General features: G+C 45.4%; 3 protein-coding genes and 3 long non-coding RNA genes across 6 annotated transcripts; all 6 read left to right on the top strand.

Annotated features, from left to right (window-relative positions):
- The first annotated feature begins 2,403 nt into the window (after positions 1 to 2,403).
- Positions 2,404 to 6,461, top strand: LOC146758027 (uncharacterized). The gene is made up of 3 exons (XR_014935244.1): positions 2,404 to 2,492; positions 4,367 to 4,551; positions 6,433 to 6,461. It is a non-coding gene; the product is annotated as an uncharacterized LOC146758027 (long non-coding RNA).
- A 9,543-nt stretch (positions 6,462 to 16,004) lies between these two features.
- On the top strand, positions 16,005 to 17,145 carry LOC146758026 (myosin-binding protein C, fast-type-like). Its single transcript, XM_085518648.1, has 2 exons — positions 16,005 to 16,337; positions 16,800 to 17,145. The coding sequence occupies exons 1-2, from the start codon at positions 16,300 to 16,302 to the stop codon at positions 17,143 to 17,145; spliced, it is 384 nt and encodes a 127-aa protein (XP_085374774.1). The 5' UTR covers positions 16,005 to 16,299.
- A 15,427-nt stretch (positions 17,146 to 32,572) lies between these two features.
- On the top strand, positions 32,573 to 40,858 carry LOC146758025 (kinesin-like protein KIF20B). The gene is made up of 6 exons (XM_085518647.1): positions 32,573 to 32,835; positions 34,567 to 34,834; positions 35,329 to 35,390; positions 36,408 to 36,603; positions 39,043 to 40,246; positions 40,687 to 40,858. The coding sequence occupies exons 1-6, from the start codon at positions 32,803 to 32,805 to the stop codon at positions 40,856 to 40,858; spliced, it is 1,935 nt and encodes a 644-aa protein (XP_085374773.1). The 5' UTR covers positions 32,573 to 32,802.
- Positions 40,859 to 41,560: 702 nt separating this feature from the next.
- On the top strand, positions 41,561 to 50,751 carry LOC146758024 (kinesin-like protein KIF20B). Its single transcript, XM_085518289.1, has 10 exons — positions 41,561 to 41,677; positions 42,076 to 42,136; positions 42,372 to 42,497; positions 42,761 to 42,900; positions 44,098 to 44,253; positions 45,188 to 45,364; positions 47,114 to 47,233; positions 49,097 to 49,177; positions 49,906 to 50,032; positions 50,578 to 50,751. Exons 1-10 carry the CDS (start codon positions 41,564 to 41,566, stop codon positions 50,748 to 50,750), a joined length of 1,275 nt encoding a protein of 424 aa, XP_085374415.1. The 5' UTR covers positions 41,561 to 41,563; the 3' UTR covers position 50,751.
- An 8,051-nt stretch (positions 50,752 to 58,802) lies between these two features.
- LOC146758023 (uncharacterized) lies at positions 58,803 to 60,531 on the top strand. Its single transcript, XR_014935383.1, has 3 exons — positions 58,803 to 58,929; positions 60,212 to 60,251; positions 60,484 to 60,531. It is a non-coding gene; the product is annotated as an uncharacterized LOC146758023 (long non-coding RNA).
- An 11-nt stretch (positions 60,532 to 60,542) lies between these two features.
- LOC146758022 (uncharacterized) lies at positions 60,543 to 61,776 on the top strand. Its single transcript, XR_014935382.1, has 3 exons — positions 60,543 to 60,630; positions 60,930 to 61,167; positions 61,624 to 61,776. It is a non-coding gene; the product is annotated as an uncharacterized LOC146758022 (long non-coding RNA).
- Positions 61,777 to 69,459: the final 7,683 nt, after the last annotated feature.

Below are 69,459 nucleotides of genomic sequence, written 5' to 3'. Positions count from 1 at the left end.
GGGCCAGCGATGAACAAGCTGGCCCTGTAAAAACACAAATTCTTCCCCCTCAGGTTCCACTTTTATATTTACCAGGGGCTCCTGGTGGGACCACAGTTTTGAAAGCCCCGGACCCCCCTATTCTGAATTCAAAGCAGCTGGTAACTTTTCCTCTCTCTTCCGTTCTGGGCAGTTTTTCTTTATGTGTCCTGGCTGACCACACCAGAAGCATTTCCCTACACTTGGTTGCAACTGGGGCCTCACTGGATATCCTTGGGATCTTCCTTCTCCCTGCCTCCCTCCAGGGCACAACCTTCCTCCAATTTTCTTTTCCCTATTACCCATTCTTTGTTTCACCACCTGTTCTGCCATGGAAACCATTAACTTTGCCTTTTGTTTTTCCTTCTCATCTCCCCTTCTAACGTACACGCTCTGAGCCTCTCGTAAGATCTCCTCCAGAGACCTCTTACTCCATCCTTCTGTCTTCTGAAGCCTCTTTTGCACATCTGGCTGCGCCTTGGTTACAGAGTTAACTTTTAGAAGCCCTTGGGCTACAGGATCCTCAGGATTCATTCCCGAGTATTTTCTCATTTTATCTCTAAGCCTTTCCAGAAAATCACTGGGGGGTTCTTCCCTGTCCTGCTGAATCCCAAATGCCTTGGTAAGATTCGGGGACTTGGGTACTGCCTCCCTAATCCCAGCCATTATTATGTCTCACCGATATTTTGCCGATGTTGTGCGTTATTACTATCCCAGCTGGGGTCTTCCACTGGCTATTTTTGCTCTGCTGGTACCAGTCCAGGACGCCCAGGAGGGTTATTCTTTTCCCACTCTTGTGTAGCTGCTCGCCTAATCATGCCTCTTTCTTCTCCAGTAAACAACATATCCATAATAGACATCATTTCCATCCACGAGTACAAATTTGGCCCCAGAAATTGATCTAATTGTTCTGCTACTCTTATAGGATCTTCAGTCGAGGATTTCAATTCCTTTATAAAATGTCTGACTTCTCCACTAGTGAGTGGGGAGTTTACACAGCCTATTTGTCCTTGTCCCAGTGGTACCTCCCGTAAGGGGTACACTGAGGTGCTGGTACGGCTGGTGTCTGGTGAAGGAAAACTTTCGATATCCCTTTTACATACAGGGTCTTGCAAATGACGCCAGGAAGGAAGTACAGGCAGGAGGCCCAGCACCCTGCAAACTCCAGGTGGGGGAGAGCAGCCAAGGATTCCTTTGGGATCTGCAGGTTCATTGTGTGGAGCATTGCATCAAGAAACATCTGTGTATAGAGATGATGGCAGAGGTACAGAGCTGAGCATCATAGAGAGGCAGAGAGGCTCAGCTCGTTTCCCACCATAAGACAGGAACTAGGAGCCACAAAGAAAGTGTGGGCGCATTCTGCTTTCCTCTTCTGTCCCACGCCATCTGCCCCGTCACAGGGGATGAACAGCCACGCTTCCACTGAGACGTTCCTCTCACAGCCAGGCACCCCTCAGGTTGGAGCATTGCCGGCTGCTGGATGGGAAAAGCAGCTGCAGAAGTGCGTGTACACAGGAGTGTGCGGAGAAGTGGGGTAGCAAAAGTGTGTGAGTGCAAGTGTGAGTGTGTGCAGGGATGGGTGGTAAATGTGTGTGCATGCACGTGCATGGAGTGCAAGGATGGGGTTGTGCACATTGGTATGAGCAGAGGGGTGTGCAAAGGGGTGGGGTTGTACATGTGTGAAGATGCAAAAGTGTTCCTGGATGGTATTTGCACGTGGATGTGCAGAGCGTCTGCAAGCATGTGGATGCACGTGCATAAGCAGTGTGTGAAGGGATGTTCTTTCACGTGTATGTGTGCAAGGATGGGGCTGAATGTCAGGGTGTGCAAGAATGGGGTGGAACGCGTGTGTGTGTGTGCAGGGATGGGGTGGTACATGTGTGTGTGTGTGTGTGTGTGTGTGTGTGTGTGTGTGTGTGTGTGCAGGGATGGGGTGGTACGTGTGTGTGTGTGTGTGTGTGTGTGTGTGTGTGCAGGGATGGGGTGGTGGCCATTTGCACGAGCACAGAGGTGTGCAAAGCGGTGGGCGATTGCTCCGTTGAAGCAAGAAGCAAGCGTGACAGTGCTCCAGTTGTAAGGAAGTGCATTGCTGGAACAGGGCAGAGCTGAGCCTGCAACTGCAGCCTCCTTTGCACAGCCCAGCTCTCAGAGGGTGAGACAGTTGTGCTTCCTGAGCAGCTCAGGGACGTTGTGGACAGAAGCAGCCGAGTCCAAAGTTCCTGGTGTGAAGTGCTCCGAACATCGGGCTCTCTGGGCGAGCTCCCGGCTGACAGCACTGCTCCCCTCTGCCCTCGCCCGGGCCTGCTGGGAGCTGCAGGGCCTGCTGGGAGCTGCAGGCCCCGCAGGAACTACCACTCCCAGGATGCTGTGCGGCAGCACCGGGCGCCGCCATGACAGTGCTGTGTGCAGTGCTGTGCAGGGCTGGGCCTGTGGGCTCAGGGCACCGGGTGCTCCTTCCCTGAGCCTGCCAGGAGGTAAGGCACCGTGAGGGTGGTTTGGGGGAGACCAAAAGACGTAGAGAGGACGTAGGTGGGACATGGAGGTGAGATAGATGGGGCATGAACTGGATCTAGAGAGAGGGGTGAGAAGGCAAGGTGGATATCCAACAGGTGGGGACAGGGGCCTGTACAGGTCAAGGGCCAAGTCCAGCTCTGCAAGCACAGCAACATGTCGGGGACGCCGGGCTGCGGCTGGGGATGGAGCAGAGCAAGATGGAGAAAGGGGAGAACATTCAGGGAGTGAAGAAATCTCCAAGTGGGGCTTTCTCCATAGCTCAGCCTGCAGCGCAGCCACACGACCTAGGCAGGCCTCAGACTGGGATCCTGCTGCTGGGTGCTGCAGGGTGCAGCCTGGCTCAGTCCTCTCTGCACCTGGGGACTGATGGCTGTGTCTGGGATGGCAGTGAGCCTCCTCCACTCCAGGCTGAGCCACTCAGCTCTCCCAGAATTCCCGTCCATCCCCCTTTCTCATCCCTCCATTCCCACGCAGAACTGACTGAGGAGGGGAGGGATGGGTCCAATGGTGGTGGCAGATCTGGGACACTGCCCTTTCTGCTGCCCTTTCACATTGCCCTGAAGGTGGGCCCGGGGGCCTGGGGAGCTGGGCTTTGTAACTGAAGGAACGGCCGCAGGCAGAAATATGGCAAAGACATTTAATAATTGAACATAGCAAACAGTCAAGAAGTGACAGTATTCCCAACCATTTCCCACCCTAACAATCCTTTCTGATCCCTCCCCCTCAAACTCCCACCCCCAGTTGACTTCCCTCCCTCTGCCAAAAACCTCCCAGCCCCCTGTTGTAATCCAAGAAGAATGGCAGCAGCCATGGACCAAGAGAAGGACTTGACAGAGCAGCAGCTGTGGAGCAGGATAAAGAGCAAACCGTGTTGGTGGTGGATGCGGCAGGCAGTGCCAGCAGGGCGTCCCCTGCTTCAAAGTGCACCTTTCCTCTCTCACCCACCACACATTCTCTCCTGCATGCAGGGTCTGAGGGATTTCTTCCAGTTGTACTCCATATCCGCGTGGCCAGTGCGTGATACAGAGCCCAAGTGGAACACCTGCTTGGAAAATGAAATCAACTCTCCCATTCAGTTCTATGAGCGTGCACCTTCCTCTCAAGTGATGCGTGGTCATATTTGAAAAATCCAAATTAGTTGGATATAAGAGAGGTAATAGCATCATAACCGAGCATTACTAATACATTCAATGATTATTGCCGCAGATTCCAGCACCATTGGTAACATCAGACCCCATTGGATTCACATCCAATCTATTAAATTAGTAGAAGCACACGATAACCTGGATAATGTCTAATAACTCTGGTTCCTGAGACAGTAGTTGGCAAACCTGAAGGCAAAAGGTCAGCGTGCTAGGACAAACAGCCAGACAGCAGTATGGTTAAATATGGCTGCGTCCATCGACTGCCCGAAAAGCCATGCTTTTATAGCAGACAGACGAGGGCATTTAAAAATCACACACACTAATTGAAGGAAAGCTATTGCAATAACAACCCTAAAACCCCCGTTGAAAGCCCTGAGCTATCCATTCTTTTCCTAGAGGTGTCCTTGGTTCTTATACTGTTTCTCCTGCTCCCTCCACAGCTGCTGCTCTGTGAAGCCCTTCTCTTGATGCATGGCTGCTGCTCTGTAAAATTCTTCTGGTATTACAATGGCCCCCCAGATTCCCACCCCAATAATTCCTTCCTGAATTTCAGAGTGTAATATTATCAGAGTACAATTTCTCCCCCAGAATTGCCATCCCACCAAGTTCCCTCCTCATCTCCCTTTCTGCTCTTCTCGTCTGCACGTCTTCCTTACTTTCACCCTGTCCTTTTTCTTCTGGTGATGGAGATCTTCAGGCTGGAGGAGCTCTTGTCTTGCTGCAGCCACCCCAGCATCCCTTGCCAGCTGTGCTGTGCCCAAACTCATCCTCACTGATCCATGCCAGCCGATCATCGATGTCTGCCATGTCCTCCGGGCTGCCTGCGCTTGTTGTCACTGCTGGAACAGCAGTCTGGAAAAGGCAATCTGGAAAAGTAAGTTCTTTGTACTTGATAACTTCTCAGTTCCTTCTGATCTCGATATACAAAGTAGTTCCAAGTCCCTGTAGCTTTTGTGTTTTCTTTTGCAGAAGGATTCTGTGATTCTGTGTGATTCTGTGATCTTTGAGATCCTTTTCAACCCAGGCCATTCTATGACTGTACAGTTCCATACTGGAACAAATATAAAATGCTAACTATGTAAAACATGGAGTCAAACCTGTGTGATTTGTCCACACCAGGAGGTGATTAGAAAACAATTTGTAAGCTACAAAGTTGCTTGCTGGAAAGGAAAAGAAAATAAAACTACAAGAATAAGGGAAAACATTTCTTCCTGAAAATAGGAAGAATAATGGACCTGCCATGAAATTTGGGTGAAGCTGCCTGATTTTATGAAGCTATTCCCATTATTTTCTTGGTGCTGTGTTTCCCAAATGAGTGGTTTCTGGCTCTGCTGCAGCACCAGTCTGCATGTGAACATCAACTCTATTCACCATCTGGGAAGATTAGGACTTCCCTTCTCCCACCAGCACCACTGAATTACAGTTACTTAGTGGTTAAACAAAGGAATCCTTAAAGAAGGGTTTACAGCTGTCGTGTTATCTGAAGTGCTTGGGGCATTCTGATGCTATTAAGCTCTATGTATTAACAAGTTCAAAAAGAAAAGGTAGGCATCTGATTGTTGTGACAGTTTCTAAGTGATTTGGAAAGCTGTACCACCCAACCACTCCTTCTATTTGATGGAGGTGACAAAGCTCAGTTTAATTTTTGACTGCTGTTTAAATTCTGAAGCTCGAGCTGGTTCCTGGAGCAGAAAAAGCTTGGAAGCTGTCCCTCCTACAAGCAGGCACCTCTGAGCAAAATATGACATCTCAGTTTCTGATGATAAGGTCAGGAGATGTGATTCCAGTGTCTAGCTTTCGGCTTCATGCTGTGTTAGTGGGACCTTTGGCATCTAGCACTGACCAACAGCAACTGACAGGCTGGTAACAGTGCACCCCAAAGCAGTTATGTGTCTCTTTATGTTATGAGGGAAAATTGTATCGCATTGAGATTTCCTGTTTTTACTCTTTGCAGATCTAACTAGCTGCTGGAAGAATCCTGTACGCCATGTTCACACCATTTTCTATGAGCTGGATGAGTCTGTTGTTGGCATTTTAATACCATTTACCAGGCAGGCAATATGGAGTATTTGGCTCTCTCTACAGTCATGAATATTTGAGTATCTTCAACATGTGTCTCATTGCTTCCATTTCAGGCTGCCCAGAGAAGCTGTGGATGCCTGTCCTTGGTGTTGAAGGTGAGGTTGGATGGGTGATGGGCAGCCTGAGCTGGTTAGTGGGCAGCCTGCCCATGGCAGGGTGTTTAGAACTGAATGATCTTGAAAGTTATTCAAACCCAAGCCCTCCCATGATCCTATGATTCTGTGATTTCATTCAGGTTTATTGAGATGAGATGAGTTCTCCTAAATGCGCTGTTCTCCATATGATTATAATTGGAGTCTAGATGGGTGACTGAAACCAGACACCAAAGTTTCTGATGGCCAAAATGAAATGAAATCAATCCTTGACTGTGTCAGTAGTCTGTAACTAGAGCCCATCAGTTAATTCCCAGCCTCCTGCCTGTATTAGTGGCTGCACATAGTGAAAAAGTCTGATGGGATTTTAACCTCTAAAATGTTCCAAAGCAACCAGAGGGTGAATATATTCACTATGCAAATACCTGCAGGAATAAGCTTGTCATGTATGTCCTCAGGTACCACAGTAGTTAATGGTGGGACTCAGTAGGTCATGCTGAAAGTTGAGTCTGCTGATCTTGAAGGTCTTTTCCAGCCTACATGACCTTCTGCTAATATTTTTGAAATTTCTTTCTGTTCAGCTCCCAGAAAACCTCCCACCCAGCCCCCAACTGACCCCGTGGTGAAAAATAAAACAGAAACCTCAGTGACGCTGGCATGGTCCCCTCCGAAGATGCACCGCCCCATTCCAATCAATGGCTACATTGTGGAACGCAAGAAACTAACTGGCTTCACCTGGGTGAGGTGCCACGAGTCTCATGTCCCCGTCCCAGAGTTCACGGTGAGCAATCTGTCTGAAGAGGCTGATGATCAGTTCCAAGTGTCTGCAGTCAATGCGCATGGACAGAGCCCGTCTCTGGAATTCCCAGGGAGCGTGCACCTTGGTAAGCACAAAAACCCCAATGGAAATGGGTCAGTGTGTGCTAAGCAGCTGTGTTGGTTCCCTAAAGATGTTTCCTTTGACTTTAAGGATAGTAGTGCATTAACACACCAAAGGCTTTCCTTTATTCCTAGTTCTCCTATCTCCTATCAACCTCCAGTTACCACTAAAATGATACAAGTTCTATTTCTGTGACAGAGACATGAATATCCTTATCTTTTGATATCTCACATGTGCAAGAGGCAGAACTTTTTGTAACAGATCTTAAGCACAGAAGTGCTTCTTCCAGCACTCATGCAAAGGGAGAAGTAGAAATGTCCCTATGATTTAATCTTCCATCTCTAAATGAGATACCAGACTTGCATCTAAAGAGCATTAAGACATACATGTTCTTCTTCCTCAGGACCAGTCCTGGTTGTGAAATCCCCCCTAACAACTGGTGAAGCTGTACCTGGAGGGGATGCCATGTTTACTATTGACCTTACAACAACGTGTTGCGGCACTTGGTACCTCAACTGTAAAGTCGTACAGGAAAGCGAGACCTGGATCATCAAGAGAACCCAAACTACTCACAGCCTAATCATAAAGAACGTCACCAAGAACGATGATGGAGCAGAAGTGAACTTTGTTGCCCAAAATGTTGATGTCAGCAGCAAGATGAGAGTGAGAGGTATTTGCTTTGATCCTTCTCCTTTCCTCTTACAGTCAAGGCATAGTTGCTGTGATCTGATGATTAGAACTGGGGCTGCAGGCATTCACTGACTGTACCAAATACCTGAAATTGCATCCCATGGACTGAAGTGAGTCCTGGTAATGACCTAAACATGATAGCACTGAGTGTAGGGTAAGCCAATCTACCCAGCTGCTTGGTATCTGAACCAGATTGCTTCATGCCAGCTGATGAATGTCTGCAGTTCAGAGCTATTGGGCAGTGCATTCAGTCACCAAGTTTACCACTGCATCACCATAGAGCAGTACTTTCAGCTCCAGGTTCAGATAGCCTTTCTGATTGCACTGGAATAGTTTAGAAGTAGGGGAGCAATCATTCCAATAACATCTCTATCAATCAGCTTTGCATGACAAAATAGAACAAATAAACATTCATTATGGGAGGACTTGTTTGTCATTGGGTGGAAACCTCTGCAGAAGCATGTTTAGAGCATTATTAATCAGTAGAAGGAGATGTTTGGTTGATTTTTACTTAGTAAATCCGGCAAGAAGACCAAATGAAATATCTTGAATTGCTCAGCACTGACACAATGATGAGTGCAGGAACAGAAGGTGATACTTTTTCAGAGATGTTGCAGCAAACATTGACCACGTTAGCCTGATATCAATTGAAATAACGAGGCCTTTGCTCCTGACAGGTGCTGCAGTGAGATTTACCAAGAAGAGCAAAGATGTAGAAAAGATCTGCGCTCGGCTGCGTGAGGAAGCCAAACTGCAGGCTGAGCTTTCAGACACAGGTGCCACTGTGGAGTGGATGAAGGATGGGAAGGAGCTCAAGGCCAGTGAAAAATAGGAACTGCACATTGTGGGGAAGAAACACACCCTGAAAATTCACAACGACTCAATGGATGATGCTGGAAGTTGTCAGTGCATCTGTGAGGGGGATAAAATGCTCTATCAGCTTTCAGTGAAAGGTATGTGACAGTCTGGGCTGTGCTCCTCCTGCCCAGGGCCAGCAGACTGCGTTCACCTGACTCCCCGACAGTCCAGCTGTTGTCAGACAGCATCTGGGGTGTTTTCAGTGGGTGTTTTGACTTGAACTGGCCAATCTGCTTTGTAGAGCCATTTGATTTCCGTGTTCTGTGCTGTGATTCGTCCCTAAGATATAGAGGAAATGAAGGGAAAGATAGGAAAAAGAGCATCCCAGCCTTCCTTCTCTTCTGTCAGGGTGGCCTCGAGAGATGATGTCAACAGCTCTTTTTGTAGCAGTGATCCCAAATGTAGAAGAGACCTGTGAAGAGTCACTGGGATGTTTACTTAGCTGTCATTCCATGGTGGGCTTTTTCTGACACAGATGGAGAGAGAAACTTAACTTTCCCACGCAGGTCTCTGTTTTGCTGCAGGGTGTATGTCTGATCTCTGAGATCCACACGCTGGGCCTTGATTGCAATAAATGAGAGCCCTTTGTTTCCTCCAGTGGAAGACTTTCCATTTCTGCAGTACCCTCTGCAGATGACACAAATGCAAATGAACCTTCTTCCCAGCAACAATTGCCTTTTTTTTTCACACTGAGTATGCATGAGGCTCTTCATCATATTCTGCTGGCTTGTCACCCTTGTTGGTCCATGGAGAAACAACAAAGCCCTAGAGTAGTGTATGCACTTTGGCATTGGAGAGCTTACTTAATTGCTTCTTCTCAAAGAACAAACTCCAGAGACATGGAGAAAGCTCCAAACAGAATTGAATAATGGGACTAAATTGATGGAGAGCAGAACTTCCTGCCAAGGTTTGTCAGCTAGTCTTAATTTTGCTTTTCTTCTCTCTCTTTGTCATGTTAGCATAATATTTCATACTGGCAGGTCTGCCTAAAGAATTAATTGAATTAACTGATGGACGTTTCCATGTGCTTTGCACTGTAATGTGACTATCGAATGAGTAATCAATGCTGTTATTTTAGAATCTGTGTTGGCAAGCTGTAAGACAAATAACTGCTGTTAGTTGCTTGGTTACTGCAGAATCAGCTTTCATGTATCTCATAGATAGGGAAGAGATCCTTAAGGGTCAGCTAGTTGGACTCCCCTGCAATGAACAGTGGCACCGCAGCTCCATCAGGTGCTCTGAGCCCTGTCCAGCCTGACTTTGAACATCCTCAGGCTCACCAATCTTATACCCATGCCACACACTCGCAGTATTTCACCATTCAGCATCGCCACTTGTATCTTCTCTTCCTGTAAACCAGAGCTAGCTGGTAAATCATCTGCTGTGCGGGTCAGCTGTGTCTCTCCCATGGGCATCACGTGGCTGCTGGGAGGCTCTGAAGAGCTGCAGCCAGAGGTGTGTCACCCGCTGGGCCTCGTGCCCAAAGGAGCCCACAGGAAAGTGTTGTTGCAGTTTGTCATGCACTGCACTGCCATGAGACTTGACGTGCCAGACATCCTCTGACACGTGACCTCCTGCATCCAGGCAGGACATCTGAGACGTCTCCTTCAGCCTGACGTGGCTGCAGTTTCACACTGGTTTTACTAAGGAAGGAGAAGGCACGTGGATGAAACTCTTTTCCTGCTCTTCCTGGCATTAGCTCATAGTACAAGTAAAGCACTGTCAGGTCAAGCCTGGAGGAGTAATGCTTGTCACTGACATGTTCCTGTTCAGGGTGGAGCTGGAGGGTAAAATAACACAAGAAATTGTCATTGAAATTCAATATCTGTGAAATTCAGCTGGCTGCATTCACAGAACCTGGCGTTAAGATCTGTTTTCTGGTTTCTATCTTGAGCCTATTTTCCATAACCCAGTCCTCATTTATGAACTGAAGCTCTACTGAAAACCTTTCGCTGTGTATGCTCATGCTGCAGTGCAGCGCTTGTGACCTTTAACAGCACATTCACGTTCCTCTGATCACAGGATCCTTAAGGTTGATTAAGACCCTCTAGTCTGACTGCTCACCCATCACCACCATGATGCTCACCATCAGCTAGCTAAAAATTCAGCAGAGATGATAGATCAAGCACAACACTGGATTTGGGATGGCTAGAGAATCCTAAGATATTGAAGGATTGCTTGCAGGTGGTGTTGGCTCAGGTATTCACCCTGCATCCCACCTCCCGTTCTGTTTGGTTGAGAATCATGCATTCTGCAATTTCACTTTGTAATTCAAAGACCCTGGCTTTATCTGTTGAAAAACTGATCTAAAACAAGCCAAGAAGACTCCTTTGGAACTGGTTGATGCAGAACAAAGGCATCCCCAAAGGACAAGTTGCACTGTTTGATGAACATTATTGGATGAGAGCTAAGCTAAGATTTAAAAAGTTCTGGGGCTGTCTCTGAGCATCAAATACAGAGGAAGCCTGCATGATTCCCTGAGAATGGATACCTCCTACTTTGGTGTTGGGTTAAGGGAACACTAGCAGTAACTCCTATCACAAAATGTCACATGGCTCAGACAAAATGCCATCAAGAGGACTTAATTAATAGCACCAAATGGTCACAAGATGGTCTTAGGGCAGGGAAGTAATCTATCTATGTGATATTGGTTGGTGCTATTAGTTCTTCACAGCTTGACTCTAGAGGGACTGTTCTTCTTTGGGCACCTAGTTTTAAAAGAATAGATGTCTCCTGTCTACTACAATTTTTAACAAATTATTTGTTCACTGATGCCATAAATGTGCCTGGCATAGCAATTAGCCTTGGTATATTCAGTGACTGAAAGCGACAGTTGTTGCTCTAAGAAATGCAATACTAAGCTAGGTCTGCCTGTAGCTGACAGCCATCAGCTTGCTCCTCAGGCAGGTTCTGTCTGGATGGAATGAAGGGCATGAAATACTGATGTGCTCATCAAATGCTGCTTGTTAGCTTAGAGATAAAGTGTTGAATAGGTTTGTTCATGTATTGCAAACGTTACTTAGCTGCCTTCATTTTAGCTTCAGAAGAACATGTGCAGAATACAGAATTGATTAAAAGAAATAAGAACTGTCTGCATAGAACTTACTCTTTCCTTACACAGGAGAATCAAACAGACATTTGTATGTGAGTACCTCCAGAGGTGAAACTCGATCACCCAAATGTAATGAGCATAGACATTACAATCAGTTCTAACTGTATCTTAATGCTGTACTGAATAAGCCTGAGTCAGGATGTAAACCACTTTCTCTTTTTTTCTTCAGATGAAGCCATTAATTCTGTCAACAAGCCCAAAACGACTCCAGAAATATCAGTCAGTCCTTCTGAAGACCTGGAGCTGGTGTGTGAGGTGTCAGCTGCAAGCGGAGCTGTCGTATGGAAGAAAGATCAAACAGAGGTGAAGCAGGACCAGAGGACAACCATCATCTCCCAGAGGACGCACCACAAACTCATGGTCAAAAATGTGACCCTGAAAGACCAAGGGAGCTACAGCTGTGAAACAAAAGATGACAAAGCAACATTCCAAGTGAAAGTCAGAGGTGAGAAAATGCTTGGAATCCCAGAGATAAATGAACGCTTCATTTGGTGTGTCTTGCTTTTGGAGAATCAACTTACAGCCTCTCTGGTGCAAAAGACTTTGGCTATAGGACTTTCTTTGTCATCTAGAGTCATAGCAACACTTTTCTACATGTGCTTTTCCATCCAGGAATGAATTACTGCAACAAACAATAGGCAAGGAGGGTAACTTGTGCACCTCTTGTAGTCATCTGCTGTCTGCAGGGTTAGAGTGCAAGAGCACACCAGGCATGCAAGGAGTGAGAAAAGGGGAGGTGTTTGAAGGGAACTGGTTACAAAATTTGAATGACACAATTAGGTGGAAAATGCCACTAATCAGACTCATAAATGGCCTGGGTTGCAAAGGCCCACAGTGCTCATCCAGTTCCAACCCCCTCCTATGTGCAGGGTTGCCAAGCAGCAGCCCAGGCTGCCCAGAACCACATCCAGCCTGGCCTTGAATGCCTGCAGGGATGGAGCATCCACAGTCTCCTTGGGCAGCCTGTTCTAGAGGGCCATTCCCTTCCGATTTACTGGAAATGTAGAGAGATATCAGAAGAAAAAAAGATAAGGGAGGAGGTTCAGCAGTGCATGCAGATGTTTTAAATCTCATGTCCAAATCTGCTATCAGACTGTGAAATGTTTAGCTTTGTGATATGGTATGAAATGAAATGAAATGAAATGATATGATATGATATGATATGATATGAACTGATATGCCTATAATTTCCCAAGGCAAAATAGAGGGGAATGCATTTTCCTGTCTTAATGAGGCATCACAATGCTCCCTGTTAAGGGCAAGTATAGTGAAAACAGGGAACTGGAGTTAGCTCTGCAGCAGACTACAGCAAAACGGTGTGACTGTTGTGATGTCCCTGCAGAGAAAGAAGATGTGTTTACAAACAAGGACAAGGTACAAAAGGAGGTGAAGGCTGTACTGACTCAAAATGCCACGCTGAGCTGCGAGGTGGCCCAGGAGAAGACGGAGGTGAAGTGGTACAAGGAGGGGAAACTGATCACCTCGAGCAAGAAGTTCAAGGTGCAGTCAGAGGGCAAACAGCGTCGGCTGGTGGTGAGCCAGGTGGAGAAGAAAGATGCAGGGGAGTACAGCTGCGCGGCTGCTGGCCAGAAACTCACCTTCAAGATTCATGTAGGTAGGAAACACATTTTGGTTGATATTCTTCAATTATTCCATAGTCTGGCTGTGGAAACATCGGTGTGAACATGTCCTCTTGATTCTCCCATGAAACTGTTTTGGGGAGGATGAAAAGAAATGCTTACAAACGTGCAGCTAAAATGATTATTTGTTTTTAACAGTGTTTCATCCAGCTCTTCCCCTACGACTACTTTTATAATGAGCTGTCCATGGATGTCCAACTGTGATTTGTACAATGTGCAACACTGCTCTACCAGTTGATATTTCAACAGTAGTAGTTACAGATCTCTACTGTGGCTGCACTGAGGTTTGGTTGTCGGTGTCCTAAGAACTTTTAGTCAGAGGCATTGCACTTGCTTTTGGTTTGTTGAATCCCACGTTGATGACCATTCGTTCCATGTTCTGTAAATGTAATGACCAGTCATGAATCCATTGATACCTTTCTAATTGTACGTTTCTCATTAGTCTGAGAGTTTAGCATGGAGGCAGATCTCTCACTCCAGCTGCAGTAGAGATTGCTCTGGTGTCAGTATATTTTGCACAAGATCTGGTAAATTTTAACTTAGACTCCAGATAGCCTTGAGCACATCAGCTGCATTCTGAGTGACCATTAGTGAGCTGGCTGATGACGAGGGTTTGTCTTCTGTTTTATTTGTAGCTGCACTCTGCTGGTTTTGCTCATAAGTCAGCTTGTTCTCTGTTAACTTTACAGTTCTTGTCTTGTATTCTGAGCTGATCAGGACAGGGAATCTGTTTTCTCCTCTTCTTTCCTATGGCAGTGAACACATTGGAGCTTAATCCTGGTCAAGGTTTGGCATTTGGTCAGCTATGTGGAGGAGCAACTGTACTGGGAGTCTACTGCCTTTCTGCTCACACAGACCTGGTGTCCTTGCAGGGCATAGCTTGTGTTCTGTTCCCTTGTAAAGGTTGCAGTCTTTGCTCTCTCCATCTTGGGGCATTCTGCTCCTTCAGTCCCTGGTGTGCAATATATCTCTGCTCCTGTAGTAGACAGTTTTGCTGCTGCCTGTGGTGTAGACTCTAAACTATCAGCTCTTACTATTCCCACACCACGTGGATGTGATTCTGGGGCCTTTGGATCTGTTCCGTGAGTTGTGTCGCTCATGCTTTTGGCTCAGGAAACTGGCAGTTTCAGCAAAGAGTGGATTACAGACAGGGTAGATTTGGGAGGTATCTGTCAGAGAAAATGAAATATGAACAATGACAGAAAGACTATGGAAACAGCTGGAATCTACCAAGTTAATCCTCAGCAGCCAAAGCCAGTCCACATCTTATTGCAGAGGTGTAGGGAGAAAACCCAGAAATGTAGTGCTTTTACACTTGAATTTTGCTAGCTGAGGGCTATTATTAGCTGTTTGCCTCAGAAACCAAAGGTTTTCTGTTCTCTTTCAGACCGGATGAGCTCATGGCTGCACAGGGTAATGTAATACCTCCTCCTCTGCCATACGTGGAGAGTGCTTGCCTAGCTACCGTTGCTGTATTTCTCATGTGTACCACTGTAACATGACGTGCAAGTCCAGCCCTCACTGCAAAATGATGTGGTGTGAAAGTCAGGAGGGATTATGAGTACTCTTGGAGTGGTTGGCTCTTTCACTACAGAAATCCTCATCTTACTAGCTTCTCCCAAAGTGCAATGGCTTCCTGAGTCTTAATTTCTCCTCTTACCATTGCACTCAGAAAGCTTTTCAGGGTTCCTCTACCCCACGGTTCCACTGGTAGCACAGAACAATCCCATTTTAAGGACATGTTGAATGTTAGGTGCTGAGTGTTGAGCATTATGGGATGCAGATTAGACCTTCTTGCTTAAAAGAAACAAGTGCTGCACACCTTGGAAACCTATAGAAAACTAGAGTAAAAAGGGCTGATTCTGCCATCTCATTATCTCAGTATTTGTGGTGCATGCTGAAATCCTTATTTGAAGTGGGCCAAAGCTCCATTGCATTTGTGAGAAGTTTTGCATCACCTGGTTGGTCTAGGCCATGTTTGTTGTCTTGCTAATAAGCAACCCTTCTGATCTTCATCAAATCATTGTGGTTGGAAAAGACCACAAAGATCCCCACATCCAGCCTCAACCCATCCCACCATGCACACTGCCCACGTCCCTCAGTGCCACACCTCCATGGTTATTGAACACTCCCAGGGATGGTGACCCCACCACCTCCCTGCAAAGCTGTGCCACCACATCACCATTCCTCTTCAGAAGAAGTTTTTCTTAACATCCAACTTGAACCTCCCCTGAAAATCATCAGTCAAAACAGGGGCTGTTGAAGATGGGCGGAGAGAATGATGCTTCTGCAGTCAATACAAGCAGGGAGATCAAATGTAGAGTGTATCAACTGCATTCTTGCATTGGCTTGCTGCCCTGCTCCCTCGCCTTCAGTGGACTGCAGTGCTGGTGGTAGAGCTGTGGTGTGAATCCTGGGATTGCACGTACTGCAACGGTCAGCAGCACAGGAACTTGAGCTGAACTTACCCTCCTGGGCAGCTGCTGCCACTCAGAATTCAGACAGCATGCAGAGGAGAAAGTCATGAAGGAAGGGAAAGGGATGGCAGCAGACGGCTTCATAGAGTGACAGCGGGGAGGAAGGAGATAGGGGACAGGTCCTGGAAGGGTTTGCCATGACTGCTGGGGAGCAGGAGCCTTCCCGGTCACCTGAGCTGGGTATGCCTGAATATGCTTGCATGAATGATCTGAATGAGTGGTCTTCCATGTCTCCACTGCAAATAAAAGGCAATGTCAATCCCCCTCACACCTGCTAGTCCTGCATTCATGCTTGGAGCCTCTGTCTTGGTATCAGCATCAGGACCCTGGGATCTTTCCTGGGACCCAAACAAGCATAGGAAGCTTATTCAAAATTGCTCTGCTGTTAGAAGCTGGCTAGCACTAGAGAAGTCCATGATGTAAGTGCGTCAGAAATATTCTGCACTTCTACAGCCTTTTGTAGGGCAAACCATGGAATAGAAATGGAAGCCCATTTATTTAGGGTTTATCTGTTCTCCCACGCCTCAAATAGGAACTAGCATGAACGCTCTCAGCAACCAGTTGTTGGTAAAAGGAGAATCAGATAAAACAGTCATTAAAGTAATCAATAAAAGATTCAATGTATCAATCGATCCCACTTAGCAAAGTGATTAACTGAATCACCTTAACTGAAGTGTGTATGCCTAACTAATTACACTTGATATCTTTCTGATGCTAACTCCATTTGTTGACACAAAGGGTAAGGTGGGCTTTAAACACTTTCTTCTATATGTGTTAGGTATTAAGAGGAGATGACCTCAGCCAGTTCTCTGAAGAATCAGGGGTTGCTGTGAGTACAAAACCATGATTTATGCATAAAACTGAGCTACAAAATCTAATGTAGGCCAAATATTCACCATATTAAGGGCTATATCATTACCAAAGGGTAGAGTCAAAAGATGGTTTTCTGCTCTTAAATTTCTATGGTTTCCTGATTTTGAGGTCTTCATAATTGAGCTGTACTTGTATCCAGTGCAGAGTGGAGCAATATCAAAAAGACAGACAGACGAAGATCTGTCATTGTCTTCATTAGAAGAAATCTGAAAATTAGGAGTCCAAGCTGATAGTAAAGACTACCCAGAGGGATGGGATGACCATAGGGACTGTGCTGAGGATGCATTATAATGTGTGATAAACACTGTGAAGCAGAGTTGCTCCAGGAAATGGTCCAATACAACATAGAAGCAACTTTTAATGTCTTCCAGTCACAAGCTGTTCATATCTAATGTCTATTTTACCCAATGTTTTCCAGTTCAATTCCAGAAGCAGAGGATGCCTTTATCAACAAGCAGAAGGTGCAGAAGGAGGTGAAGGCTGCACCAACAGAAAATGCCACGCTGAGCTGCGAGGTGGCCCAGGAGAAGACGGAGGTGAAGTGGTACAAGGAGGGGAAACTGATCACCTCGAGCAAGAAGTTCAAGGTGGAGTCAGAGGGCAAACAGCGTCGGCTGGTGGTGAGCCAGGTGGAGAAGAAAGATGCAGGGGAGTACAGCTGCGAGGCTGCTGGCCAGAAACTCACCTTCAAGATTCGTGTCACAGATGAGAGAAATTGTTTCGACTGTATTGAACCCCCCAACAAAGAAGGAGGGGAAAGTTAAGTGCTTTGACACATTTAACCCCAGCATTCAGCGATGTAGACGGTGCTTAAATTCTGTTTAATTCATATAGTTTTCTGTTTGCCTTCTGAAGCTATGAACGCAGAGGACTTGGGTAGCCTCAGCTTAAGACAGGCTGGAAATAATTCGGGAATTTCCCTGGGGATCTCAAGTAGATGCAATGTTAGCAAAATGAGAAGTCAATAATTTGAAAAGATATCTTCAGGGCACAAGCACACCCCTGCAAATGCTTCTTCCTAAATAGTCTCAGAGACAGCATTTGGTCACAATGCTAGAAGGCGGCATTGGTGGTTTCTATTAAATTAAAGAAACCTGCAACTAAAAAGGTTTTCCAGTATTTTCTTTTGTTTTCTTCTCTATAGCAGGTACAAAAGAAATGCTTAAAAATAGAAAGGCTTCAAGCTGGTGCTTTTCATTCCAAAATGGAGGAAGACAGGCGTTCTATTTATGAAGAGAGTCTGATAAGAAAGTGGAAAAAGGCTTTTTACCAGGGTCTGTAGCAACATAAGAAGGGGCAATGGTTTCAAAAGTGAAGAGGGTAGACTCAGTTTGGACATGAGAAAAGTTCTTTATGATGAGGGTGGTGATACACTGGAACAGATTGTCCAGTGAAGGTTGTGGGTGACTCATCATTGGAGTGTCCAAGGCCAGGCTGGATGGGGACCCTGGGCAGCCTCATTTAGTGAATGATGTCCCTGACCACGGCAAGAGGTTGGACTGGATGATCTTTAAAGCTTCCTTCTATACCCAAACCGTTCTATGATTCCATAGGGGAAACCATTTTATTACTGCCTCTGAAAACTCAGGAGATATTAGAATTGTTTTCAGAAATAAGTAGGTGAGAAAAATACATTTCCTCACTATGACTTAATCACAAACAGAATTTAACCTTGACCCCTCACCTGGCTTTTGCTGGCAAAGCAACTTACAGCTGTCAGCTTGTTTGGACAATTTAATGCCTGTCCCCTTGTATGAAACAGACTTTTCAATGACTGCGTATGCTGGTGTGCTGCTGGACAGTGGGGAAAGGGGTGTTTTTTAATTTTTGAAGATTTTGGAACATGATACTGGTGGAAATGAAAACAAGTTTAGGGCTATCTAAGCTGTTTTGGTCTGGCAGGGAGGAAGTTCTTCACTGGCAATTGATATAGTTCAGATGTTGGCATTCAGTTCATAGCACTGTCAGGAAATGTGAGTGGGAAAGCTGTCCTCAACGGTACAGTCCAAAGACTAATTTGGGCATTTGGGGAAGGCTGTGTAGAAAAGATTCATTTCTTAAATGTGCCCATTTGCCTTCAATTCCAGAAGCAGAAGATGCTTTTATCAACAAGGAGAAGGTGCAGAAGGAGATGAAGGCTGCACCAACAGAAAATGTCACGCTGAGCTGCGAGGTGGCCCAGGAGAAGACGGAGGTGAAGTGGTACAAGGAGGGGAAACTGATCACCTCGAGCAAGAAGTTCAAGGCTGAGTCAGAGGGCAAACAGCGTCAGCTGGTGGTGAGCCAGGTGGAGAAGAAAGATGCAGGGGAGTACAGCTGCGAGGCTGCTGGCCAGAAACTCACCTTCAAGATTCATGTCACAGGTAAGACAGGTGTTGTCTGAAATACAGCAGAGATCAGTAAAGTAAAATCTAGTTTCTATTATACTGTGATCCAGTTGCAGTAGTCTGTGCTGAGGTTTTTCCCCTATACTTGATTGCCTGGGTTTGTAGCAAGTATTTGGATTTAGTATGGCACAAAGACCCGTTTCAGTCTGTCTGTAGAACAATAATTAGTAATATATGTACAGTGGAAGCAATATTCAAGATATTATTCAAATCTCTCCTGTGCCTGAGATCCCAAACTGTAATTCTTGTTCACCGAAACATTTGACTAAGAGAAGTATGTGCAGTGAGGCTGGAGTGCATGTTGTACGTGCAGCCTTTCGTGGCAGGAGAAGCAGGAACTTCTCCTAGTAGTACACTGCCTTTTTACTATGCCTTTATGTTGGAGGCTGCATCTGGATAGGTGAGTCTGCTACTCACAGTAAGAGACCTGGTAGAGCTGACTATTCCCAGAGCTCAAAGTAAGATAGATATCTGCAAATCACACACAAAGAACAAAGGACTGCGTTGGTGAGCATATTTCCTTTGTGCCTTTGACAGTCACAGTTGTGGCAATGGTAGAGGCCATGAGGAGTCTGTTCAGGAAGCCAGGAGTACTGGTCTGGGTCATGAAAAGGCAGCCAGTGTTTTGACTATCACATGTTTATGTGTTTTGATTTTTCACAGTGGGTCTTCAGTAAAAGAAACTCAGGTTTTGGTTGCCTGCAGGTCAGATGTTCTTTTGGGTTCAATATGTTTGCATAGTGACTTGCAACCATGGGACTGGTGTTCAAGGACCCTCTTGGTTCCTTCAGTTCCTAGGTTCTTTCTTGCCTAGATTTGACACTTTGTTTCAACAGAAGAGCTGATATTCTCTAGTGAAGGCTATTAGTTTGGGCACAAGTAGTAACCTAAACCTGTTCCAACCTGTACATACAGACCTGCAAGATGGTCTCATTTCAGTCCATCAGTCAATACTTTTTCTTTTCTTCCCTCAGAGCCAAAACCTGTGTTTATAAACCAGGAGAAGGTGCAGAAAGAGGTGAGTGCTGCCCTGGCAGCAAGTGCCTCCCTCAGCTGTGAAGTAGCACAGGATCCAACCGAAGTAAAATGGTACAAGGATGGAAGACTGCTTGCCTCCTCCAGAAAGTTCAAACTGGAATCTGTGGGCAAAACACGGCGTCTGGTTGTGGAGCAGCTGGAGAAGAAAGATGCTGGAGAATACATCTGCGAGGCTGCTGGCCAGAAGATGACCTTCAAGTTGGAAACAACTGGTGAGCATTGGCTTTGGGAGCACTAAGCAGCTGTTTCTGTGGCTTAGAGGAAGACTGTCTGTCTTCTACCCTGTGGGCATGGAACAGCCACAATTCCCCCTGGAACAATATCAATGACCCACACCACTAATTGGATTCTCCTTTTTAATGTAGTGTTAGCGAGAAGAAAATGTGGCTGTGGAATATTTTTGACTAAGGAACTTCTACTTTAATTTTATATGCACTGAATTTCCCTCTAGAGTGTCTTTCTGAATATATAAGCAACCACGTGTGACTATGATCCTGATTTATATCTAGGTTCAGGCTGACTGTTTCAGTTAGGTTAGATGAATAATAGTTCCAGAGAAGATAGGGAAATACAGCAGTTCACTGATACCACGTGTCAGAAGAATGCAGCTCAGTGCTGGGCAGTTTGCTGCTTCATTCCCTCTTACAAGTTGCACCCAAGGCTGGAAAAGACCACTGAGATAGCTGAGTCCAACCCCTGCCCACCCTCACTGTACTTACTAACCACGTCCCCAGTGCCACATACCCGTGGCTCTTGAGCACCTCCAGTGACTGTGGTATATCAGCGTGGTTGCTTCAGTTGTGGGAGTTTTCAGACACTGGCTGTTGTTCTAGCGAGGCAAGAAACCAAAACTGATGGAACAGTGTCTATACAGGAAGCAACTGGCAACTGACGGCTGCCAACAGTTTTGCACAAGGTGTGTCATGCAAGCTTGCATGAGTCTGGTTTAAAAACTTGCTGTTCTGATGGAAGGAGAGGATGTTGGTACAGGATAACTGCGGGATTTGTGCTCTCCCGACATCCAGTTGCAATCACAGCTTATTGTTGCTATAGAAAACAGCTTCTCTGTAGACAAATTGAGTTAGTTCCATTAAGTGGCTGAATCCCTAAGTGATCCAAGGTGAAGCATGATCCAAACTGGAATTTAGCTAATTGTAGTAGGAAATCCAAGCCTTAATGAGATGAGTTATTTAAAATATGAGTCCTCCATCTAAAACAGCATTGAACTCTTCCCCTGGTTTATGATAGAAGTGAGAGTTTAACAGCAGAAGTCTGAAGTTATGCTCCATATTTCTCATCACTCAAGAGAATATTTGAATATATGAATTCCTTTGGCTATGTTAGAGCTCATAATGAGGTCAGCTGATGTTCTTTAAATGCTCGGAGTATAGCATTGTGGGGATGTGGACTGCTATTTGCTGTTGAGCTTTAGGCTAAGAAGCCTGATTTTAGAGGACCATGGACTTCCCCTTTCCCTTCCCCTCTCCTCCCCTTCTCCCTGGACTGATCCCGCATGGTTTGAGAATGATTTCAGAGCAAGGTAAATGAGGAATAGGCATGTGAAAACCTGTTGTTTTAGTGCACTATAAAAGACACTTAGTCAAAAGACAAGTGTGTGTTCCAAGCTTAAGACTGCAGGAGATCCTAGAAACAACTCAGCTGCTCAAATCTGTAGTCTGGCTGAATATTTGATTGTCAGTTATGGTCAGGAGGAGATGCTTGAGTAAGACAAATAAAAGGTCATGGGTAAGTTGGTCCTTCTTGTGATATACTTCTAGGCTTTCAACAGGGAAAAGCTTAATTAGTCCAAATAATTATAGCAGAAACACCACACCAAGAACATGTGAGTGATATTTCAAATTTCTTGACGTGAAGGTAAACTTTACCTGGTTCTGCCATTCCCCAAATGTTTGTTTCCTTATGACAAGAAGAACTTTGCAAAAGTAATTTATTTTTTTTTTTTTCAGTCTTGTGTGCAACACAAAAAGGGGTAAAATCTAGGAGGCCACCTGAAATGTTTTTTCTATCTGGAAGGATCCATTTAAGAGCACCCATGGACCTGGTTATGAACAAGTTTTCTTCTTTTCAAAGGCTGTTGCTTAATTAGCAGATACTGTCTGTATTTGGGAGAGGAAGAGGGAAGTAACTTGTTTTGGAAGTCCTGATGCTATTCAAGCATTCAAGGCCAGGCTGTATGGGGCTTTGTGCAATCTGGTGTAGAGGGAAGCATCCCTGCCTACAGCAGGGGGGTTGGAACTGGATGATCTCAAAGGTCCCTTCCAACCTAAACCTTTCTCTGATTCCTTTGATGATTCTATTTCTCAGCTGCTGGTGTGAGATCTCCAACCTCTCCCCGTTGTCTTTCAGGGTGGCAGATGAAGCTGGTGAAAGGTCTGCAGCCCCTGGAATTCCCTGAGAAGGGAACTGTCACCTTTTTGGTGGAGGTGTCCCATGAGGATGTGGAAGGGACTTGGCAGAAGGACGGCGTGCGGCTGAAGCCTGCACCAAATTTCACGATGGGTGTCCAGGGGAAGAAACATTCCTTGACACTTTGTTCTGTGACTCTTGAAGATGCAGGACTCATTTCCTTTAAAGCAGAAGGCATCAATTCATCAGGGAGGCTCACTGTGACAGGTATTGGTTGGTGCAAGGTGTCATTATCTGCTCCTGTCCCAGATTATTTGAACAGCAGAACCAGCTTCCCTTCCAGCTGCAAAGAATGTTTTGCACTGGGCCATTGCCACCAGAGTATCCCTCCAATATGAAGAGGATTGTTGGAACATTATTGTCCCTAGCACAAGCAATGATAATGTGCTCAAAACAATAGGTTTTTTTGTTGTTAATTACAAGTTCTAGTAAGCATGGAGAGTAGGCACTGCCGTTCATTATTCATTATGCCAGATGCTCCTAGAGACCTCATTCCCAACTAAATCCACATCCTTCTTTCTCCTTCTCAGAATTGCCTGTGAAAATCAGCAAGCCATTGGCAGACATTAGCGTCACTCAGAAGGACAAGGTCACATTTGAGTGTGAGCTGTCCAGGCCCAAGGTGGACGTCAAGTGGTTCAAGGTTTGGCATGTAATGGTATTTTCCTTTCTGACTTCTCTGGAATTGAATGAGAGCCTTTAATTTCACTTCCAAGGGATGCGAGTCTGAGCTTTTGCTTGATAGCTTTTGCATTGCTCTCCTTTCTTTATGCTCTTTTACTTGCCCAGATCAGCACTCTTTGTTATTATGTCCTGAGTTCATTTATCAAGTTGAAATGGAAGTTTGTTTTGGGTTTCTTGTGAACTCCTGAGGTCTTGCTGCACAAAATATTGTTGGTTGGAGTACAGTCTTGAGCTTCAACTCTAACACAGAAATTCTCAGCCAGGATTTTGTAGCCTTGTTGTGAACTGGGTTTTAGGGTGAAATCTGAGTTTTCTTTGCACCTGACAGTGTGAGAATTTGCTCTGGCACTTTGTGTACCTCCCCGGTGCTCAGCTGTTCATTCCCATACTTGAGGATAACGTCATTTATTCAAGGTGATGTCCAAACGGGCTTGTTAACAGTCCTCCGCAGTGCTTTAAGCTGTCATAGGTCAGCCAGAATTTATGCAAGTTCTATAGCCATTCCTACATGTTGAAAACACTGCACTGTGCTTAAGCTTCAGCATATGTTCCAGTAAGCGCAGTTCCATTAATTCTAGGGGAGTGGGTGAATTAAGCATAGATCTGAAGGCTCCCTTTGCTCAGTGCAGAGATGGAAGGACTCATGGAGATCTGACTGGATATTTTCCTTTCTAGGATGGGAAGGAGCTCCATCAAAGTAAAAGAAGTGGGCATTACTTCCCAGGGAAATAAGGGAAGTCTTATTATTCACTAGTGTGAATTTGAAGATCAGGGAACATACACGTGCCAAGCAGCTGAAGACAAGACATCAGCTACCCTAAAGGTTCATGGTATGTTTAACTGAAAGAGCAAATAAATCCTCTTGTGGTATTTTGCACCACAGGAAGAAATGCTTCATGGGCAGTTTGGGCACTTCTTGGTTAGTCCTTTTGGATACCTTTCTCTTTCTTCTTTATGCTCAAGACATATTTTCCCTCCATGTGTTGCACTGGTTAAGCCCCAGTTTGTAGGTCATCATTGGGCTCTGAAGCATCAGAATGGTTACTGAACACACAGGTCTGCAGTGCCCTGGTAGATGCCACCTTCCCAAGGGACGTCTGAAAGGATGCTTTTTTCTGATTTCCTACTAGATGCTGTCCTCATGTGGCCACTTGGGTTCAGTGTTAGCATGAACATGAACATCTGTCCTGTCCCATGACTTTGGTGAACTCTCATTTTCTCTCTCAGTCTGCAACCAGGTTGGGTTGCTGTTTCAGTACTGGCTGTTTTATGCAGGAACTCTGCTCCTGAGGTTAATCTCAGTTGTATCCAGGCCCTTCAGAAGGAAAGGGAAATAGCAGCACAGAAATATGGTCTGATTCTGACATAAATAAATGCAGACCTGGAGAGTTAAAAGGGATTGTGTGATGTTCAAGGGACTTTGAACAAAGATGTCCCCTAGGTAAGATTTGTGGCTGACATTCCCCATACATTGTGGGCACACAAGCTAAGGAGAGACTAGTGATGAGCATGCAGAGAAGCCAATGATTCAGACAGGTTTGTAGTGACACGACATTGTAGAGTTCTGTCTAGTTCTCCTTGGCATAGTTTGGAAAATAAAGATGAGGAGATTGGTGGTAACCAATATGGCTTCCTCAAATTCAAGCCATGCCTGACAAACTTGGTGGCCTTTCATGATGGAGTAACAGCATCAGTAGATAATGGGAGAGCAACTGACATCATCTACATGGACCTGTGCAGAGCATTTGATCCCGTCCTGCATGACATCCTGGTCACCAAACTGGAGAATAATGGTTTTGATGGATGGACCAGTTGCAGGATAGGGAACTGTCTGGATGGTCACACTCAGAGAGCTGCAGTCAATAGCTCAGTGTCCAGGTGGAGGGTGGTGTTGGGACCAGTGTTATTTAATATTTTTGTAGGCAACATGGACAGTGGAATCAAATGCACCCTCAGCAAGTTTGCAGATGACACCAAGCTGAGCGGTGCTGTTGATGTGCTAGAGGGAAGGGATGCTACCCAGAGGGACCTGGACAGGCTGGAGAGGTGGGCCCTTGGCAGCCTCATGAACTTGAGTGTGGCCAAGTACAAGGCCCTGCACCTAGGTCAGGGCAATCCCAAGCACAGGCACAGGCTTAGAGGAGAATGATTTGAGAGAAGCCTTGACCCTGAGGAGAAGAGTTGGTGTGGAGGGAGGTGTCCCTGCCTATAGCAGGGGGACTGGAACTAAATGACCTTAAAGATTCAGTCAGTTCTATTGTTTTTCTACCCTTAATTTTGCTTGAAAGGTTTTAGAATAAATGAGTTTCCATGAAAACTGTTTGCAGGGAGCTCCATTGTAGCTAGTAAGTCTATCTTTAAGTTCAAGGGCAATAATGCATTGACTGTGTTGAAGAGAGAAATGACTCAGGAATGGATGATGGTTTAGAATAAAACATAATCCTACTTATTTTCTATGCAAATTTGTGTAAGGTAAAGATGCTGCACTCAGTTAAAGAAATACCCTGACAAATATATCTCTAATGTTTCACAGCTGGAGATATCAAGATTGTTAATCCTTTGGAAGATGTGGAAGTGAATGAATATGGGAGTGCATCTATTGTCTGAGATTTCACACGATGAGGTTCAGACCCAGTGGTACAAAGATGACAACAAGCTGAAGGCTGATGACAACATCAGAATGCGGCAAGATGGTAGGGTGTAAGAGGGGGATCTTTCTCCTGAGTGGGGGGTGGGTTGGAGATCAAGCATATAAGACATCTGAAATGAAGTGAAGAGGGTTCAGAAGGGAGTTCCCCTTTTGTTTTGGGACTGAGGTTAGGGTGGAACAAGTGACATGGTGGGATGCTTAGTGTGGGAAGTGTGATGCTATCCCACCATCCCACACTGCCGGGAGCAGGTAGGAAATGAGTGCAGTTATTTCCAAAGTGGGGGTGAACAGGGCAGTCAGTTCACCTCTCCAAAGAGGTTTTGTCTGACAGTGAGTGTGATCCTTCTGCATCAGATACTTTGAAGGTGACGACAGCCACATTTGGTCAGTCCTTGTAGAAGCCATGTTTAGATTACACTTTGGTGGGGATGTGGACGTGGGGGAATGGGTGGTTTCATTGACATGAGAGAACAGGCAGTGATGCTGTGAAACCAGATGGATGATGCTCAGCCTGGCCGTGTGCCTCAGAGCTCTTTGCTCAAGGAAGCCAAGTGTAGTTGTGGGTTTGCTCTCAAGAGCACAGTTTGGTAGGGATGAGCTGGCGGTTGGACTAGATGACCTTAGTGGTCTTTTCCAGCCTTAGTGACTCTGTGGTTCTCTGCTTCAGGAAAGAGCTACTCGCTGAATTACACATGTGTCCAAGTCAAGGATGCAGCAGAAATAAAATCTGTAGCAGAAAAGGCAAAATCTCGTGCCCATCTTACAGTTAAAGGTAATTATGCTTCTGATGACGATTTTGATTAAATTATGTTATAAACGAGCTAACATCCTTTGCTTTAATGTCAAGGAAGTTAAACACCACCAGGACCTTTCACAGAAATAAAAACTCCTACCTACCTGCCTTTCTGCCCACTAAATATCCAGCTTCTCTTTTGGAATTTACTTTTGCTAAGTAAAACAGATTATTTTCTTACGAGGTTTATTTTCTACGTTTAGACTTCAGATTTGTGTTTGAACGTTGAGGGATAAAAAACATAGCTTGACTTTTTCTTCATTTTCTCTTGCTGTTTGAAAAGAGCACAGGGTTTTGTTTTGTTTTTTAATATATACAATGTTAGGGTATATATATGATGTTAAGTGTGATAAAGAAAATGGAGACATTTGAGTTAGCACACTACTCAAGAGTTCAGTCCCCAGCTTTGCCACTGTTACCGTTATAAGGGCAAGAACTTCCTGGAAAATGAATTTCTCCTAAGTAGAGTCATTACATTTGAGCTACAGAGACCTTTACTAGGTGAAAACTTGTTGTTCAGAGATAAGTTGCTGTATTTAACCAAAGTAATTATCAATGTCCGTGTTTCATTGAACCTCTTTTCCATTTCGTAATGCGAGGAGTTTGATATTGGGATGGGAAGGTCATGGTTTGATTTAGATGTTGGACTGGGAATCAGAAGATCTGGGCTCTTTTCAGGTTGTCAATCTTATTGTCTGACTTCTTAACATTCCTTTCTTTACAATATTATTTAATGATGTTTTAAGGCATTTTGAGCTGATAGGTGTAGTGTTCATGTGACTTCTTAACAACATTCCTTTCTTTATATTATTTTTTAATGATGTTTTAAAGGCATTTTGAGCTGATAGGTGTAGTGTTCATGTGCAGTAATGCTGATGTGAGTAAGTAGGGTGATAATGTAAGGGTTTTTTACATTCCTTCTACATCTCTGCTTTCTCTTGTTCCATCCTTCTTAAAGAGCAATCCATTAGTCTAGTAAAGGAGCTGTGTGATGAGGATGTGACTGAGCCTGAAGAAGCCAAATCTGAATGCGAGATATCCATTCCTTCTGTGAAACCTCCCAAGTGGTATCTACGTGGGGAAGTCTAACAGGCTGGCAGAAACTTGATTATGCAGCAAGAAGGCACCATCCACCAGCTGACCATACCGAAAACCAACACTGATATGACAAGCACCATTCAGTTCTCAATTGGCAAATCAAAATCCACAGCCAATCTGCTTGTCAGAGGTAACATATCCTGGCTTGGTTTACATCATGAAGATGAAGAATTAATTAACGTACAGTCTTCCTTCACTGGGGTCTTTGAAATATTGTGTGTGTGTCTGGAGGGTCTGCTCCATTTCCAGTTCAAAGTCGTTGGACACTAAATGAGACAGCTGCATCTCAGTAAAAGATCTGTTTGAATAGTTGTGATGTGCTTACTATTCAGATCTACAGAGCTGAGGTTTTGTCCTTGGCTATACCAAAGAAGTCAAATCAGGTGAAATTAATTGTATTTCTGAACTAGACAAGGTTAAGTTTGGTAGCACCTAAATTTGATGCAGTTTGTCATTGATTTCACCTGAAAGAAACTTCCAGGCTTTTTATCTGCTGTTGTCCCCAGTGTAAGAGTCTCCATTCACATCCTAAAGTACTTGTTATATTTTCAACTCACTCTTATTTGAATAAAAGCCTCAACAAATGGGAGCAATTTAATTAGCACAGAACAAGAGCTGGACCTTGCATTTGGTAGATACTGTACAGTATTTATAGAAATGTAGTCAATGGCATTCCCTATAGACAATCATTTGTTTTATCTTTGGAGTGGTTCAAAAAACCATTGTGAACATGACATTAAATGGAATGGAATAGATGCAAGGGACTTTCCTCTTCTTCCAATTGTCCTCATCCTTTCTTCTCTTCCACCCCTGCTTTGCAGATTACCATATAGAAATCACCAGGAAGTTGGAGGACAAGACAGCTTTGGAACATCATTCTGTCATCCTGTCCTGTGACTTCAGGCCTTCTCCAAAGGTTGTGAAATGGTTCAAGGGCCACACACCCATCGAGCCCTCTGAGAAGTACAAGATCAAGAGGGATAAGCATTCAGCAGAGCTCAAGATTCTGAAGCTGAAGCCCGATGATGCTGGTGTGTACAAGTGCAAGGCAGGAATTGCAGAGACTGAGGCCACGCTGACAGCTGAAGATATGAGCAGGGAGGGTGACCTCTTCCATGTCCTATTTCACCTCAGATTTCTCTTCTTGAGGTTGATTTCTGCCATTCTCTCCTGCTAACTTTATAAATGTATAGTCTTCACTGAGAAGATTACACAAAGATCATCTAGTCCAACCATTCTACCACATCCCAGTATGATTTATAGTAACAGTGGTAACAGTTCACCTTGTTTCCCCACAGCCTGCAATGTAGAAGTAACGAAGCACCTGCAGGACGTGGAAATTGAAGAAGAGAGCTCTGCTGTCTTCTCCTGCGAGCTGTCCCATGATGACGAGGACGTGGAATGGTTCCTGAATGGCAACCTCCTTTACACCAACAATTACAATGACATCAAGAACATTGGCAATTGCTGCACACTGACAATGAAGCAGGTTAAGCCTGAGGATGCTGGCACAGTGACAGTGAAGTCAGACAAGGTATCAGAAAGCGCACCTGAAGGTGATAGGTGGGTCTAATCACACCCCTCCTGGATGTAAGAGATGCTAAGGAGCTCCAGTTCATTCTATTGTGCAGCAATCCTGCTTCTAAAGCTCACCTCTCTGGGGCTCAGATAGCCACCAAAGTCATGAGGGGCTTTCTTCCAGTGATTTATGGAATTAAGGATTTATGACTGCAGGGAGAGATCATTCAGTGTGTGTTTTGCCTCTGGGATGACTAATGACCAGGCTGTGAGCAACCTGATCTAGCTGTGAATGTCCCTTTTTATTGCAGGGGAGCTGGGCTAGATGGCCTTTAAGGGTCTCTTCCAATTCTAAGGATACTGTGATTCTAATCTGCTCTCCCCAGCAATTAAGCTCTTTTACTCTATGCGCTCAGAGTTTGAAGGATTTCCTCTTTCTCCTTTCTTTTGCATTTGGTGGAAGTTTTTTCCCCAGTATAAACATCTGATGTGTGAAATAGAAGACAGATAAGAGGAGTCAATAATACAGGAAAATCAAAAGTGTTCCTCTTAATCCTGTGGCCTGCTGTATGAGCTCTGCTCCATGTGAGGGCAATGCCAGCTCTCCAGCTTTAGAAGAGCTGCATCCCAATTACTTCATATGATATCAGTCCCACCCAAGGCAATGCAGGCTGTCCCTCCTGTTCCCTGTATTCTCCTACTGATTAGTTCAGAATTTCATAAAGCGCATTCAGTCAACAGACATGAAACCGCTTTAGGTTCTATCTTGGTGTCGTCAGTAGTGGTGAAGATTTATTTATCCCTCTTTAAAAATCTGAAAGCAACTGGAAATGTCTGATCTTCTGTATCATGTTGTTCTGTTTTGCCTGTTTAATTGCAGAGAAGCCTGCTGTCTTCATTAAGTCCTTGGATGATGTTTTTGGTGAGGAGCGGGGTGTGATTAAATTGGAATGCGAAGTCTCTATAAAGAGAAGGTCAAACCAGTGTGGAAAAAGGACGGTGTTGTGCTCCCTTCTGGCAACAAGTATGAGCTGGTACAGTCTGGGAAGACCCTATGTCCCCTTATCCATGACCTCGAGATGTCAGATGCAGGTTTCTATACCTGTGATATTGGCACTGATGTTGCCAAGTCAAAGGTCGGCGTTCACGGTAAGTACTGTGGAAAGTAAAGGAGTGCTGAAAGCACATTCAGTGTGGTCACTATGTCTTACACCTATTCCCCCATGAGCCTTAATAGTTTCTACAATAGAAGTGTATTACTGCAATTTAGCACAGTGATGTCTGGAAAATTCCCATTGCTTTTGATGTAAATGTATCTCATTTTGCCATGAAAATCACCAAACACGTCAAGAATGTCCTGGAAATGTTTCCTTTCAAACCATCCCTAAAATGGAGAAATGGTTTGAACACCAGTAGGGGTAGGATGGTAACAAATGAGCTAATAGAAACAGTTAATTTCTTGTCATAGGCAAAATCCTTTTTCTCATGCAGCATCCTAGAGTTGTCCTCTCTGTTAGGTTGTTCCCTCTGTAGCTCATTGAATCTTCATTCTGCTCCATGGACTGAGCTGCTCTAATTGTAGTTCTTCCAGAGCAAAGACAAGAGATTTACGTCTCTTTTTTTTTATAGCTTTCTGGTAATTCTGAGTGGAGAATGTCTTAGAGAATACATCAGTAAGGAACACAGCCATGTTCTGCAAATCCTGAGTTAAAACACCAGTACTGCTACTCACATATGTCACAAATGCCTTTTCTCCATATAAACCTCATACTAACCTATCTCTTACCTTCCAGAGCTGAATAGTGGCATTACCAAACGGCTGAAAAACACTGAAATCCAGGAGGGAGAAGATTGTACTTTTGAATGCATTCTCTCCCATGAAAGCATTGATGAGTTCAATTGGACACTGACTGGAAGCACAGTGGAAAGTGGTGGGCGATTTAAAGCTTCTAACGTGAGTCGGAAATATACTCTCATTATCAAAAGTGTGACTCCTACTGACACTGAGGAAGTCGTTTTTACTGCCCGTGGTCTAACCTCCAAAGCCTCTCTGTCTGTGAAAGGTAATGAGATGGGAGAGATTCTGGGGCCTGATTCCTTCAACTGTCTTCTGATAAGATTGTCATGAGAGCTAACTCATAATATGGTTAAAGTGAATAGCAACCTTCTACTTGAACCTCGAAGCACTGAGAATTTCTCTTAAAAATAAGTAAAAGGAGGAACCATTTTACACAAATGTGAGAACTACCCAAAGCACTGGGGTAGTGTTGGCAATGGGCATCTCACTACAGCTTGTTTCATTAACAGTAAATCAGGAATGATCTGTTGAGGGAACTGTGGGAGCAAATATCCTCTAAGTATAAGCTGAAGGGATGGCCTTCACATCATCTAGCTGTACAACAAATTCCTATCTAGAGCATGTGCATCTGAGAGCATCATCCGAGGCTCCCAGTGTGATGAGTGGAGAGAAGAAAGAGGCAGTTTTCAGACATGGTTCATCATCCTCAATTGGGTAGATTTAAGAGAAAATAAATGCTGCCTGGAATTCTATTGTCTGTACTTTGCAGATTACTGCTGGCTGTAGGATGGCGTCTGTTGCAAGTGCCTCTCTAACTTATCTCCAGCATGTAGATGCATGTATTTTGAGAGAGGCATCCTACCATAAGTGTATGTTACTCAAAAAGCATGTTTTCTTTCAGAAAAACCTACTGAGGTTACAAAACAGCTGGAGGATAAGACAGCAGCAGCAGGGCAGGACATCAGCCTGAGCTGTGAGCTCAAAACTGGATTTGAACATCAGGTGGTACAAGGATGGCAAAGCAATCAGAAAAAGCCAGAAGTACGACTTGCAGCAGGAGGGAAGTAGGGCCATTCTGATCATCCATGACTCTACTGCCAAGGACAGTGGGGAGTACCCCTGTGAGACAGAGGACTCCATAACAAAAGCCAGGGTCACTGTGCAAGGTGAGTTGAAAAGCACACTGGGGATGGCATGTAGAGAAGTCGAGGTAAATATCTGCAGCCTGTGGGTGATGTTTTTCTCTTCTGTTTCCTTGAGCAGGATCAATTCTTAGTTTTCAGAAAATATGATGGATTAAAATCTTTTCCTTAAAATAATCTGGAAACTGAATGATTCTCCAGTGTGATGTGGATCTGGGCAGCCTGGTCTGGTGGTTGGTGACCCCTTGGAGGGGGTTTGAAACTAGATGATGTTTGAGGTCCTTTTCTACTCAGGCCACTCTATGATTCTGTGATCATTCTATGATTCTATGATCTTGGGTGTTAGTGAGCCAAGAAAAGATGGCAATCTGAATTAGTCTATATTGAATATGTGTAATCAAAACTATATGCAGTTTATCAGATGAGATCCTACCAGCGCATGTATAATGGTATTGAACTTTCCAGATATCTACTGGAATTATCAAACCGATGTAAATGGGTGGACTCTGTGGTCTTCTTAGACTCTTTGCGTCTCTATGTGATATTCTGAAATGAGGGCAAAGGAGATTCAGGACACCTCTGTATGCTTGGGACTTGTTGGGGTAGCAAATCCCTTTGTCCTACACCCTCATCCTTTTTTTCTTCCTTCCAGAAAAACCTAATTACTTTATCAAGGAACTTTCAGATGTGAAAATTGAAGAAAGTGGAAGTGCACTTTTTACATGTCAGAGCGAGAAAGCCACATCCTTCGTCATATGGAGGAAAGGCATTGATGAGCTCAGGCCTGGCAGGAAATACAAGAGGGCACAGAAAGGACGAGACCTGCAGCTGTGCATAAAAAATCTGGAGAAAAGTGACAGTGACGTGTACACCTGTGACATTGGTGATGCCCAGTCCAGAGCCAAGCTGGTTGTACAAGGTATGTGTGAGAGCCATATGACTGCGCATCCTGTTTCTCCACTACCAAGACATTATCCTGGTAGAATTTGTACATTTATGGCAGGTCTCTGGGGCTGCAGCTGTCTGGCCTGAATAGCGGTTCACAAGCCATGCACAGAGCAAGCTGCACGGAAAGGGAAAGAACTACCGACTAGAGCAGTGCCATTGAGAACTTTATGTATCATTTAAAAACCAAAAATGCTGATGTACGGTGAGGCTGGTGACCCAGAAATCAGTGTGAACTTTCTATCTCTGACCTTTCTGAGTTAAAAATAGTCCTCCAGAGTTCTAGGCAAAAATTCCCTTATGCTGCATTCTGGGTAGTTGTCACGGTTTAAACAAAAATCTACCTGTGTCCGTGACAGGGGGGCCACAGGGAGAACCTCTGTCCCAACTACTTCAGAAGCAGCCCAAACCCCCTCGTACATGGCTAAGTTCTCCTTCTCAGTTGGAGTGTAGCACTCCTCAGACCCTTTATATGCTCGACTCCAAAGTCCCGGGGGTTGGCCTTGGGTTTCTCCTAAAGCTCTTTGCCACAAACTCCAAGTGGGACCTTTCTCTCCAGCAGCAGTGTAGAGGATGTTCTTTACATCCTGTCCTGTCCATACTGGCCCCAAGGCCACGGCACGGGCTATCTCTTGTTTTCTCTGCTCAAAAGCCTGCTGCTGCTCAGGACCCCTTGAGAAATTATTCTTCTTCCGTGTTACCTGATAGAGGGGGCTCACTATGTGGCTGTAGTTTGGGACATGCATTCTCCAAAAGCCCACTACTCCCGGAAAAAATTGGGTCTCTGTCTTGTTGGTGGGAGGAGACATAGCAGTGATTTTTTCAATCACATCTGCTGGGATGTGTCGATGCCCATCTTGCCATTTTACACCTAAGAACTGGATTTCCTGGGCAGGCCCCTTCACCTTGCTGCGCTTAATGGCAAAACCAGCTTGCAAAAGAATTTGGATTATCTGTTTTCTTTTCTTGAAAATCTCTGCTGCTGTATGGCCCCACACGACAATATCATCAATATACTGCAAGTGTTCGGGAGCAGTAAAATTATTCATGCTTTATATGATGTTGTGATGTGGAATACTGATAGCAAAATTACAAAATTATTAAACCATGACACCCTGGTATTTTTCTTTTTTTTTTCTTAAATATTTTCCTTTTTTTTTCCTTAAATATTTTCCTTTTTACTATTTAAATGTTATGGGCACATCTTATAGAAACACAAGGCTGTTTACAAAGAAGTGCATGCTGTGTTGCTGTATGATGAGCAAGATACATCTATTCTTCATCTAGCAGGAATATTTGCTGAGCCTTAAGAACAGTTTCAGAAAGCTTTGGGAATTTGGGTGTTTTCCTTGTTTCTGCAACACAAAATGAAAATTTACGCTGTATACAAAGAAAAGGGGAGTCCGAACTTGTACGTTAAATTTGAAGGAGATCAATCTGGGGTAATATTAAAAAAAAAAAAAAAAGGGAGTGTGGTCATCAAATACTATAAAATATATTAGCTGTTACTAGAATGCCACTTATCTTCCCCCCATACGAATCACTGTCATGTTGTATGTGAATTTGTGAGGTGGGTTTTGAAGCTGAAATTAAAAACTTCTTGTATGGCTGTCTTCATAGTGGCTATCCAGACTATGTGTAGAAATAACAGCTATTATGTAGTCAGCTATTCACCAGTTTTAACTGATTATAAATTACGTTTCAGGGTGGAGAACATAGCATAGTGCCTGACACCTGTGTTGATCCTGAGGGCATTCTTGATTCTGTGCATTATGATGTCATGGATATTAAAGAGCAAGCTGAGGCAGCACATAGTTCCATTGTATCCCTGGGGGACCCGAAGGAAGATACTGGCTGGTTTGAAAAGCAGCTGGAGAAAACTAACTTTGAACTGATGGAGACCAAAGAAGAGCTACCAGAGAAAAACACCAAACTACTTAAAACTGAAGAAGAGCTGATGCAGAAGAACAAAGGTGAGTTATGCGATGTGAAAGGTAGAAGACAGAAATAGTTCATTAATCTAAAAGAGAAATAACCAGTTTGAGTAGGAATTAGAGGAGATGTTCTACCTTTGGAACCATAGCCTGTAGATAAGTGATAGTTTGTTCCTTGTGTATATTCAGGTTCAGCAATTCCACGGTTTTTGGTTATTTCTTTTCTTTTTTCCCCCTCTCCTTTAAACTGCAACTAGCAGCTTTATGCTTTCGTAAGTATGGGGTTAAATGTCTATATCTTGATTTTTACTTTTATATTGTAATCTCTACTCTTCTTTATGTTTTGTTGATGCAATGTTTTCGTTCCAAGAAATATAGAAAACTTTTGAATCACTCCCAATAAGTGAAGACCACATGCAAATTAATTAATCTGTTCAAAAGCTACCTAAACATTAGAATATCTGGAAAAATTGATTACTTAATAAACTATCTATTGGCTACTTATGTAATACAACCTTTTCTGTGTGTTACAGACTTTGAAATGCAGATGATTAAATTGGATGAATCTGTTGAGCAACTTAAAGAAGCAACTGAGGTAACTTTATCAAGAAGATGTTTTAATACCAACTTGTGGTAGCTTAAAATGCTATTCCAGTAGGCTCCATTATCAGGATATCTCCACGTTCTATGCAGTCCATAAAACTTTATCCTGAGTAATGTACTGTGAGCTACTGAATATGTGAAGACCAGCTTGATTAAGTATGTGTGCATACCACTTCTGGTGGTTTTTGTTCATTTTTTGATGTTTGGTAGCCTGAAGTAGCTCTGAAAACATTTATAGTTAATTCTGTCACTCAGATCTCTAACCTTGTAAGCTTAGCAACTTGACCCTTCTTAGTCTTTGCCTGTCTGTATCACTGCAACTTAGTATTTCCATGGTATTAAAGCTGACTGTGATGAGTAGTCATGTCCTCACCTATTACTTCTTCCAAGAACAAGGCTCCAACTCAATCTGTGAGATTGTGTGGCCTGAACACTTCTGAGGCTTTTCTTTTCATAAGCTACTAAAGATGAATAATCAGTCCTTGGCAGTGCCAGCATGGCTTAACAATCGTCATCTTGTAAGTAAGGAAGCTTCACTTGTGGTCAAGGACACAATCTAAAATATGCGTGACAGAGCTGACTAAGCTTTAAGGTTGGATTATATCTGTCACGATGAAAGTGATTTTAGCAGCTTAGCTGAAGTGTGATGTGATGAACTTGTATGAGAGCTGACCATTTGCTCTTTGACCATGTTTGTAATTTTGTTGACTTCTTGGAAACAGGAAATTCTTTGATAAACTGGTAAACTCTTGATTGTGTGCAAGTCTTTTACTTTGTAACCTGCTAGGCTCTTGCTTTCCCTTGTATACTCTACCGAGTATTGCACTTGTCATTATCTGAAGGTGTACTTGTTCTGTCTGCTATTGAAATTTGTAACTGATGTCTATAGAGTCACTGGGTAAATATTTTAGCTGTATGGTTTTGTGTAAATATTTGCCTACAGAAGATTACTGAGACTTAAGTGCTCCTTTTGTTAAGCTTCAATGTAACTGATCTTATATCAATACAGGAAAAGACTACCTACCATTTAACTACCATTAAAGCAGAACCGGCAGAAGAGAACACTAATAAAGGAACTGAAAGCAGCCAATTTTCAGTGCTTTCAGTTAAAGCACTGAAACAAGAGAAAACTGAGTTGGAAGTGGGAAGAAAGCACAGTACTGACGAGGATAAGCCTACTGTGGAAGAGCCACCTCCAAAGAAAGGTACAGTTTCTTCCATCGTTGAACAGGGTGTCTTCCAAAACAATAAATTGCTTCCTATTCCGGATAGGAAGCAAAAGGCTGTGAAGCGCGTACCTTATGGTATAAGGAGAAAAGCCACTGTGTTAAACTGTAAATAGAAGTAACTGTTATGTAAATATCCCTTTTTCAGAAGGTCCTATGCTGTTCATTTTTGAATGCTTAAGAATAAAAGTTTTTTGCACTATTTTTTTCCTTTTTGCTGCTTTTTCCTCATCTGTTGATGCACTTGCAGATTTGGTAATAGTTTTAAAGCAGTTTCTTTAGGATTGTTTCAACTGCTGTTGCTGATCTTCTGAGTAGCATCAGCTGCTCAAGTGCTTTTTTTTGTTTGTTTGTTTTGTTTTTCCTGAAGCAACTATCAAAATTGTTGACGACCTGCTAATTGCTCGCTCATGGGCAATATTTGAGCAAAATGGTTTGGATAAGCTCTGATGCATTTAAGTTCACTTCTGGGCACAGCTGAGCATCAGTGTTCCTAGAATTACGGAAGGCATATACAATGTAGAAGGGAAAATCTAAAACTTAGCTGTATTCCCTTCCTTTCTTGTATTCCTCTTGCAAAATATGTGCAAGGGAGAAAGTCAAGGCCTTCTTTGGATGAGATGCTGTTCTTGGATGATTTGTCCCTGCTGCCTTTATTTGGCATAAATATTGAATCCTAATGTGACCACTGAATGGCATCACATATAAGCATCTTACCAGAGACTGAGGGAGGGATGTGGACTCCTCCATACTCCAAATAGTAGTGGGTTTGTTATAATCATATGACCAAAGCTCTCATTTAAAAATTAATGACAGCAATGCTTCACATAGGAATTAAAATGGGTAGCTGATAGTCACAATGTCAGCATGAAGTTTTCTGTTAAGAAGTACTGAGTATTCAATCATGTTAAAATTTTCTTCTATTTGTGAGTATTAATAGCATCCAATTTCAAAAACTGCTTAATATATATTCTTTAGCTATGTTAAATATACACAGTAGAACAATGAGCACAGGTATGTTGTGCTGGTTCTTTTGTAGAATTAGTTATATAAGTAGCACGAGCAAAAGTGTTTTAGGAGATGCTAGGTTATCTCAGCTTCAAGTTCAGGGTATTTACACCATTCTCTGAGCTTTTAGGTCTTGTTTCCTATGCTCTGTAATAATGCTTTTTCCCTACTTCCTGTGTAAGGAGCTTCTAGACTGAACATTACACATCTTCTCCCTAGTCTTATTTATCTTGCTTTAGTGCTTGCTTGTTGTTTTCAGCATAAAGTGTTTAGATTACTTATAAATCATATTCCCCTCACTAGTGTTGCTGGGAGCAGCAATCAAAACCCAAAACCTGGTTTGGGGTGGAATATGCCACTGCTGTTTCTTCAGTATGACTTTTAAATCAGTTGAGGACTGTATATAAAACTCCTTAGATGAGTTAAGAGGCTGTTTCCATGCAGTACATGTGAATCTGTATGTAATGCAGGCTGCATGTGGGTGCTATAAAATTCTGCATTTCTGTAGTTGTAGTAATAAAAGGACTGTACAAGAATCACCATGGAATATGTTGTTGTGGTGACACAATCCCTAGTAAGTCTTGACTTATTTTTTTTAATACTTAAAGTATGCATATTATGGAATGGACATAACTGGATTCTAAAGCAATGATGAAATACAGCAGAAGTCGCTTTTGATAGAAAGAAAATGCATGTGATTTTAGCTAATTGCTCACCAGTTAAAGAAAAACACAGCCCCAAGCTAATGGAATATTTATGGAAACTTGAATCTGCAAATTTGTACAACTTTATGAGTGAACTTTATATGCAAAAGAGTAAGTGTGGACAGAAGTAGGAATCCTCATATTTTGTTTAGAGATCAACTGAATAAGAGAGACAGATATCAACACTTAAGTGATCAACTTGTCCAGGGTTTTATCTTTCTTTTGAAAGTAAGAGGACTGTGAGTTGGAATGAAATTTCTTAGAGAACTGTTTATCTACCATTTAGATGTAGATGGAGTGATTCCTGGCTGCCTTATAGGGATTGCTGAAGCAGGGAAGATAGAAAGAATATAGCTGTGAATTATCTATCTCGTTCCCATGTTTCTTAGATCTAATAAGATTTTCTACTGGTGTGGAGTGGAAGGTTTGAGTAGTGCCATGGTAAAAGTGTTCTTCCAGACGGAAAACCTTTTGCTGTTAATTCTGTATAGAAATCTGAGGCACCTGAATACGTGTTCAGAGGACTTTAATTCCTTCACTAGTATCAAATACTATGTGATGTGAGGGCATGGCTTGCATATTACGACAGTTTTTCACTTAGAAGTTGCTACTTGGTGTTGTGAACTGCTATGTAATAATGATTTTAATCAATCTGAGCTACATTCCTTTTCCTTTTTTTTTGTTTGTTTGTTTGTTTGTTTTACAGTAGTTGTAAATGAGAGAAAGAAAAAGAACACTGTAGAGCAAAGGACAATTGAACACATGAAACAAAAGTGCTCCACGTACCGAAAGGAAGTACTAGCACTGAGGGAAAGAACTGAAATCTTGGAACATCATTTAGCTGTGCTTGAAGAACAATGCAGAAGAGAAAAAAATAAAAAAGAAGATTTCAGTAAGCAGGTAACAAGCCTGCGTATTGAGCTTTCTTTTTCTGAAGAAACAGCTGATGTCCTCCGTGAACAAATTCTGCAGGGTCAAGCTGACTATCGGGAAATTGCTTCTGAACTGGATGAACAGAAATCTATAAATATGACACTAGAAGACAAAAATGCCCAACTAACTAACAACATAGAAGTTGCCAAAGAATATATAATTGATAAAGTGTCACAAGTAAAAGAAATGCGGACCAAATTAGATGAATTATACAAATGTCACTTAGAGTTTCACGCCATCGGTACTGACTTTGTCAGTGTAAAGGATTCCTCAGACTCTGAAAAAGATGAGCCAGGGACATCTCAAATTAGTTCTGCATGCATTCAGTCACAGACTTCTTCCATCTCAGATCTTGTGCAGGACCTCTCCTTTAACTATAGTCTTGAAAGGATTTGGGAAGTATGCAGAAGTATTGTTGATGTTTCCTCACAAAAAAGTCAGCACATCAAAACACTGCTTCAAGACAATGAAAACCTAAAGGCGGGACTGAATAATGCTGAAAATCATAATCGTCAACTTGTAATGAAGCTATGTGAGATTACAACTCAGACTAGTCAGGAAGATGATCTTGTGAATCAGTTACATGAGCAAATAGAAAAGAAAACTCAGGACTTTGAAGAAAAGACTGCAGAAGATCAGAGAGTGATTGCACAATTTCAGGAGGAAGTTGCCAACTGTGAGGTAAAAATAAGAGAGCTTGAATATCGCCTGGAGGCTTCCAAGACAATGGAAGACAATGTGTCAAAACTCAATGAATTACTTAAAGAAAAAGAATCTATTATTGTTAATCTGGAGACAGTTACAGCAACTCTGCAGGAGAAGTCTGCAAATGCAGACAAAAATTTTGAAGAGTTAATTAGCAATGAAGCAAATCTGATTCAAGAAGTTATGCAGCTGAAAAACAGCTTGGAGCAGATGAAACATTCTCTTCGGGAAAAGGAAAAGAGTGAAATGGAGAAAGTGCAACGTATAGAATCGTAAGTAACCACTGAGTTAACTTAGAGCCCTTTGAGAATGAACTAGAGTTAAAAATAGTTAATGGGAACATCCCTTCGACTTAATGCATCTGCATGCTTATCAATGGCCAAACTACTACTTTAGGATGCTTTGGTATGCTACTTGAGTTCCAAGGGAAAACAGGAGTGTGCAAGGAAATAAAGAATAATATGGGGATTTCTGGTGGTTTTGTTGTCCATCCCTCAGAATAGCATCTGAATAATTTATTGCTTCAGCATCTGATTATGAGAAGCAAGCTGAAATTCAAAAGTAATTGTTTAAATCTTGTCACTGGTCTAGATAGATTTAAGAGTCTATTTACAAATAGAAACCAACAGGCAGGGCATGGATTAAGCTGTAATTGCTGTTTCCATGAGATGTGTAACAGTAATGTTCTTTGTGTCTTTATTTTTAACATAAGGCTAGAAAATATTCTTTCTGAGAGTTCTGCCCTTGTACTGAATTTGAAAAAAGATTTGCAGAGGAAAGAAGAAGAGTATGCAGATCTAAAAGACAAACATTCTGATGCCGAGAAACAAATTCAGCAACTACAAAGCGAGGTTTGTAGTCAACTGAGATATTTTTTTCTGTAAGATTATGCTTGGCTTTCTGCTGTTAAAACTTCTCAAACTTTAACTATGAAGCTGGAAATTTCACACTAGTGTGGCTTGCAGCAAATCTTAGGTAAAGTTGCCATTGAAGCTCTAGAGGGGACCAGAAGTTAAAACACGGTTTCACATAGATAATGAACAGAGGAAAGTAAAGTTGGTTAGTGGTCTGGAATAAGGTTTGTGAAGAGAATAGCTAATCTGCCTCTGGAGGGGACTTGTTATTATCTCTACGTTACTGGTGACTTGCCATTGGTATCCGTGGTAACTCCAAAGCCTAAAACCTAAGTCTTGTGAAAAAACGCTGATAACTGGGAAGAAGAATGCTATTTACTTGAAGAGAAATAGACTAATTTCCAGAGGCTCTTTAATATAAGCATGTATATTTTTTTTCTTCAATTTCAGCTTCAGTGATGTTAATAGTTAAAATTTAATTATTAAACAAGAAGATATCTTAAAACCCATTTTGCAGGATCTTAGTCTGAAAGTTTATTGGGTGTGCTTGGGGTGGAAAATTGAAGCTTAAAAATGAATTCATGTCTTCCTTGGTAACCTTGCACTTGCTGTCGTTTTCCTACTCAGCACTTGTTTGTGAATTCCTCTTTATTTAACAAAGAAGTATTTGGCCAGGTTGGATTACAGACGTCTTTTAATGAACCGTGAGCTGTGCTTACATTACAGGTGTCCACGATGCGTTCTGTGGAGGAATCCCTCAGGAACAAGATGGAAGAACTTGAAAGGATTAATAACCAGTTTAAGGATGAGCTGGATTATAAAGACTTCTATATCCAACAAATTAAGCAGGTATTTTACTTGCTCTTAATTTTTATTAAATGAATGATGCAGGTTTTCCAAGCAACAGGAAAAAGGTCAAAAAAAAAAAAAAAATTGGAGCAAAATGAAAGTGGCCAACTGAAATTATTGGTAGACCATGAAAGATATTCAAATAACTAGTCACTACAGAGCACTGGCAGATTGTTTCCAATACAATAATCTGCATAGTAAATACATATGTAATACATGCATATAACCTGATCTTGTTGAGTGACATCATGATATGTTAATTGAAATGTCTTACCATAAATTCTTTTTATCAGCTTGAGTCCTTATTTATGCTTTATGAAAAGCTTATTAATTCTAGGCTGTCTGAAAGATTCTGCTTGTTTTTACTGTGTATGCTTTTCTTTCAACATGAAATATAGGAGCTGGTGGAAACTGAGAGGATGGTAGATATCTCCAAAGACTATGACCAACTATGTGACGGTCAGCCATTATTTGTGTGTGTGTGTGTGGAATATCCGTGTAAATGTTGTCACATTGCTAATGACTTTGAGTCTTCTGTGTTTCGATTTTAAAACATATCTGCATGTATTTGTATGTAAATATTTCAATGGAGATGCTCTATTTCTTTTAAAAGAGCTTTTGGTCATGGGAGAATCTTGATTTGAGAATAATGGGAGCTAGTAGGGAGTTCATCTGTAAATTTTCAAACCTTCAGATCTGTGTGCAAGGGATAGAACAATTGAAGTTATGCGGATGGCATTAGAAGAACAAGAGGTAACGCAGCTTGAACAAGATGAAATGCTTCAAGCTCAGTTAGAAGAGAACCAAAAATTAGCTTCAGGTAATCTTTCCAGGGAAAGGGAGCAGGGATGCAAAAGGGGTTTAGACGTACTGTGATAGCCACTTCCATTTTCATGTAACTGTTACTTAGGCATTAATGTTCCATAGTAAACAACAAATCTCTTGTAGTTAAAGGCTTCTGTTGTTTCTTTATGTCTGTAGCAGATAAAACCGAAGCTGCTTTAGTAAAAAGTCATTGGTGTGGTATTTCAAATATATACTTGAAATGATATGCTATCTAACCTCATTTTGTGTATTGAGTAGAACTGATTGCATGGAAACACAAATACAGTGAACTGGAATACCAGAGCAATGGTGACTGGCAGCAAAAGAACAACGAAAGTGATGAGGCAAATTTGAATGAAAACAGTACAGAATTAATAAAGCTGCAAAAAGAGCTGGAGGTAACTTAACTTCAAAGTTGTAACTTGATAAAGTAAACTGTTGTATTGATTACAGAAACTTCCTGTAAAACCTGCAGTGCAACATGCAATAGGGACCAGGTGCAGCTTTTTTGTGGTACGTTAAGAATGGCATCACTGATGCCCCCATAGTATAGGAAGTGTAGCCTTCCCTACATTATGCTGCCATGAGCAGTGCTTCTTTTGCTGGCCTCTGAACAGTTAGTTGTCTTATCCCATCTGATGTTATTTTTTGTTGTTGTTGTTTGTTTGTTTTTTTAAATAAAAGTAATGGGCTGGCAGTGGGAGTTTTCTAAGTGAGTATACAATAGGTTACATCCACTCTGTTAGTGGAATGGTTCTGAGCTTCTTTCCTCCTTCACCTAGAGTAAGCTTATTCATGATATATTTTTTTAATGCGCAGAGCCAATTCACTTTTTCAAGAAGAGGGGAAAGTTGAACATTCATTGCTTCATTCTATACCACGTCAATGTCCTATAAGCAGAGTATACTTATACAATTGTTGTTTGCAAGAAAGGAATACTAACTCAAAGCAAATTGTAACTTACGGTGTATTTGTCAAAACTGTTTTCTGTTAGTTGCTTGGGCAACTAATATAAGCTATCGAAATCATCATCTAACTTTATCACCAGGAAGCCTTTTTTGTTGGGCTGCGGGTCTACTAATTTTCCTTGGTTAAAAGACTTTTATTTTTTCCAAGCAGTTTCTCAGGTGCTCTGTCCTATATATGAGAATGTCTGCCAGTAGGTTTGATAGGAAAGGAGACTACTCCTACAGTGTAAACTATGTTGCTTTTCTTTGTCTTTCAACCCTGAAGGAGCTGCAAGTTTTTCTACAACTGCTGCAAGGCAGCGTAAAGTGTTAGAAGTTTTTAAGTTAAAAGAGTTTTTCTTATACTGACTTTTGGTGTAAGTTCTGTAAAGCTTGTGTGAACATTTATAAAGAAAAAGAGATGTTTTATGGAGGCTCTGCAGTCTGAATAAGAAATACTGGAAATGATTATTTTTTAATGGAAAAGAACTAATGATTATCCAATACCTGCCTTTGGGAATATTCTGTAGTAAAAACTGCTAATATTTCTGTTATCTTGCAGAAACAAGTCTATTTAATGATGACCTGGCTTTTAAGACTTTTATTCCTTAATGACTCACTATTTCATTTTTGGTTTCTTTGAAATAGGAAAGTGAGACTAAGTATCAAACTGATAGAAAAAAGTGGCTGGAGGAGAAAGAAGAGCTCCTAAATCAGATAAAAGAAGCTGAGAATCTTCGCAACAAAGAAATGAAACAATTTGCTGAGGACCGACAACATTATGGAAAGCAACAAGCAGAAATCGTAAGTGATGAGGTCCTGGCAGAGTTGTCTGGTGCCTGTAGTTTGGAGACAACTACATACCAAGTATTAACAGTAAGGGTGCATAAGAGCAGCTTGTCCAAGTCCCCTTGCTTTCTTATGTGGCAAAGCCCATATGAGAACTGCTTGATTTGGAAAAGGAAGGAATGGGGGGGCCACAAAAAGAAAGATCTTTCATAAGTGCATAATGAAATGTCACGTATGTGGGACATCAATAAGAAAATTACAGTTGAAAAATAGATCACTATTTAATGAGGCTAAGAAAGTATTTTGTACAATAGCTTTTGTTTGTTCTCTTTTCTGCAAAGCAGAAGGCCTTTAAGCCTTTATAAGGAAGAAAAGGCAATTGAGTTTCTAAAGAAACCCCACAAACTTCTCTCCAGATACTGAATAAAAATACTTGGTCAAACGGCCACAGTTTTGCTCCTTTATCACTTTCCAAATAGTGACTGATAACAAAGTCACTTGAGTTACTTGAGCTGTTTGCTGGGCTCTTGTCATGTAACTTCTTAAACATGTGAATCTGTACATTCTGCAAAGCTTTTTTTACATCTGGAAGTAGTTAGTCCCGACTTTCTGAACCTGCAAGCAGCATAGAAGGATGTGAGGAGCTTAGTATTAGTATCACTTTGTGACTTTATTTTCCTAAAGCTCATTAGTAATCATTAAATGAGCAAATTGAAGTGGAGGTTCTAAAATAATACTAATATTTTTTCACAAGGAGAGTAATGTAGGTTGTCTAATAGAAGCATGGTTTTGCTTCTGTAGGTTTGTAGTGCAACTAGTTCTAGAGCTCCTGTGGATCTTGAAGAGATCATACATTTACTAAGACTGTACAACGGTGCTAACTACCGAACTGTTAGAACAGTTCAGTGTGTAGTAGGTGATGTTCACTGTTCATCTGTTCTTCTTTTAGGAAAGACTTGTTGCCCAGCTGGAGGAAAAGGACCGTAATCTTCAAAAGTGGCGTGAGGAGAGAGATCAGTTAGTAGAAGCTTTGGAAAAACAGCTCAAAACTTTGGCTTCTAATGTCATACAAAAAGAGACAGAAATAGCAGAACTGAGACAATCTGCCTTAAAGGATTCAAGCAAGGTCAGCTCTCCTTTCCTCCTACCTGATTAGCTACCCATAAATTCTGCAAAACTCCTGTACCTGCTCTTTGTATTCTGGGTGTGGTTCTGTTCTTGAACACTGTTGTATTGACATCATGTGCAACTAACCAAAAAAAGCACCAGATTTTATTTTTGTTCTTCAGAAACAGAATTTCTGTTAATTACTAAAATTTCAATTTTTTCAGTAGTTCAGATAAGCAGATGTCAGTTTGATGCTTATGATCCTACAATCAGACTGGACATCTGTAGCTTTTTCCGATAATTCACAGCATTTCCGGATCCCAAGCTAGGCTCTATACTCAGACAGTAGTTCTGTCTCAGGTTTCTTACTTTCTTTGCTTTCTCTGAGGTAGTATCTACAATGGCATGAAAAGACAGAAGGGGACGTGGAGAGAGATTAAGGGAAGCATCAAAAAGCAGAGGGGGGATGATCTCTGGAAGTTGCATTTCTTATTTCAACATCCAGCTTTTAATCAGGATAGCCAATCTAAGCCGTAGCATAGAATTTCAGAAGCTAAACAGAAGACTAAATGAGTTGTGCTCTTTTGAGAATGTTTGGATTCACTTTCTCTGAGAAGAAAGATGTTCTCATAGCAAAAGTTCCCCTACAACTGCCGACTTTCTCACAGTACCGAAGATTTGGGAACAAATAAAAGCTCGGGTTATTATATCTTAAGAGAGATGAAGGCTGAAGCACATAAGTAAAATAGAAGAATCAAAATATATTGTATTACAGCTTCCCAGGCAATTCTGTGACTACTGCACTTGTAACAGTGACCGTACAAATCCGTGAAATGTTACTGTTCTTGAATAGTTAAGTGTTCTAGCCTGCAATTCTAAAACTGATGCTACTAAGTAATTGCAATACTGCTTGTGTGTGTTAATTCCTTTTGCCAATCCCACAACTCAGCAGTTTTTACTGTTTATTAGGATAATGCAACTGTGATAGAAGAGTTAATTAAAGAACTGGCTGACAAAGATGACTTTATAAAGGAATTAAAACAACGCATTAACCACAGTAGCCCTCAGTGTTTGCCAGAAATACCTTTACTTGAAGAAAGACAAAGTAGAAGGAATGACTCTGTAAATGAAAAGGTATGATTATATTTATAGAAAGTCAGTACTTAACATCTTGTTAACCCCTTTTTGTTCTTCTGTTTTCCTAGGAGATACTGGAGCTAGAATCAGTTTTCTTAGCATATAGTCCCTTAACTACATATTCAGTGATGAGTACTTGTTGGTTCTTTTTGTCTTCCACTCAAACATGAGCTCTCATCTTCTCAAAAATATTTTATTTACTAGAACACCATCTCTCTGTGTACATTATGGAACTTTTCCATGCAGTTTTCCATGTATTCGTATGTGGATGCTGAAGATTAAGCAGAGGTTTAGCCTTTGGTGTTCTAACATAGCAGCTGTGAGCGTGCAGAGTATGGGGGGAATGGATGACAAAACGACCAGCGTTACAGATTTTGTCCCTAAATAATGTCTCGCTTTCTCTCTTTTGGAGGCAGAATACTGCCTGAGACTGTTAGTGAGACCCAGTAGGGTGTATCTGAAGATCACACAATGAATAGATGTTACTACCTTCCCACACTTGTGCTGTGTTTCAGCTTACGTGTTCATGTGGCGTCTGAGCTTGAGGTTTTACACTGTAACTTTAGAAAACTCGAGATATTTTGGAGGTCTAATGCATAGCCTAATCTTTACTCCTTTTAAATATTTACAGCCTAGGAAACAACAAAGCAAAACTAAAACTGGAGAAAGTATTCCATTAAGATGCAAAGCTGAAGACAATTATTTGTCACGTCGATGTACTAGGAGCCTCACTTCATTAAATGAATCTGAGGTTAGTATGAAACTTCAGATCTGAAAATGTTGTGATTGTATTGCTTTTGATAAGGAATGAGTAGGAAAAGATCTCATGTTCTCTAAACAATTCCCAAGTTTTAATTTATTTATCCCTTTCAAGGTGATCAGATCACCTGTTTTTATAGCCTTTGATAGGAATAAAAGCTGTTGAAACAATTGTGTGATGAATTTTTGTCAGGTGCTGTTGAAAACTCTCCTCATGTTAATGCTTATGAAGTGGCTCATGATTAGATAAGTTACTTGGAAAAAATTCATGGAGCCACTGAAACGGGCACAGCAAATTGAACTTATTTTCTTCCTCTGCAGGATTTCTGGACATTGTTTTGTTAGCAGATGATGTTAATCATTCCTATCTAAGTTTTTAATTGCTAACTTTCATAAAATAGCAGTTACATATATTTTAAAAACAAAGTATTTATTAACCAACTTAATTCTTGGAAATACAGTGGGTGGTGATACTCCATTCAGATTCTTAGCAGAGCCTGATAAAGTGGCTCTGACTACTTTTTGTCTTTCTACAATCTTTGGTAACTTTTTGAGAGGAAGAAGACTCCCCTCAGGGGGTCGGAACAGTGTAAAAGCTGCTAGTCTGTGTTTGGGACACTGGAGTTTGCTAGTTACTAGCAGCAGTAGAAGCAGCCATCTACCATTTTCTGATGTCCCCAGCAGCCTGTCTTCCATGTGTTCAACCAGCATCTGAACTCATTTTTGATATGCTAGCTGAATTCCTGCCATAGAGAAGGAGGAGTCCAGGTGATCTCAGTTCTGACTTTGTTGTTCCTGTTGAGAAAAACAGGATTGGGTGGATTGTGGACAGGAAGTGCTGCTGGGGAAATGCATACTGACATTTCCCTGTCACTTAGCTGTGCATTTGCTGCCATTTGACCATGAGCAGGTACATGATAGCCTTCAGCTTAAGTACGGTGTCATTGCTTGAATGTCTGTATTCTCTCCAGGGAAAAGATAGCAGTGGAGTTATTTAATGACTTGTACTGGGCTTGCACCTTGCCAGCTGGACCTTACTTATGTAAATAACATCTCTAGTGTAAAACTCTGCTGTAACTGAAATAGACTCCTTCTGTTACAAGTGTTCTTACAGCAGGAAAATCGAATGCTTACATATCCTTTTCCAGATGCTTTATAGCTTTTTAATCTCATGGCTACCTTAACACTTGCACTTAAAATTCTTCTGTGCTATCAGGAGCATTTGGAAACTGTCCTCGACTCTTCTGGAGTGTCCGCAGAAAATGGCAAAACTAGTCGGTTCCCAAAACCGGAGCTGGAAATCCCACTGACACCTCTGCAACCTGATAAGATGGAGATAAAGCAGCACGGCAGCATGATACCTTTAGGAGTGAAAATGCCTAAGGCAAAAAAGAAAAGAAGTGATGACATGGATGAGGTATGACCTAGACCCAACAGAAAACAAAATATCTGATGCCTTTTTACCATTCTCATTTAAGCATTAAAAAAATGCTAGTTCTACCTCAGTAAAGTAGTTGAAGAATTTAATCAATGAACTGCTTTAATGAACAAAACTAATAGCCAAGCTCAGTGATAATGGTTTAAGAGAAGGGAATTTCTCTTAACTTCATTGTGTATTTTCTTTGAAACCTGTAGACATAAATCAGCTTTTTAGACATCATGAGATGTCTAATACTGATATCTTAATGTCCTGTTTTTATAATTGAATGCTTATTTATTATTTGATTTACAGTGGAATAGTTACCACTAGCAAATACTTCCCTACTATTAGCAAAAGTGTTTAAAGTGTTCACTTTTGTGACATCAATTGTTCTTTCCAAAAGAATCATGGCTGAAACTTGTCTTATTTTCCCAGGATTTTGTGAAAAGGGAGAACACGAAAAATACAAAATCTGTCATGGCTTTTAATTCACCCTCTGCAAGTGACGAGAAAATGGTTGGTTTTTGTTCTAGTTTTGAAGCTAGCTTGGGACTTCCTGTAATTGTGTGGTCACACGAAAGAAGCAGTGTCTTATCCTTATGTGTATACCTGAATGGGAATCTTACATGCTTATGAGCTCTTCCTATTAAATTCCATAAGCTAACCAAAGGGCAAGTCAGTCTGTCCCCAGAGCGTGTAATGGCTGTACTGTGTAATGATTTGGAGGGAAGGATATTGCACACTGAATAGTTGGGAAGAGAAGCTTTAGTGTATTATCGTGTGCTTTTGTAAGTGAAGCCCTTGTATTAAACTAAGGTTCATATCATTAATATGCATGGCAGTTATTAAAAACAGATGTTCACATGTGATAGCAGTATCCTTGGCATGGTCAGAGTATGAGTAGTAGATTTTTCCCATCTGTTGTCTTCTGTTTTGTATGTTTGTTTATTTTATGTAATTAGAACAGCTTATGTAAGAAACAACTCCACAGCTTGGGAGCTACTTTTAAAGAAACTACTGCCTTATTAAGAAACTTTAAGAAACGTATGCCTTGAAATAGCTGAGATTTTGACAACTCCCTAAAGGGTATAAAATTGTCTACATTACTTGCCGTTGTGGTATCATCAGCATAATGAACAGAGGTGTCAGTAGTAAAGCTCAAAATGTCAACTTAAAATAACGTTGAACTAAAATGAAGTTTAAACAATGCTCTTGTTTCACATGTTCACATCTCTGTTGAACAGAAATCCGGAAAAGACTACTTCCTGAGAAAGCGAGTACATGCTTCAAGACTGACTAAAAAGAAGGATGAAACACTGCAAAAAGTTGGAGATTTTATTCAAAGCTCTCCTTCTATTATACACTCTAAAGGTTGGTGTAGAATAAGTTTTATTCCATGTTTTCTAGACATTGTAGAATGGCTTGTTTCTGCTGTAGGCTATTAATGTATGTGTTCTTAGAGAACTTGTCTGCCATGTTAAGTTGTCTTGTCCTTTGATTTATGAAGTAAATGCATTTATTCGTCTCTTCAGAGATTCATTATTACATTTGTGAAAACCTACAAGTATACAGAGAAAGTTGGTTCTGTCTTGTGCTTCTGTCAGCACGAAAGTTAGGCCTGTTGTTTAACTCCTGCTGAAGTTTCTGACTTCCAGCGACTTCTGAGCCATGATTGTCTTTCATACTCCATTTTAATGCGTGCTTTAAGCTGCCATACCTGAACCTATAAACTGTTTCAGCTATAGAAGCAATAAAGAACCTCGATGAACAAATACAATTTCTGAGTATTTTCACTTAAATTTTACGTGTCATTTATAAACCAAGTTTGTTACGAAGCTTTTTTTGCATTCAGTGATTTAAAGACTCACAAAACCAGTAAGTTGATTGGTTTACGTATCAAAACAAATTTCTTCTAGCCAAGAAGCTGATGTCAGCAGTAAGTTCTCCTAAATCAAACGAACCTGAAAGTCTCAAAGAAGGAGAGACCAAGCCAAAACGATCCAAAAGGAAGCTGTATTCCACTGTCGTTTCTGGCCCTCTAGATATACCTGCTTCTTCGGTAAGCGATTATACTGTAGTCTTGGCTTAAAATAAACTACTAAGGAGTCCAAACAGACTGGAGGTTTCATCTATTTGCAGGAGGAGGTTGAAAGTACTGAGGTATTTCTTTATTCTACCAAGTCATTCTTGTTGGTCTTCCTGCTGTTCTGTTTTAGTTTGTCCTCAAAGATCTCTGTGTTTGGCTGGCTTACAGTTTACTAAGTACGTGATGTAGCAATCACGGAGATGTCTTCTAATTTGGAATCATAGATAATTTCAGTGTGTCGGAGTGGGATTATTCTACTACACGCTTTTCTAGAGCACAACTTAGACAGCTTTTTAGGTATGCTTAAACTATGATCTCCTGTCTAAGCCAACTTGCAAAGGATCTGATGTGCCAGTTTCATGACTCTGTCGGCAGCTATTGTGCTAAGAACATTCTTGCTCTGTTGGAACTGCATCTTTTAATTAGAGTCCTTTTTCTGTTCAGCATAGTGATCATTTGCCCATACTGTAATATCCCTCTGAATTTTTTGATGATTTGACGAATGATAGGGGCAGAAAAAATGTTATTTTTTTTTGTTAGAGGATGAAGAAGATGAGAATTTCTTTTCTCACTGTAGTTCTGAGAACATGGAACTGAACCGAGAACTGAAATTCTGGGCAAGTCATAGCTACAGGGATTGAGGCTAAAAATGTTTTCTGAAAGCTTCATGTTTCACAAAACAAGTATTATAATACTCTTTTGAAAACAAGTATTTCAAAATGAAAGCTGCCTTCAGGCTTTCCTCAGATGTGTGTGCTTTTTTAAGATAAACAGGATTTTGTACATTCTCCATATTTGTTCCTTGTGATTAAGCTGCATTAAAATGATCTCGGTATCCCATAGTTTTCTGAATAAAATATAATAATCAAATGCCATTCTGAAATCCATTTAGGGGAAGAAATATGTTTGCGTGGGTCAAGAAGAGCTTGTCAGTCTTGTGTGAAAAGATGAGTAACTTTTGAAATGTTTTCTTCAGGAATCTGAGGAACAAAAGAAGGAAAGTGATCATCTGATCATCAAGCGACGGCTGAGATCCAGAACAGCTAAAAAACCTTGAAGAAGCGTGTTTGTTCCCCTTTCTCAGGACATACTTTTATCGTATTATTAAAACTGGTTGTTAATAAACAGTAACAGTTACTCCGTTGTGTTCTTAAATTTGTATATAGGTGTTTGTTGCAGAACGGCGGGAGAAAAGCAGACGACCACACCTGTCATTGACATATGATCATCGAATCTCATTTATTCCTTGGCTGCGTGTACCTTTATAATACGGATAATTAGCTCATACATATTGCAACATATCTCTGTTTCGTTCGATTTGTTGGCCTCAATTATATTATATTGTGTTATCTTGTATTTCGATATCATATTTAGTAAAGTAAGTTTTTCCTCCTTAGATTGCCGCTGTTTTATCCCATTCCCCTTTTCCCCCTCCTTTCCGGGCCCCGGGGGGGGGGGGCCCACGGGGTGGCTTCCCCTGTCACAGGCATAGGTAAATCTAAGTAACCCGTGACACCATCCAAAGCCAATCTTCCCTCTTTCTGCCTGAAACTGTTTCCCCTCCTCCTATCCCAAGTGACCCTGCTAACAGCTTTAGAAAGCCTTCATGCAGCATGAAAACGTGCCTGTGAGCAAACAAGCAGAGAGAGCAGCAAGGATTGCTGTTGCACTGCGTCACGCCGCTCACTGCCCTCTCCTCCCTTACAGGTTTCAAATGGAATTGGTCCCCAAACTGCCGCCCCTGATACACCGCAAGTCCTCCGGGAGCTTCTCTGGGGCACGGAAGCCAAAAAAAGATGAGACTTTGCCACCTCTTTCCAAGGGCAGGAAAGGTAAAGTGGCTTCCAGCTCCTTTCCACGGCACAGGCAACCAACTGGAGGTGGGCAGTCTCTTGCTGACCATCATCCCAGGGCTCTCACTTGTTTCAAACCTTCCTGCCGGCTCAGCATGGCTTCTTCCCCTTAGATAATGGTTGGCCTGTCCAAAAGGGAAGTGCTGGGTGTGACGTACCCCCATCCCTGGCTATGGCAGGAGGATGTGGGGATCTCAGGCCCTGCCCTCCCCCAGTGGAAGGGCAGGGACCCCAAAAGTCATTCTGCTGCCTTCTTGTCACCAGCCAGGTCCTCTTTCCCATAGCCAACGTCCCTCCTGCAGCCCCAAAACAGAGCTGAGCTGCAGAAAGGAGGAGTGGGGACAGAGATGGTTTCAGGGCTGGCTCTGGGAACAGGCCTGAGTGCTGCTAGTGAGCGAGCCAAAGGCTTGATGGCGAATCTCCTCTTCCTTCCCAACTGCAGTGAGATTTGACATGACTCCAACCTACACCAGAAGCCTGAGCACTGCAAGTGTTGACAGCGGGCAGTTGCGAAGGAGACGGAGCTCTCTGCAGAGGGAGAGCATTGCCTACAGGTGAGGCTGGAGGCTGTGGGCTGGGATGTGCATGGGGGTGACCCAACGAGAGCCCATTCCCTAACGCCAAAGGGTCGCTGCTTGTTTGTGGCTGCCCGAGAGAGGGATGGGGAGGCCAGGAGCCCCCCAGTTCACAGGGCTGGTCCCTCTCCACGTCTCCAGAGAGCCATGGGACAGCCCATCAGCTGTCTGTGGGGAAGGCTGCATTACAGCCCAGGCTCCTGGCTCAGGCTGGCGGGATGCGGCCCCAAAGCCATCAGCCACTCAGGCAGACCCCTCCCGCTCTGTCCTTTCAGTCTTCTGCCACCCATCAGGGCTGTGCTTGAAGCCCCAAAGCAGCCGATGAGCTGCCAGCTGCAAGGCCAGGAGGGAACAGAGAGCCAAGAAGAGCTGGGCCCAACAGGATGGGTGGACGTATCCAATCTGTTCAATCTGTTCAGACGTGTCCAATCTGTTGATGTTGTTGCTGCAGCCCCTTTGCTGTGTCTGCGGCAGTCTGTAGGGAAAAGGGGGATCAGGTCAGATGAAAGCCCCTTTAGGGCTCATGGCGGGGGCATTCCCGCTTTGGGTTGGGGGTTGTTGTTGATTATGGGACGGGGGTCTGCTCACATCCCCTGTGAGCCCCTCTTCCCCCAACCCCATCCCATAACCCCTGTGACCCCCCCAACCCCATCCCATTCCAGCTCCCAGCAGGTCACACAATGGAGCTGCTGCTGCTGGTCCTGTAGGAGGATGGTCCTATGCCCACATCCCCAACATCCTCAGCTTCACCCCGTGAGGTTTTTGGGGTCCACATCCTCAGCTTCACCCCAAGGTTTTGGGGTCCACATCCCCACCGGGTGTCCCCAATGTGTCCACAAGGATTTGAGGTCTCACATCCCCAGAGAACCCCAAGTGTCCCCCCAAGGTTTTGGGGCTCACAACCCTGTTGGATATTGGGGAGGTGGTGCCTGCATGCAGCAGGGCTGGAGTCAGGGAGGTCACAAGTGTCTGACAGGGGTGGTCACCTGTACCACAATATAGGGTTATACACCCCCCATAACCCCCCACCCTTCTTTTGTGTATATGTTGATGTTATTTAATGGGGGGGTGGGGGTCTTCACTCACCACTGCCCCCCCCCCCCCCCTCAAGCAGCACTTCCTCCAGCTCCGCTTTGAATCGCAATTTGGCCGCCCGTTTCCCCACACGCTGCAGCCGTTTCCACACCGACCCCATTGCGAACCCCCCAAAATAAAGCCCCCCCCCACCCCCCCCTTCAATATATACTCATTAATAACACACACACACACACCCTTTATATAGAAACTCAGAACGCAGCGTTGGGTGCGGCGCAGCCCCGGGTCAGGAAGCGCTGATGATGGGAGGGGGCCGGGCCATATACACTCATATGGGCCCGCCCCTAAGCTCTGCCCCCCTGCACGGAAGGACATAAAGTTCCCCTGTCGTGGCTGTGGGTGACCACTAGGGGGCGCCATAGGCATAAAGATTGCCCCCCACGCCCCTTCCCCTTCAACCCAATTTGGTTCCAAAGAGACCCCCCCGCCCCCCCCATTAAACTGGGGTCTTAGAGTGCCCCCACTGACTCCAAATACCTCCCCCAACCCACCCTATAGACCCCAAACCCACCCCACTGCACCCTAATCCCACCCCACAGCCCCCAAACACCCCCCCAAGCCCACCTTAAAACACCCAAAGGCCACCCCATAACCCCCAAATACCCCCCAAACCCACCCTATGGACCCCAAATCCACCCCTTAGCCCCAAAATACCCCCTTAAACCATGCTGCGGCCTTGGGGGCGGCTGTTGGCGGCCCTCAGCCCACAAACCTCTTCCGCTCCCTCTGCCGTTCCCCCCCCTCCGCCCCACGCAACCAGGTCAGGCCTCTCCGGTCTCCACTCCCCCTTCCCCCCATTATCCCCAATGGGTCCATGCCGTAACCCGCTCCCCTGGAGGGAACGCGTGCTCTGCGGAAATGAGTCCCCTGGGAAACGCGATCCGCTTCACTGGCGTTCCGCCCTCGCTTTGGTTCCTACGGCCTACAGAGCCGGAGGAAGGCGATCCCGGGGAGGGGGGGGGGGTGTCCTCAGAGGGGTGGGGACGTGTCAGCTGTGTCTCCACGGAGGGCTGTGTGTCCCCCCCCTACAGGTGGAGCTGCTGCTGCTGCTGCTCGTGTACCCCCGTGGGCGCCCCCCCCACCCAAAACGAAGGGGGGCTGCGGGGATACCTGAGAGTATTGGCTCGGGCGCCCGGCCCCCCCCGGCCCAAAGCGTGCAGCCGCTACCTGCGGCGTTTGGCCGCCCGGAGCCTGGGGGGGTTACGGGAGGGCTCTGGCACGATGGGGAGCCCCGGAGGGGGGTTACAGCTTTGCATCTGTTTGGAGCCCGACGACGCGACTTCCCCTCATCGCCTCCACATCCTGGCGCTGCTGCTGCAGGTGGGGGGGGGGCTCAGGGCTGATCGGTGCGGTTGGAGTCGGGGGGAGCAGAATTAAGGCTCACCCTGCGCCCCTCCCGCTTTCCCCCCCCCCACTCCTCCCGGTCAATGCCCTATTCAACTCCTAAGGCCCCGGGGCGATGGGGGGTGTCTCCGACTCCTCTTTGCCCCCCCTTCCTTTACCCGTAGCCGCTTAATTTCAACCCTCCCCCCCCCTTGGGATGCCTCCAGGCGACGCCGCACGTTTGACGCCATGTGGGAAACGCTGGGGGTGGGACCCGAAAGCCGGTTGGTGTGAGAAGGGGCTCGGCCCCCCGCCGCCATCACCCCCTTCGTGTTGGATGAAGGGGACGGAGATGGGGGGTGGGTGGCGGCCGCCTCGTTGCCCCCCCGCGGTCTGGCCATAGGAAATAATTCATCTCGATGGTTTTCTTATGGATTCATTTGCTTCCACGAGGTTGTCCTGACATTTGGCAATTTCCTTCAGTAGCGTTTCGAGCCTTTTCACTTCTGCATCCTTCTGCTGTAGAAATATCACATTCAAAACAGGACGAACCAGATCATTTTAGAAACAATTACAAGCCAAGTTGCATTTTGGTGTTAAAAACAGCCATAGACTCATAGAATAGCCTGGGTTGAAAAAGACCACAGTGTGTAGGGTCTCCAACCAGCAGACCAGGCTGCCCAGAGCCACATCCAGCCTGGCCTGAAATGCCTCCAGGGATGGAGCATCCACAACCTCCCTGGGCAACCTGTTCCAGTGTGTCACCACCCTCTGTGTGAAAAACATCAACCTAATATCCAACCTAAACGTCCCCGTATCACTTTAAAACCATTCCCCTTGTCCTATCACTATCCACCCTTGTAAACAGCCATTCCCCTGCCTATTTATACGCTCCTTTCAAATACTAGAAGGCCACAGCGAGGTTTCCCTGGAACCTTCTCTTCTCCAAGCACAACAAGCCCAGTTCCCTCAACCTGTTCTCATAGGAAAGGTGCTCCAGCCCTCTGATCATCTTAGTGGCCCCCCTTAGCATTATTTGCAATTCTCTTTTGCCTTCCTGCAAGCACACCTGCTTCAGGGCACATTTCATCCCACTGTTAGGCCTTGTAAGAAGCACTATGGCAAGTCCATATGCAGAAAACACTGGCATTCCATTCACTAACAGAGAAACTATTCTGCCCTTGCTCCTGACTCTTGTCCCTGCCTCCTCCTGCACTGGGCAGTGTTTGTGGGCAATGAAAGAAATACCCACATTCTGGAAAATACAGACAAAAAAGAAACAGGCAGAAAAGCGGCACTAATACTTTGTCACTGGTGGGAATCTCCACAGAAAGTGCTGTGCTAAAGGTGTGTGTAAGAAGCCATGCTTTTTACATTACTGTCTCAAAGTTTGCTGAAATGGAGACACACAGGAGATGGACAAGTCCGGGAGCTACGAAAGGGAGATAAGATACTGATCAATGGCCCTTGAGTGGTCTTTTTGTGTTGGCCTATCTCAAGGAAGATGGCCATCCCTGAGGACTAATGGCCCTTAAGTGGTCTTTCCTGTTGGCCCATCTCAAGGAAGATTGACAGCTCTGAGGAAGTCACAAGACTCTGACCCGAGCCGTCCCGAAATCTCTGGAAGGCTGGAAAGAAGGATAAAAAGGGCACGGACAAACCACGGTTTTGTGGGCATCTAGGTATCCGACCTCAGATTCCTCCACCGTTGTCCTACTGCTGCCTATTATCTCTTCTGGGATTGCTGCTCGAGACTCTGCTCCGAGGGACCTCGCTGCCCGAGACTCTGCTTCTAGAGACCACGGTACTCTGACCATCTTTTCTGCGATTCACCGATCTGCTGCTTGCAGCCTGCTACTCCGTTGCTGCTCTCCCCTACGCTTATTTTGCCCCGGACCAACGTTAACAACGTGCTATGGGACGCTGCTGCATCCAGGAGGTGACTATTCCCCGCTTTAACGTAATTCTTGCTCTTTTCTACCTTTTTCTATCGCCTACTTTCCCTTCCCCATCACCCTAATTTTGGCATTCGTCACTCTCCCTTCCCCATCCCCTCAATTGTCTATTATTTCCAATAAACTGGTCGGATCAACATTTGAATGCTCTTCTTCTTAATCTCACGCTGGGCATAACATTATTAAAAGAACCTTTGCCTCACTCCTAAATTGGAGCGAGACAGTGTGAGGTTAAGGGATCATCACTGTCACGATAAAAGTCACAGCATTTAGCGATGGCGTGCTGACTAGAAGGAAAAAACAACACTTACCTTGGAGCTTGTTCATTTTCTCTCTTATCATCGGATATCTTCTCATCATCTACGTAGCTCTGAGGTTGGCCAAAGCCTGTTGCCATGAGCTTTGCTAAATGCAACAGTGCTGTGGCTCAGAGATTTACACCAGCACATAGCATAGGAGAACTCCATAACCCAAGTGTCGAGGGAAGAAGGAAGGGGAACTGTTACAATTAATTACGTTCACTAAATTGATAATTGTAGGCTTCTTGTCACACACTACTGCCTAGAGCAAAACAGCACAGATGTTGACAACTGTGATTTCTGCATACAAGCAACCACTCGAGGCTGAGCACACTCTCCTGTCCCTTTGCCATTCCTAGAAAGACCCAGAAGAGCTCAGTGTTCTCTTGCTGTTCGTTTACATCCTCCAAGCACTTCCAAAGGCACGCTGCTCTGTAGAAAAAGCTGAGCTGCCCAGAAAGTTTGTTCAGGAAGAAGGCAGCAGTATCAGTGCATGTCATCCTGGGGGATCTGAATGCATTTGTGAAGAGAACAGGGAAAGAAGAGGGAAGAGAGCAAAACCAACAGGCACTAGCACTGCTGCCCACAGGGGGCGGGGCTTGAGGCAGGGCCTGTGCCAGAGGGGGGCCTAGCACAGTTAGGGCCAGCTCAGGGCCCAGAGCAGAGGGGGAGCAGGCAGAGGCAGGGCCTTGGGGCCCAGGATGGAGGAGGACCAGGCACAGCTGGGGCCAGCTCAGGGCCCAGAGCAGAGGGGGACCAGGCACAGCTGAGGCCACTGCAGGGCCCAGGTGAGAGGGGAACCCAGCACAGTCGGGGCTGCTTTGGGGCCTGGGCCGGAAGGGGGCCCGGCACAGCCAGGGCCTATCCCCCTTTTTTGCACATATGAAATGCTCCCAGCTGTGCTGCACAGCACATCTCCATCTTTCAATGGAGATGAAAGCCTGTGAAATGAAAGAATCCTTTCTTATTTCTTTCACATTTGTGTTTGTTGACTGCAGTTCCAACCAGGTGGACTCGCAGTGTCTTGCAAGTGACACCTGGAAGCAGGTACAGACTGGAGACACAGCACCCTCAATGTCCAGGTGAGTAACAGCAGCCAAGGAGGCCTTTGGGCTCTGCAGGGTCCAAGTGTGGAGCATTACACACAGGAACAGCTGAGTATAAAGACAGTGGCAGAGCTGCAGAGCTTGCCATAGTAGGGAGGCACAGTGGCTCAGCTCATTTCCCACAGTAACACAGGAAATAAGAGCCATGAGGGAAATGCAGATGCCTTCTGCCCCCCATCAGAGGGGAGGAATGAGCTGCACTTCCACAGAGACATTCCTCTCACAGCCACTCACACCTCAGGTGTGGAGGGATGAGCTGGGGCTGCTGGTGGCAGCTGTGGAACACTGCCATCTGTGGTGCTCCATCCTACCCTGGAGGTGGGCATGTAGAGCTGAGGACCTTTGACACTGCACAAATGACTGCAAGCAGAGATGTAGCAGAGGGAACATAAAGCATTTAATAACTTATCATACAAAGCAATGAGTAATAGAAATGACAGTATTTCCAACCAAATATCCCCCATCCTAGCAGTCATGCCTGATCTCTACAATCCCATCCAAACAATTTCCCAGCCCCCTCCAATACTCCTCACTATCCCACCCCTGAATTTCCCTCCCCCAATTCCCACACAGTAATTGCCCACACTAATTACCAGCATGCAGGTTATAGAGAACACCTGTTCCTTGTGTGCAAACACCTGAAAAAAAGAAGTGGCAGGGAACTGGGGGTCTGTAGAAGGTTGTGGAGGCTCTGCATAGAGCATAACCCCAGACCACAACCCCATCAGCTGCTGGGGCAGCATCATCCCTGTCATTGGGGGATGTTGCCAGTGGTGGACAGGGACACAGGGAGAAGCCACACCTTGGTGTAGCTCTGATCTGCTCATGTCCAGTCCAATTCTCTATAGCACTTTCCATCTTCTGTCCTTTGTTCTTAACCGTATCCTTCCTTCTCTTCTACTCTTTTCCTTTCCTTTAGTTGTCTTACCTGTATCTGCTTTTCCCCTCTTCTGGTCTTTTACTGCTCTGGTCAGCGTCCAGTGTCTGCACCGCAACTCTAGTTTTTGGGATGGAGAAAGGTACACAGGGCATAGATTTGTACAAGAAAAGCTCTCTTGCTGTGCCCAACAGATGACAAAAAGGAGTCCTCAGGACCACAAAGGCAGCTTGTTTCTCCAAAGGCCACAGCGTAAGCTCGTGTAACTGGGAAGGACTCTGTTAGACATCTCCTAGAAGTGCCTTTGAATGAATAATTTTCTGGTCTTGTTTCCAATTGTTGCTCAGAGAAAATGAGGTTTTTATCCTTGTATCTTTGCAGGAAGACAGAGAGGAGGGAACCTGTCTGGTGAAATGCTCAGGTGCTGTTTCCTTCCTTGCACCAACAGCCTGTTTGTGTCCACATGATGCCAGTTGTCCTCCTGACAGTTTCTACCGATCCTTCTCCGAGTCCTTCTGCTAAGCACTGCTATTTCTGTATCCTCGGGGCCCTGTTAGGACTAAAAAGAGGAGCAGATAACAGATGGAAGGATCTGGCCTTCTGCTGGGTGATAGCCACCTGCATGTCCTGTTCCTGCTTTCTCTTTTCCTCAGGTGGCATTGTGCTTCCCAAGGAGCATATGGACCTTTTAGATGGGAGTGTGAAGCAAGGAACACATGGGGTCTCAGCTTCCTTCCTGCCCTGCACCTGAGTGAGAAACATTGTGACCTGCTCAGGAGGCAAGATGTCATGTCAGGGAGGTGTGTTTTCCTTGTTGTTTTTTTGTTATCTGTGCTTTGCTTTGCTGTGTTATTTTTTTTCCTTTGCAGTGCTATGGTTTTCTTTCCTATTTGGTGTTTTCTTTGTTTTGTTTTTTTTTTTTTAATAAGTTTGTTTCTGTTTTTCCTTGTCTTAGTTTTTTGCTTTTGTTTGATTTATTATTTTTAATTTGCTTTTATTTATTTATCTTTTTTTTTAATTTTGTGTTGTTTCCTAGAATCCTTCAAGGTTTATTTGTTGTTGTTGTGTTTTTCATCTATGCTTTGCTATTTTTCTTTAGATACGCTGTATGAGAACTGTTGAATCACAGCCTGAGCCACTGATTATCACCTAGGGAAAGGACCTGGTCAGTCCTGGTTAGTGCAGGTGATGGCAATGCAGCTGAGTGACTGGAAGGGATGGAGCCTGGCTGCACCTCTCTTACAGCTCATTTTTGAAGGCTGACTGCCCCTGGGTGGTACTTTTTTCTGAGGATTTCTCCGCTGTGGAGTTTGTTCTGTGCAATTCTATCCTCAGAGGTGGGTGAGCCGTTCTTTCCTTGCCTTTGTAATATGTTCCCATTGTGCCAGTATTTCTGCTATTACAGATGCTTTGTGGTTTTTTTTTATATTTCTTTTGTGTGTTTATTTTAAAACTTTGATTCCTTGGTCTTTGGCTTGATTTTTTCTTTATTGGTGTTGGTATTGCTATTTTTTATTTTTTTTCTTTCTTTTGCTGACTCATGTTCTGCTTTACGGTGACATTTGCAAGAGACTGTGAATTCTCCTGGTTAAAACTGCAGTCGGATTAATCAAATGCGTAAGAAATATATAAGGGCTGCTGAGGCCAGGCTGGAGTTGCATTTCTTTATGAACTGGGGTGTTGCTGCAGATGCACTTATCTCCTGTTTTGTCTCTTTTGTGGCTGTTCAGGAATATTTGAACGTGCAATGTCAGTGTTTGTTGCCATCCTGCTTTCTCTTCTCTGTCTTGCAGGTCAGCTCGTGCTAGAAGTCGATGGTATCACTGTATGAATGGAGGTCAGTTTAGGAGCAGCTGCTGATGGAAGGAATCAAGACCAGGCTAATAAATGGAAGCTTCTCCTGGTAAGGTGTCAAAGGTGGCAGTAATGATGTCTGTCATCATAAAAACCAGAGGGCAGGATGATCCGACTGCTTGCTGACTGATACTTGGGAGTATCTTGTTCTTCAGCTGAACAGTAAGAAAGCTGAACATGCTGAGCCGTTACAGCTTGTGCTGAAGTTGTGAATGTGCCCCCAGATGTTTCCTTTAGTGGTAAATCATGTTCTGGCACTGTGGTAGCCCTATCTCTGGCATGATCTGGAGCACCGTGTCTTGTTGCGAGCCTTGTGTGTCTTTTTCCATGAACCTTGCTTTCTTTCTCTCTTCAGAGTAAGTGCAGGGTGCTAACTTGTCTTTGGTGGATTAATCCAAGAGGCTGTTAGAAGGCCAAATGCAATGTTCATTACATGAAGTGACACGATGGGAATGGACTGCCGTTGCCGCCAGGCAAAAGTGAGTTTCTTATGTCATGAATGATATAATTTTGATTATTCAGAGCAGTTGCAGCCCCTTGCAGGGCTCCTTTCCCCCTTGCAGGGCTCCTTATCCAATTCTGTAATGCTTGACTCTTTCAGGGCTGATTTTCCTTGCTCTTTCCCCCGTGCAGAGCTCCTTTCCCCCTTGCAGGGCTCCTTTCCCCCTTGCGGGGCTCCTTTCCCCCTTGCGGGGCTCCTTTCCCCCTTGCGGGGCTCCTTTCCCCCTTGCGGGGCTCCTTTCCCCCTTGCGGGGCTCCTTTCCCCCTTGCGGGGCTCCTTTCCCCCTTGCGGGGCTCCTTTCCCCCTTGCGGGGCGCCTTTCCCCCTTGCGGGGCTCCTTTCCCCCTTGCGGGGCGCCTTTCCCCCTTGCGGGGCGCCTTTCCCCCTTGCGGGGCTCCTTTCCCCCTTGCAGGGCTCCTTTCCCCCTTGCAGGGCTCCTTTCCCCCTTGCAGGGCTCCTTTCCCCCTTGCAGGTCTCATTTTGCTATTCTGTAATGCTTGAGTCTTTCAGTGCTGCTGTTACTTGCTCTTTCCCCCTTGCAGGGCTCCTTTCCCCCTTGCAGGGCTCCTTTCCCCCTTGCAGGTCTCATTTTGCTATTCTGTAATGCTTGAGTCTTTCAGTGCTGCTGTTACTTGCTCTTTCCCCCTTGCAGGGCCCCTTTCCCCCTTGCAGGGCCCCTTTCCCCCTTGCAGGGCCCCTTTCCCCCTTGCAGGGCCCCTTTCCCCCTTGCAGGGCCCCTTTCCCCCTTGCAGGGCCCCTTTCCCCCTTGCAGGGCCCCTTTCCCCCTTGCAGGGCCCCTTTCCCCCTTGCAGGGCCCCTTTCCCCCTTTCAGGGCCCCTTTCCCCCTTTCAGGGCCCCTTTCCCCCTTGCAGGGCTCCTTTCCCCCTTGCAGGGCTCCTTTCCCCCTTGCAGGGCTCCTTTCCCCCTTGCAGGGCTCCTTTCCCCCTTGCAGGGCTCCTTTCCCCCTTGCAGGGCTCCTTTCCCCCTTGCAGGGCTCCTTTCCCCCTTGCAGGGCTCCTTTCCCCCTTGCAGGGCTCCTTTCCCCCTTGCAGGGCTCCTTTCCCCCTTGCAGGGCTCCTTTCCCCCTTGCAGGGCTCCTTTCCCCCTTGCAGGGCTCCTTTCCCCCTTGCAGGGCTCCTTTCCCCCTTGCAGGGCTCCTTTCCCCCTTGCAGGGCTCCTTTCCCCCTTGCAGGGCTCCTTATCCAATTCTGTAATGCTTGACTCTTTCAGGGCTGATTTTCCTTGCTCTTTCCCCCTTGCAGGGCTCCTTTTCCCCCTTGCAGGGCTCCTTTTCCCCCTTGCAGGGCTCCTTTTCCCCCTTGCAGGGCTCCTTTTCCCCCTTGCAGGGCTCCTTTTCCCCCTTGCAGGGCTCCTTTTCCCCCTTGCAGGGCTCCTTTTCCCCCTTGCAGGGCTCCTTTTCCCCCTTGCAGGGCTCCTTTTCCCCCTTGCAGGGCTCCTTTTCCCCCTTGCAGGGCTCCTTTTCCCCCTTGCAGGGCTCCTTTTCCCCCTTGCAGGGCTCCTTTTCCCCCTTGCAGGGCTCCTTTTCCCCCTTGCAGGGCTCCTTTTCCCCCTTGCAGGGCTCCTTTTCCCCCTTGCAGGGCTCCTTTTCCCCCTTGCAGGGCTCCTTTTCCCCCTTGCAGGGCTCCTTTTCCCCCTTGCAGGGCTCCTTTTCCCCCTTGCAGGGCTCCTTTTCCCCCTTGCAGGGCTCCTTTTCCCCCTTGCAGGGCTCCTTTTCCCCCTTGCAGGGCTCCTTTTCCCCCTTGCAGGGCTCCTTTTCCCCCTTGCAGGGCTCCTTTTCCCCCTTGCAGGGCTCTTTATCCAATTCTGTAATGCTTGACTCTTTCAGGGCTGATTTTCCTTGCTCTTTCCCCCTTGCAGGGCTCCCTTCCCCCTTGCAGGGCTCCCTTCCCCCTTGCAGGGCTCCCTTCCCCCTTGCAGGGCTCCCTTCCCCCTTGCAGGGCTCCCTTCCCCCTTGCAGGGCTCCCTTCCCCCTTGCAGGGCTCCCTTCCCCCTTGCAGGGCTCCCTTCCCCCTTGCAGGGCTCCCTTCCCCCTTGCAGGGCTCCCTTCCCCCTTGCAGGGCTCCCTTCCCCCTTGCAGGGCTCCCTTCCCCCTTGCAGGGCTCCCTTCCCCCTTGCAGGGCTCCCTTCCCCCTTGCAGGGCTCCCTTCCCCCTTGCAGGGCTCCTTTCCCCCTTGCAGGGCTCCTTTCCCCCTTGCAGGGCTCCTTTTCCAATTCTGTAATACTTGACTCTTTCAGGGCTGATTTTCTTTGCTCTTTCCCCCTTGCGGGGCTCCTTTCCCCCTTGCGGGGCTCCTTTCCCCCTTGCGGGGCTCCTTTCCCCCTTGCGGGGCTCCTTTCCCCCTTGCGGGGCTCCTTTCCCCCTTGCGGGGCTCCTTTCCCCCTTGCGGGGCTCCTTTCCCCCTTGCGGGGCTCCTTTCCCCCTTGCAGGGCTCCTTTCCCCCTTGCAGGTCTCATTTTGCTATTCTGTAATGCTTGAGTCTTTCAGTGCTGCTGTTACTTGCTCTTTCCCCCTTGCAGGGCTCCTTTCCCCCTTGCAGGGCTCCTTTCCCCCTTGCAGGGCTCCTTATCCAATTCTGTAATGCTTGACTCTTTCAGGGCTGATTTTCCTTGCTCTTTCCCCCTTGCAGGGCTCCTTTCCCCCTTGCAGGGCTCCTTTCCCCCTTGCAGGGCTCCTTTCCCCCTTGCAGGGCTCCTTTCCCCCTTGCAGGGCTCCTTTCCCCCTTGCAGGGCTCCTTTCCCCCTTGCAGGGCTCCTTTCCCCCTTGCAGGGCTCCTTTCCCCCTTGCAGGGCTCCTTATCCAATTCTGTAATGCTTGACTCTTTCAGGGCTGATTTTCCTTGCTCTTTCCCCCTTGCAGGGCTCCTTTTCCCCCTTGCAGGGCTCCTTTTCCCCCTTGCAGGGCTCCTTTTCCCCCTTGCAGGGCTCCTTTTCCCCCTTGCAGGGCTCCTTTTCCCCCTTGCAGGGCTCCTTTTCCCCCTTGCAGGGCTCCTTTTCCCCCTTGCAGGGCTCCTTTCCCCCTTGCAGGGCTCCTTTCCCCCTTGCAGGGCTCCTTTCCCGCTTGCAGGGCTCCTTATCCAATTCTGTAATGCTTGACTCTTTCAGGGCTGATTTTCCTTGCTCTTTCCCCCTTGCAGGGCTCCTTTTCCCCCTTGCGGGGCTCCTTTTCCCCCTTGCGGGGCTCCTTTCCCCCTTGCGGGGCTCCTTTCCCCCTTGCGGGGCTCCTTTCCCCCTTGCGGGGCTCCTTTCCCCCATGCAGGGCTCCTTTCCCCATTTCAGTGCTCGTTTTGCAATTCTGTAATGCTTTTCTCTTTCAAGGCTGCTTTTACTTGTTCTTTCCCCCTTGCGGGGCTCCTTTCCCCCTTGCGGGGCTCCTTTCCCCCTTGCGGGGCTCCTTTCCCCCTTGCGGGGCTCCTTTCCCCCTTGCGGGGCTCCTTTCCCCATTTCAGTGCTCGTTTTGCAATTCTGTAATGCTTTTCTCTTTCAAGGCTGCTTTTACTTGTTCTTTCCCCCTTGCAGGGCTCCTTTCCCCCTTGCAGGGCTCCTTTCCCCCTTGCAGGGCTCCTTTCCCCCTTGCAGGGCTCCTTTCCCCCTTGCAGGGCTCCTTTCCCCCTTGCAGGGCTCCTTTCCCCCTTGCAGGGCTCCTTTCCCCCTTGCAGGGCTCCTTTCCCCCTTGCAGGGCTCCTTTCCCCCTTGCAGGGCTCCTTTCCCCCTTGCAGGGCTGCTTATCCAATTCTGTAATGCTTGACTCTTTCAGGGCTGATTTTCCTTGCTCTTTCCCCCTTGCAGGGCTCCTTTCCCCCTTGCAGGGCTCCTTTCCCCCTTGCAGGGCTCCTTTCCCCCTTGCAGGGCTCCTTTCCCCCTTGCAGGGCTCCTTTCCCCTCTTGCAGGGCTCCTTTCCCCTCTTGCAGGGCTCCTTTCCCCTCTTGCAGGGCTCCTTTCCCCTCTTGCAGGGCTCCTTTCCCCCTTGCAGGGCTCATTTTGCAATTCTGTAATGCTTGAGTCTTTCAGGGCTGCTGTTACTTTCTCTTTCCCCCTTGCAGGGCTCCTTTCCCCCTTGCAGGGCTCCTTTCCCCCTTGCAGGGCTCCTTTCCCCCTTGCAGGGCTCCTTTTCCAATTCTGTAATACTTGACTCTTTCAGGGCTGATTTTCTTTGCTCTTTCCCCCTTGCAGGGCTCCTTTCCCCCTTGCAGGGCTCCTTTCCCCCTTGCAGGGCTCCTTTCCCCCTTGCAGGGCTCCATTCCCCCCTTGCAGGGCTCCTTTCCCCCCTTGCAGGGCTCCTTTCCCCTCTTGCAGGGCTCCTTTCCCCTCTTGCAGGGCTCCTTTCCCCTCTTGCAGGGCTCCTTTCCCCTCTTGCAGGGCTCCTTTCCCCTCTTGCAGGGCTCCTTTCCCCTCTTGCAGGGCTCCTTTCCCCTCTTGCAGGGCTCCTTTCCCCTCTTGCAGGGCTCCTTTCCCCTCTTGCAGGGCTCCTTTCCCCCTTGCAGGGCTCATTTTGCAATTCTGTAATGCTTGAGTCTTTCAGGGCTGCTGTTACTTTCTCTTTCCCCCTTGCAGGGCGCCTTTCCCCCTTGCAGGGCGCCTTTCCCCCTTGCAGGGCGCCTTTCCCCCTTGCAGGGCGCCTTTCCCCCTTGCAGGGCGCCTTTCCCCCTTGCAGGGCGCCTTTCCCCCTTGCAGGGCTCCTTTCCCCCTTGCAGGGCTCCTTTCCCCCTTGCAGGGCTCCTTTCCCCCTTGCAGGGCTCCTTTCCCCCTTGCAGGACTCCTTATCCAATTCTGCAATGCTTGACTCTTTCAGGGCTGATTTTCCTTCCTCTTTCCCCCTTGCAGGGCGCCTTTCCCCCTTGCAGGGCGCCTTTCCCCCTTGCAGGGCTCCTTTCCCCATTGCAGGGCTCGTTTTCCAACTCTGTAATGCTTTTCTCTTTCAGGGCTGCTTTTCCTTTCTCTTTCCCCCTTGCAGGGCTCATTTTCCCTTTGCTGGGCTCCTTTCCCCCTTGCAGGGCTCCATTCCCTTTTGCAGGGCTCCTTATCCATTTCTGTAATTCTTGACTCTTTCAGGGCTGATTTTCCTTGCTCTTTCCCCCTTGCAGGGCTCCTTTCCCCCTTGCAGGGCTCCTTTCCCCCTTGCAGGGCTCCTTTCCCCCTTGCAGGGCTCCTTTCCCCCTTGCAGGGCTCCTTTCCCCCTTGCAGGGCTCCTTTCCCCCTTGCAGGGCTCCTTTTTCAATTCTGTTATGCTTGACTCTTTCAGGGGTGATTTTCCTTGCTCTTTCCCCCTTGCAGGGCTCCTTTCCCCCTTGCAGGGCTCCTTTCCCCCTTGCAAGGCTCCTTTCCCCCTTGCAGGGCTCCTTTCCCCCTTGCAGGGCTCCTTTCCCCCTTGCAGGGCTCCTTTCCCCCTTGCAGGGCTCCTTTCCCCCTTGCAGGGCTCCTTTCCCCCTTGCAGGGCTCCTTTCCCCCTTGCAGGGCTCCTTTCCCCCTTGCAGGGCTCCTTTCCCCCTTGCAGGGCTCCTTTCCCCCTTGCAGGGCTCCTTTCCCCCTTGCAGGGCTCCTTTCCCCCTTGCAGGTCTCATTTTGCTATTCTGTAATGCTTGAGTCTTTCAGTGCTGCTGTTACTTGCTCTTTCCCCCTTGCAGGGCTCCTTTCCCCCTTGCAGGGCTCCTTATCCAATTCTGTAATGCTTGACTCTTTCAGGGCTGATTTTCCTTGCTCTTTCCCCCTTGCAGGGCTCCTTTCCCCCTTGCAGGGCTCCTTTCCCCCTTGCAGGGCTCCTTTCCCCCTTGCAGGGCTCCTTTCCCCCTTGCAGGGCTCATTTTGCAATTCTGTAATGCTTGAGTCTTTCAGGGCTGCTGTTACTTTCTCTTTCCCCCTTGCAGGGCTCCTTTCCCCCTTGCAGGGCGCCTTTCCCCCTTGCAGGGCGCCTTTCCCCCTTGCAGGGCGCCTTTCCCCCTTGCAGGGCGCCTTTCCCCCTTGCAGGGCTCCTTTCCCCCTTGCAGGGCTCCTTTCCCCCTTGCAGGGCTCCTTTCCCCCTTGCAGGGCTCCTTTCCCCCTTGCAGGGCTCCTTTCCCCCTTGCAGGGCTCCTTATCCAATTCTGCAATGCTTGACTCTTTCAGGGCTGATTTTCATTCCTCTTTCCCCCTTGCAGGGCGCCTTGCCCCTTGCAGGGCGCCTTTCCCCCTTGCAGGGCTCCTTTCCCCATTGCAGGGCTCGTTTTCCAACTCTGTAATGCTTTTCTCTTTCAGGGCTGCTTTTCCTTTCTCTTTCCCCCTTGCAGGGCTCATTTTCCCTTTGCTGGGCTCCTTTCCCCCTTGCAGGGCTCCATTCCCTTTTGCAGGGCTCCTTATCCAATTCTGTAATTCTTGACTCTTTCAGGGCTGATTTTCCTTGCTCTTTCCCCCTTGCAGGGCTCCTTTCCCCCTTGCAGGGCTCCTTTCCCCCTTGCAGGGCTCCTTTCCCCCTTGCAGGGCTCCTTTCCCCCTTGCAGGGCTCCTTTCCCCCTTGCAGGGCTCCTTTCCCCCTTGCAGGGCTCCTTTTTCAATTCTGTTATGCTTGACTCTTTCAGGGGTGATTTTCCTTGCTCTTTCCCCCTTGCAGGGCTCCTTTCCCCCTTGCAGGGCTCCTTTCCCCCTTGCAGGGCTCCTTTCCCCCTTGCAGGGCTCCTTTCCCCCTTGCAGGGCTCCTTTCCCCCTTGCAGGGCTCCTTTCCCCCTTGCAGGGCTCCTTTCCCCCTTGCAGGGCTCCTTTCCCCCTTGCAGGGCTCCTTTCCCCCTTGCAGGGCTCCTTTCCCCCTTGCAGGGCTCCTTTCCCCTCTTGCAGGGCTCCTTTCCCCTCTTGCAGGGCTCCTTTCCCCTCTTGCAGGGCTCCTTTCCCCTCTTGCAGGGCTCCTTTCCCCTCTTGCAGGGCTCCTTTCCCCTCTTGCAGGGCTCCTTTCCCCTCTTGCAGGGCTCCTTTCCCCTCTTGCAGGGCTCCTTTCCCCTCTTGCAGGGCTCCTTTCCCCTCTTGCAGGGCTCCTTTCCCCTCTTGCAGGGCTCCTTTCCCCTCTTGCAGGGCTCCTTTCCCCTCTTGCAGGGCTCCTTTCCCCTCTTGCAGGGCTCCTTTCCCCCTTGCAGGGCTCATTTTGCAATTCTGTAATGCTTGAGTCTTTCAGGGCTGCTGTTACTTTCTCTTTCCCCCTTGCAGGGCTCCTTTCCCCCTTGCAGGGCTCCTTTCCCCCTTGCAGGGCTCCTTTCCCCCTTGCAGGGCTCCTTTCCCCCTTGCAGGGCTCCTTT

The sequence above is a fragment of the Coturnix japonica genome, chromosome 17 (assembly GCF_054131305.1).
Source record: "Coturnix japonica strain WE chromosome 17, WE-NBRP24, whole genome shotgun sequence".
NCBI lineage: Eukaryota > Metazoa > Chordata > Aves > Galliformes > Phasianidae > Coturnix > Coturnix japonica.
Note: the sequence above shows the minus strand (reverse complement) of the source record. Positions and strands in the feature narration are given on the sequence as shown.

What these genes read in the sequence shown, in the direction of transcription:
- LOC146758025 (XM_085518647.1), top strand. Translation starts at nt 32,803, where the DNA reads ATGCCCAGTCCAGAGCCAAGCTGGTTGTACAAG. An exon ending in AGCCAAGCTGGTTGTACAAG is followed by an intron (nt 32,836 to 34,566) that starts GTATGTGTGAGA and finishes ATTACGTTTCAG; the next exon opens with GGTGGAGAACATAGCATAGT. An exon ending in AGAGCCACCTCCAAAGAAAG is followed by an intron (nt 36,604 to 39,042) that starts GTACAGTTTCTT and finishes TTTGTTTTACAG; the next exon opens with TAGTTGTAAATGAGAGAAAG.
- LOC146758024 (XM_085518289.1), top strand. Translation starts at nt 41,564, where the DNA reads ATGCGTTCTGTGGAGGAATCCCTCAGGAACAAGATGGAAGAACTTGAA. An exon ending in CTATGACCAACTATGTGACG is followed by an intron (nt 42,137 to 42,371) that starts GTCAGCCATTAT and finishes TCAAACCTTCAG; the next exon opens with ATCTGTGTGCAAGGGATAGA. An exon ending in GAAAGCAACAAGCAGAAATC is followed by an intron (nt 44,254 to 45,187) that starts GTAAGTGATGAG and finishes TTCTTCTTTTAG; the next exon opens with GAAAGACTTGTTGCCCAGCT.
- LOC146758026 (XM_085518648.1), top strand. Translation starts at nt 16,300, where the DNA reads ATGACCTCAGCCAGTTCTCTGAAGAATCAGGGGTTGCT. An exon ending in CTGAAGAATCAGGGGTTGCT is followed by an intron (nt 16,338 to 16,799) that starts GTGAGTACAAAA and finishes AATGTTTTCCAG; the next exon opens with TTCAATTCCAGAAGCAGAGG.